The 72,089-nt window shown below is 36.5% G+C and overlaps 2 protein-coding genes and 1 long non-coding RNA gene across 3 annotated transcripts; 1 reads left to right on the top strand and 2 right to left on the bottom strand.

The window, feature by feature from the left end:
• Nucleotides 1-10,883: 10,883 nt before the first annotated feature.
• On the bottom strand, nucleotides 10,884-11,327 carry LOC145009596 (uncharacterized). Its single transcript, XM_078968262.1, has 2 exons — nucleotides 11,288-11,327; nucleotides 10,884-11,218 (listed from the first exon to the last, which is right to left on the bottom strand). Exons 1-2 carry the CDS (start codon nucleotides 11,325-11,327, stop codon nucleotides 10,884-10,886), a joined length of 375 nt encoding a protein of 124 aa, XP_078824388.1.
• Nucleotides 11,328-11,957: 630 nt separating this feature from the next.
• Nucleotides 11,958-13,344, bottom strand: LOC145008257 (uncharacterized). The gene is made up of 3 exons (XR_013663329.1): nucleotides 13,166-13,344; nucleotides 12,745-12,813; nucleotides 11,958-12,133 (listed from the first exon to the last, which is right to left on the bottom strand). It is a non-coding gene; the product is annotated as an uncharacterized LOC145008257 (long non-coding RNA).
• A 31,874-nt stretch (nucleotides 13,345-45,218) lies between these two features.
• PDE337 (VQ motif-containing protein) lies at nucleotides 45,219-46,196 on the top strand. The gene has a single exon (XM_078970756.1). It carries the CDS (start codon nucleotides 45,334-45,336, stop codon nucleotides 45,880-45,882), a length of 549 nt encoding a protein of 182 aa, XP_078826882.1. The 5' UTR covers nucleotides 45,219-45,333; the 3' UTR covers nucleotides 45,883-46,196.
• Nucleotides 46,197-72,089: the final 25,893 nt, after the last annotated feature.

A 72,089-nucleotide genomic window follows, 5' to 3' on the forward strand; every position in this document is an offset into this window, starting at 1 on the left:
AGAGCCACAGAAAAAAGAGCATGTTGATAGGATGAATGCGAATTGGGCTAGTGTTGTTGGAAAGTTGAATTTGTACTATTGGGCCATGGGGCTTGATTGAACGGCGGAGAGGGAAGCATCCCACGCTGCTGCTTTTGACCTTATGGCGACGTCAACTAGGGGTAAAACCCTCCCTAGTTGTTTTGACTGCTACCAAAAGCCCCACCACAAGACCTGCCTTGTCTGGCGCCATCTCTGCCTCCATTCCGACCACCCCTGTTGTCGCCTCACTGACTCCGACCACCACCACTACTACCGGAGTTGTGAAATCGAAAATTAGAAGGTCGATTTTGATGCTTTGTTGCGAGGATAGTGGGTAATGAGGCATGATCCTGATGCGAAGGTTGAACTTGGTGTGAGTGATCTTTTTCCACGGACCGTTCTTCAAGAGTGAGTATGGATCTCAATTCAAGAAAAATGGGAAGAGGTTTCTGATGGAATATGGTGGGGATAACATGGGCATATTTGGAAGATAACCCATTGATAGTATAAATTACCAAATTGCGTTCAGGCACCAGGGCTCCATTATTGGTAAGTAAATTGGATATGGACTTGATCTTGGTACAATATTCTATAATGGTGGAATCACCGATAGTTATGTTATGTAATTCATCATCTAATTCCATGGCCTTGGTTTCTTTGATTTCATGGAACAATTCTTGAATATAATTCAAAACTTTGATATCGGTGGTGTCGGGTTTGAGGATAGCCTAAAGAGCAGATTGAGAAAGGGTAGCATACAACCATTGTTTAACAATGTTGTCAACGGTCTCCCACTCCAAGCCAATGGTTGTTTTTTATGATGATGACCAATCGAGATGATCATACACTTTGTACTCAATGTAGTGGGTTTTCATTAGCTCCTTCCAAGAATCATAATTCAAGCGATCCAAATCAACAATAAGGGGGACATAGGATTTAGTATTAGTGATTCGGTAGATGCAATTAGTGGGGTTGAGTTTGACGCCACCTGAATTGTCGTTTGTCATGAAGAATAAAAGGAGAGGAGTTGTGAAGAGAGGGAGATCGAGAAGAGCAGTCCTGACTTTGCAGGAGGGAAAACCAGAATCGCTAGGGTTGAGGAGAGAGGCTAGATACCATGTTACAAAGATAATTTCCCCATGAAGAGGCATAAAGCCTTTATGTGAATATATAGATGAAAGATAGAATTGGTATAAATGTACAATAGTGGGCTATCTAAAGAACACAATAAATGGGCTAACTAAAATGTAACATACAGATACATATTACGTCTAACAGGTTTGGTAGAGAGTCGAATGTTAGTGAGTCGGTGGACTAAAGTTAAGGGATTAATCAGCTAGACGGGGATTAGCTGGGAACCCTAAATTGTAGTTCTTTGACTTTAAAAAAATTAAATATGATTAATATCATAACAAAGTTCTTAAATACCACTATATCATAACAAATTAGGTTACTATGATTAAGGCAACACTAATCATTACTTAAATAGTTTCTGTTGAGATAAACTTACTCAAAGTGTTAAAATTCTATTATTGCTACTGCTTCGCGCATTATATAAGAAGAGATTAATCGATAGGCGCCTTCTAGTCGGTCGGGTAATACATACAGACTAATCGGAATGGACTTGGGAGCCGGAGGACGAGATGAGATAGCACTACCCCGAGCTTTTTCCGGATCCAGCAACAGACTTCGAGGATGAAGTCTAAAATAAGTGGGGGAAGATTTGTAACACCCGGTTCCTGGTACGTATTTAATTCCAAGTATTATTATATTTTACTCTGGGACTCGGCGAGTTGAAGGCCCAACTCGTCAAGTAGACTCGACAATACGCATGGATTTTAAGTGACCTACTCGACGATTTAGGAGACCGACTTGACGAGTAGGAGATGTCTGGACAAAACCCTAATATTTAGGGTTTGCACCCTATTTAAACACCTTAAGTGGTTCGCTTTGCAGCCTCCAACACCCTCAAACCATCCCCATGAAACCCTAACCGTTTTTGAGTGATTTTGAGCTCTTTGTGCCATTTTGTGCAAGTTAGAAGGTTGAAGAGAAGAAGAAGGAGCCTGGGATTTCAGAAGGAACAAGGAGATCCAGAGGTTTTGCTTCATTTCCTGTTTATTGGAGGTAAAAAGTCCAGACCTTGCTTCTTCTAACAGTACATGACTATACTGGATGCTTATCACCTGCAATTATTAAACATTGAGAGGGGTAAGCAGTGATGCTTAGTGAGTTCAATAATAGATACAACATAACGTTATGCCATATATACATCAATATGGCAGAAGCAAAGAGGAACAAGGAACAACAAAGACATATGTGAGTCATGTGAAAAACTTTCCATATCAATCAATGATTTGATTCAATGATATACAATCAATGAGATACAACAATTTCAACTTGATATACATCATGTGACATCCCCATTTTCACGAACAGAAAAGACCGATTTGTTTATGCTTTATTTGAAAATCAGAGTATATTTTAAAATAAATATATTGCGGAATTTGTTCCCATAAAAACATGATAAACATATTATTAAAGCATTTCCGAAGAAATGTATTTTATTCATATTAAAACTTTGGGATGTCATCGTCAATACTGAAACATAAGCATAAACAGACCTTACATTTATTTACACTAGTGATCTACATCTCCTTTAAACTCTCAATGTAAAGTAGCTTCGTATCGATACCTGTGATACAAATAAACTGGGTGGGTCAGGTTGGAAAACATGGTGAGTACATAGGGTTTTCAACCCACAATAATATAATTATTATGTTCCTTTAAGCAAATAACCCAATTACCCATCCCCATTATCGTCTTTATTCCTAAGTACTTTCTCTAAAGATTTATCCTAAGGGTCATCTCCTACATCGTATTTATCTCTCATCTCCTTACATCGCGTTTCCTTATATGTTTGTTCCTAAGGATTATCGCCTACATCACATAGACAGTACTGATTGAGGGATTACTCCCTCAATACATGTCCAATAAGGGTTAGGGTATCATCGCATAAATACGTAGTTACAACATCGCCTGAACTCATAATTCATAGTAAGGGGTTAGAGTATCATCGCATGAGTACGTAGTTACAACATCGCCTGAACTCATAATTCATCACCTACAGGTTATGAGCCTGCTAGTGATTCCACATGACTGTCTAGAATAGTCTGTGGTCGCCATCTATACTTTGGTAAATGACTACATCGCCATATCGTCGGTCAAGGTTATGATATATCCTCTCATCTTACATCACCTATTTATCATCACCTATCTATCATCACCTAATTATCATCACATTTTTATCATCATGTATCTCTCATCACCTAATTATCATCACCTTTCTATCATCATCTATCTCTCATCATCTAATTATCATCACATTTCTATCATCATCTATCTCTCATCACCCGTTGCTACCCAATATATATTTATAAGTATAAAATTACGTATACAGTTTAAATCACGTAAGCATGTATAAATCGTTGATCCAACATAGATATCAAGAACACAAATAATATGCACACATAACACGTAATTTATATTAAATACTTCATATCTATGCGTAAGATGAAAGTAACTATGCGCTCACTTGTAGCGTGCTTTGATAGAATCTAACTAGAAACGGTCAGCTGCTCTTGATCGTTGGGCTCGGGACACGGAACGGCTTCAACAAACGAGAGAGAGGAAAGAGGTTTTGGTGTAAGAATGGATGAGGTCGAAATGGCTATTTATAGGCTGATTTTTGGCCTCTCATGTCTTGAGAATTCATTGCTCACGTCGTCAGCCATGCCTGAATTACCTCGTAGCTTCGCCATCTGCGTTCTAGGCTTGAATAGTGTCCATTTGACTCCTCACGTCGTGAGAAATAATGCTCACATCGTGAGTTCAGTCAAATTAGGGTTTCTGACATGTATCATGCTCTCAAACAGCTACATCTTCGGAAGACCATAACTTTTGCATATGAGCTCCGTTTTTGACGTTTTTTATATCCACGCGAAGGTGGAGACGTACTATACAATTTTCATTTAAAACTCTAAGACTAAAAAGTAGTCTATCATAAACTCACTTTTTATGATTCCCGGTGTCGTGCCGGTTTTGTTGCGAAACTTCGACAGGTCATAACTTCTTTGTTATAACTCGGATTTCAACGTTCTTTATATGTACGAAAACCTTGTGACATATACTTCAACTTAGTTAAGATTATTGATTCTAAATAATCATCTATAAAAAAAGTCATTTTTGACGCTTATCATCTCTAAATTGACTAGCCCGAATCTGCGGGCGTTACAATTATCTCCCCCTTAGGATGATTACGTCCCGGAATCATTAACAAAACAGGGCTTGTATAATGACTCCATGCGTTGTATCTTCATCTTAGGTAATAAACATAACTTCTATGTCCCTTCGAATGAGTATCTAACTCTTGGACTTCTTGATTGTTGGCAGTGCTCAATCTTGCACCCGCTCTCTATCTTGCGTTGGACTTTCAATTGTAACCTTCGAGTTACAAAATCAATCCTTATTTAAGACTCATTCTTCTTCTTAAATGACTTAAGATAAGTTCTTTCCTTCATTTATCATAACAGACCGATGGGTCATGTTCTAATGACCTCTCATCGTATGATGCAATGCTTAGACTCAGGTCTCTTAGAGTCAAATTCCAGAATGGAATATACCTTCCTTCATGTTCTAATGTGATATAATCACATTTTAGCATGTAGCATTTCTATCTATAGACTTGTTACTTAAAAAATGGCCGCGATACTTCTATTGATCGTTTCGATTATCTTTCACTTCAATCTTATGGCTTAAGTCAGATGCTACATCGATCTTGGTTCTCCGAACCACGTAACATACTCCTTTTAGTCGGACTCGATTTGATATGACCACTAGGGTCGGAATAATAATCATTTTCTTAGTCATTACCGAAACAATGGTAACGAGATATTTGAATAAAACATAATCAATTACTAGCTCCTTAATAACCTTGTGACTTTCCCTGATCCAAGTGCGAGTCCTGTACTTCTGGTAATATAGGCCTCTACTACCATTCACACATACTCATACTCGTCCCAAGTATTGTCTCGCAGTTTTCCAATTCCTAAAATCACAAAACAATTTAACACATACGAATGTGTTCAAATAATCATAAAAATTTCCCTAGACTATACTAGGACTTCTTCCATGCGCATCTTAATTCATCAATTCTGCTTTAACTCGGTTGGTATTGGATATTCCAGACCATGGGATAACTTTATGTATTATACCAAAAATTCTTTCTTTCTGCCAATCGAAAGTGTACTTCTCCCGTACTAGACGTATTATTTATAAGACGCATTCTAAAGGCAAGATATATCTCTTACAGTATCTTCTGATAGGTGTCATTCACTATCGTAAGCCATCTCATTTCCTCTATTTTCTCAGTCTATCATGGTTCACATCATTTCCTGAACTTCTTCCATTGTGATAGGTTCGAGTGCAGGCGCAACACATAAGTATAGTTTTCACTATATGAAGATGATATGAGAAGTGTAATGACTACTTGTAATTTTTTGATTAATAGAGTAATTTAGTTTAAGTTATGGAAAACTATGATTAATGCTTCGAGGATATGTTTTTATTAAATGGTTAATGTCATAAAAACCATCAAGTTTTCAGGGTTTTGTCGGTTTTGCTCAAAGTTGAAATTTATGTCCGTTTTTATCCAAACATTTTCGAAAAATGTTCGGTTTTACCTTTTTACCGATGATAACAGGTTTTCCAGGTTACCATTATATTAAATTCGCAAAAAACCCTTAAGTTTACCATTTTTTTTGCGTTTTTACCCTTAAGTTTATAATTTTTTTTACACTCTTACCCTAAGTATATTTTTTTCATAATATATATATTCATGCAGAAAAATCGAATTTATATACGAACAAATATTTAATTAAATATTGTATTTATATTTTTTTAATGTTATATATATATATATATATATATATATATATATATATATATATATATATATATCTTTATTTGTGTGTGTGTGTGTGTTTTTGCATGGTTATACCATTTAAAAAGATAAATAATATTTTTAGAATTATGAATACATGTTTTATAGATATAGTTTTTAGAAGTATAAATACATATCTTTACATTTTTATATATTAATATGTATCTATACTTCTAAAAATATATTTATACTTTAAAAAAACATATATCAAAATACATATTTACACTTCTAAAAATATATGTATATACTTATATAAGCATGTTTATGAATGAACAAGTTTTTTTTATTGATATGTATATTTTTAAGTACATAAAAATACCTATTTGTAGTTCTAAAAACATATTAATTTATTTTTTTACATCTTAAATGGTTTATCCAAGAAAAAAACTCATACACACATGCACACACACACACACACACACACACACACACACATATATATATATATATATATATATAAAGAAATAACATTAAAAAAATGTAAATACAATATTTAATTAAATTTTTTTCGTATATAAATATGATTTTTCTGCTTGAATACGTATAATATGAAAAAAATACATAGGGTAAAAGTGAAAAAAATTATAAAATTAAGGGTAAAAACGTAAAAAACTGTAAACCTAAGGGTTTTTTTGTGAAGTTAATATAATGGTAACCTGTTATTACCGGTAAAAGGGTAAAACCGAACATTTTTTGGAAAATGTTAGGGTAAAAACGGACATAAAATTCAACTTTGGACAAAACCGACAAAACCCTGAAAACTTGAGGGTTTTTATGACATTCACCATTTATTAAAAGTGCTAACTAATTCCTCATTCCATGATTACAAAATTGATTTGGTTGTCAATGTGGGACTAGCCTGATTAATAGAGGTTTTGCATCTTAGATTGGAGGTCTCGAGTATTAATCTGTATGTTGGCGAACTCTACTAACTCGGTGATACTAACTTCTAACCAGTAACCACTCTTTAAAAAATTATAGTAATTTGGTTGAAGTTATTGCAAACTATGGTTAACACTTCAAGAATTTATTTTAAAAAATACCTAATAAATTATTATTTCAGTTAAATCCTATTGAAATATATCATTTTAAAATTCGTGAATATTTAATCCTTAGTTTTTAATATATTTTTTAAATCAACCCGTGTTATACACAAGTTTTTAACAAAAATGCTTCATTAAGTTCTTCCTATATCTGGTCAACATGCAAAGTCCTAAGATTAACAAAAAAAAAACATAAGGTTAATTGTTTAAACATCTAATATTGAAGAAACAACAACATTTGCGAACTAGCTTTTAGATATACAAGAATGAAAGGTCGATGGTTTAAATGATAGAAAGACAATTATTGATATTCTAGATGATGTTCTCAATAGTGATTTTTTTTATTCTATTTGTTCATTAGTTGAATATATCTATTTATTTCAAAATTTTACTTTAAAAAATTCTTAATATTTACATTTTGATATATTCTTTTTATTCAACTCGTGTAATACACAGGTCTCACACCTAGTATATATATAAATTAACAATCATTGTGTAACTTTGTAACTTAATATGAGCAAATCAATTGAAAAATCTGGATAAGGTCATTATGATAAATTAATATATTAATTAATTATTCATATTTTAATATAATCTTATAATTATGGAAATTGCATTCTATAATAAGGGTAACTAATCTAATCTGGTTTGACTTAATGGGCACGTCCTTCACATTTTGTTTGAACCAGAACTACCGTCGTGGAACCACCAAAAAAAACATCATTGAATTCAAGTTACACCTCCCACTTTTGCGATTCTGGAACAATTATATATTGATTTTTTTTTTGCGATTCTATAAAACCGATTAGGTATATAGTGTGCAATTGTTATAAAAACAAGTGGGTGCACGATCTGTGTTTTTGTAAACCCAATTGGGTATTACACTTTTGATTATTTTACATAATGATTTTTTTTTTTTTTTTTTTTTTTTTTTTTTTTTTTTTGTGAATATGTAAACCCGATTGGATATAAAGTGCTATTTCACAAACCCTAGTGTATGTACAGTCTTCGATTTTGTAATCCCGATTGGATATTTCACTTTCGATTCTTTTTTATGTTAGATTTTTTTTTTATGATTCTAAACCCGAATATGTATACATTGTATGATTATTTAATACACTTATGATTATCTTTTTATGTCTGTTTTTATGATCAAATTACATTTTGTTGGTAGTATTCAAGACTTTTCTCGATAATGATTCTCCTAATGACATATTATTCTTTCAAGAATGGGTTGGTTGGGATCGATTCTTTCGTGACCTATACTTTGTTACTCCCTTATTCTCAAAATTTTCTCATAAATCAGATTATAATTCTGAAAAGTTTTTTTTTATATATAAATATAATTATGTTCTATCAATATCTAAAATCATATTTTAATTCTGAAAAATGATCTTTTTTCTGTTTCAAGTTCGTGAACATTGAATCGATTAAAAAAGATCGTATATTTTTATGCATGAGCTTTGATTCTTTGTCTAACGTCCCAAAACTTTCTAAGTAAAATTTTCATTTTTAAACCAACAGAAACATCATTCATTCATTTCAAAAACTCCTCAAAACATGATAATATATAAATTAGTTATCAGAGTACAATCAAGTCAATTCTCTTCCTTTTCGAATAAGAAGTACCTAAAACCATAAACAGACAAAGCTTAGTGAGTTTCCCCAAAATACTTCATACCATACATACATAATAGTCAAAACATAACAGAGTCTATTTCACCCCCTTCGATCTCTTTCAACCGGTACCAGGTCTATTTCACTCCTTCAGTCTCTTTCAACTAGTACTTGGTCTATTTCACCCCCTTCGGTCACTTTCAACTGGTATCAGTTATATTTCACCCTGACAACTAAACATATAATCACATCAACAAGAGTCATAAAGACAACAAGCACATACATGCATAACAATAAGTGTTACAAAGATAACTATCATCCTACAAACATAATCTAGTGGGCTGGAATTGGTGCCTTTGAACCACGAGTACAATGAAGGAACTCACATATCAAACGATGATAACTGCAATTGCTACTATTGCTGCGAGCACATATGCTACCAACCACCTATACATCCATACAAAGTACACCCTTAGCTTCTCCTCAAAGATTAGGAGTTTGACCAAAAGTCAATGCAAGTAAAAAGTCAAATTCAATGGTCAAAGTTGACTCACCACGTCGTGGCCATCCTTAGCCACGTCGTGGGCCCTAAAGGACAAAACAGAAGATCTGACCCCAGTCGCCATGACGTGGCGACCTGTTGCCACGTCATGGGAACTAGGTTCTAAACAACTTAATTGATTAAGTTGTTTTTTTCAACCTCAGGAGCTTCAAAGCTCAGATCTAACTCAAAACATGACCTAGAAGGATATAGTTTCTAACTTTACTCATTAGGACCATCCAAAAAGGTCCAAAACGCAAACCCTAGGTTCCACAAGGCATGAACTTAACCATTAAGAACTTATTCCTTTAAGTTCGAAGTCCATCTTTTCCATAAGTGTTTCTAACACTAAAACCAACATGAAAATTGGTGCTTTATAGACATTCATGTCTAATGCATGTCTTGAACCCGTATTAGGTCAAAATGAGAGTTTATGACCTAAAGCTCATGCATGACTTCAAAATACAACCAAACTTCATATCCAAGCCACAAACTACACCAAATTTCCTTAAGATTCATAAAGTTGTTAACTTTATGAGATCCCACCATTCTAACCAACTACAACAAGAATATTATGGGATAAAGCTCAAGATCTATCATCCTAACATGATAAAAGTCGAGTTTAGGACACTTACAAAGGTTCAGAAGAGTTCCAAGGTAAAGAATGGAAACTTATTTGCTGAATCCTAGATCAATAATTCCTCCTTCTTCCTTTAGAAGCTTCCAAAAGCACCAAAAAGAGCTTCAATAAGGGAGGGAAGAGATTAGGTTTTCTTCAAGGCTTGAGGTGGTTGTAGATGAGCTAACCCTAGCCTCATCATTCCTTTAACTAGGGAACAACCCAGAATATTAAGGTATTTGGCATCAGGCGGTTGCCACGTCGTGGCCACATGCTACCACGCCATGGTAGCTAAATGAAACCTTAATAGACCAAGATATCATCAATAAATACAATGATAGACCGATCCAAAATCGACCTAAATATGTGGTTAATGAGGTCCATGAATGCGAGTGGGGCATTGGTAAGCCTAAAAGGCATCACTACGAACTCGTAATGGCCATAACGAGGTCTGAAAGCAGTCTTATAGACAACCTCATATCTGACTCTCATCTGATGGTTGCCTGAACGCAGATCGATCTTGGAGAACCAAGACACACCCTACAACTGGTCGAATAAATCATTAATCCTTAGAAGCGGATAATAGTTATTCACCGTTAGCTTGTTCAACTCCCAGTAATCAATGCACATCCTATGGGAACCGTCATTCTTCTTCATATATAAAATCGGCGCTCCCCATGGTGAAGTACCCGATCTGATATAACCCTTGTCTAACAGCTCATGCAACTATATAGACAATTTCTGCATCTCCAGTGGTACCAACCGATAAGGTGCCTTGGCTATCGGAGCCACCCCTATTACTAGATCAATACGAAACTCCACCTGCCTCTTTAGAGGCACTCTAGGCAAGTCTTCCGGGAATATGTCTGAATACTCTTGAACTACCAGTACATAGTAAATCGTCCTCTCTCTACCCATCCTAGTGTCCAATCCATAGACCATAAAACCTGAACAACCCAGTTGAAGACATCTCCTAGCTCTCACAGCTGAACAAAGATCCAGTCCGCACTGAGCACCCTCGCCATGAATAACTAGTTCTCCTCAACTTGGAGTTTGAACCCGCACGGACTGGTGACCACAATCAATCATTTCCCCATTAGGGATCAACCAATCCATCCCCACAATAACCTTGCTCTTGTGTAAAGGGATAGGAACCAAATCAATCTGGTACCTCTCTCGAAATAGATTAAGAGAGCAACCACGATGAGCCCCCGATACTCTCACTGAACGATCATCAGAAATCTCTACCTCCAACGGATAATCCAGCTCCCCAGGAGCATCACCAGATCTCTTACTGAGTGCATGAGATACAAACGGTTGGGTAGCACCCGAATAAAAAAGAACCAGAGCAAGCAATCCATTCACTAAGAACGTCCCTAAACATTACAACATGAAACACAAGCGTAAACAATAATGAAAGCGCATAGACAAATGGAAAAACATACCTGTAACCACGTTAGGAGTCGCACGCGCCTCCTCGGCCATCAATTGAAATTACCTACTCTTCACTATGGGGGTTTCTTGCTTTCCTTCCTGGCCATCAATGATCCTTAACATCGCCAGAGCGGGTTCCGTGACCGCTGATCTAGTCAAACTCAGGAAATTGGCCTTCTTATGGCCCCTCTGATTGCAATGAAAGCAAATCAAACATGAAACGTGGGTAGTGGTAGTGGCAGTGCAATCCCTGCTGAAGTGCTCCGTCTTTACGCACTTATAGCAACCCGAACCACCCGTTCTACAAATTCCATCATGAGTCTTGTTGCACTTGCCACAACAGCCCTGACCCTGCTGGTCCCTTGATCTAGAGTCAAAACCCTTGGGTTTTTTTTGCTAAAACCCCAGTCGTCTGCACCTGCTATGCTTTCCTCTTCACGATGTGCTCCAAAACAATTTACCGTCCTTGGGCCCTAGATATCATCTCATCCAATGGTGGACATGATAAAAATCTAACAAAATCCCTGATATCTTATCTCAGCATGTCATGGGACCGAGTTGTGACATCCCCAAAATCACGGCCAGAAAAGACCGGTTTGTTTATGCTTTGTTTAAAAATCAGAGTTACATTTTAAATGAAAGTGTTGCGGAATTTGTCCCAAAACAAAAATATGATAAAGATTTATCAAAAGCATTTCCATAGAAATGTATTTCATTAAAAGACTCGGGATGTCATGTTCGTACAGATCAAAAGCATAAACAGTACAATATAAGCCTTACTACATTATTTCATATCTACAGGCCTATATCCGTAATCCCTCGTCCAAAACATCACACCAATGCTCATGCGCCACTACCTGTAATACATAAAACTGAGTGGGTCAGGCTTGGGAGCCTGGTGAGCACATAGGGTTTTCAACCCACAATAAATAAGTTTATTAATTTCATCAATCAACAATAACCCGATTACCCATTCCCGTTATCTTCACTTTACGTCCCTAAACACCTATCATAAGGGACCTAGCCTAAGGATCAATATCGGGACGGACACTACTGCTAAGGGGATTCCTCAGCAATAAATGTCCTAAAGGCAACCATGTGGGGGATGGAGTACACCGGTGAACACATCGTTCACAAACACCTACAGGTTGCGAGCCTGCTAATGTTCCACTGGACTGTCTAGAAGAGTCCGTGGTCGTCATCCATACTCCGCTAGATGACAGAATCAACAACATCAACATTGAGGCCTCTCATCATTTTATCACACATCACCTATTGCATCTACCCATGTTTTACCCCAACATTTTCGTAGATATAAAATACATATACAATTTAAATCATTGAAAACATGTATAACAACGTTCATCTAGCATAGATAGCAAGTATTCAGATAATATGCACACATAGCACGTAATTTATATAAAATACTTCATATCTATGTGTAAGTTGAAAGTAACTATGCACTCACTTGTTAAGGTGATGATTCCAAAATCGGGCAGCGCTTGCTTCTAACGATTCTATTTTCATTCGACGAAACCTAGCATTATTATCGCTAAATTTTAGTCTAATATTTACCGTGACCAACTATTAGTCTTAGTATTATTATTATTATATAAGCGTTAAACAATATTTTCCAACCACTATGTACAGACAGGGGCCAGACATAAAACACCGGAGGGCAGGACCATTTTGGCATATAGCACTTCTGAAATCCAACAACCCTATGCGGCCCTTTAAACCAGATTCCCCGTACCGCGAGTAGTAAAAAAAAAATATTATAACGACACTTATATAAGTTATAATAATAGCTCAAATATTTATTATAAGTTCATAATAACAATACTAATTTTAAATATAAGCTATATTAAAATAAGGTAAGCATAACTTACTTACAAGGGGGTTTTAGCTAGGAGTCGGGCTCTGCAGGGGCAGAACTTCGTCGCTGAATCTTTCTAAGAAAGATTCGTGCAGCGCTTCAGCGCTCACCTTACTATACTAAGCTACAGAAAGAGAAGTCGAATCACGAGGGACCGAAATGCTCGGGGGATAAGGAGAGAAAGACTCTTGAATCAAGAGAATGGTGCAAGAAATATGAGAGCCCAAGGCTCTTATTTATACTAATTGAATTTTCAAAAACTACCCTCCATAATTACTTAATGACCTTTTAGTTATATAAACAACTAAACACCCCTCTATAATACTATTATAAATGGATTTAATGATATTTGTACTAAACTAATGTCGAAAGAACTCAACATTAGTCTTATAATGACCGCATCGTCGATACCTTTCTAATGATATATACATATGTATATATATGTGTACGTATACATGATTTATACTTTATTTTAATACGTAAATATGCTATTATAATTTGTAACTCGTTCATACGAACTCCGTTTTTGACGTTCTTTATATCCACGCGTAGGTGAAGACGTACTCTACAACTTTCGTTTAGACTCTGTCGGCTAATTTTGACTTTATTTTTAAAGTTATATTTTTAACAAGCCGGGACATGATTGGTCTGTTTAAAATCTCATAACTTCTTCATACGAAGTCAGATTTGGGCGTTCTTTTTATCGATGTTCTTAGTTTAACATATTCTACGACTTTCGTTTAGATCACTAAGGCTAAATCTCGCTCTATCGTAAATTCACTATTCACGCTTCCCGGTATCGTGCCGGTTCTGTCGTGAAACTTCGACGAGTCATAACTTCTTTGTTATAACTCGGATTTCGGCGTTCCTTATATGCACGGAAACCTTGAGACATATTCTACAACTTTATGTAGAGATATTGGGATTATCTCACACTTTAATTTTGACGCTCATTTTTATTCTTTATTAATTATACATTTATAATTAAATAATAAACACATATAATTCACATAATACTCAAATATTTCATCTTTATTACTTCAAAAAGAGTTACAAGAGTTGACCTAGACTATTACATTGACAAAAATGCTTAGCCCTGAAACCTGGGCGTTACACGAGTCTTCCTCAAATCCTCATCTGTAGTATCCTGGGGTACCAATAAAGCTCTCTCTCAGAACTTAGCGGTGATCTCCGCCATGGTCTCAGTTTTCTACCGTATATCCAGGAACTCCCTCGCCAACTGTTGCACCTCACCAGCTGGTGCAAACTCTGCTCGGAACCGGGTCACAAAATACGACCAAGTCATGGCCTCAATGGCTGGGGTTCCAGAGCATAACCAACCTCCTCCCACCAACCTCGGGCTCACTCCCTCAAACACCTTGAAAAAAACCTCACATTCAACCCCTCGGGGAAGAAGTTAGTCATCTGAGCACACTTCATGTCTGCTATCTATTGTCTGATGGTAATGGGATCCTTCGCCCCAGAGAAATCCTACGCCCCACATCCCCTGAAATATTTGAAGGAGATAGTGTGGGCTCCGTACTGATTAACAACTAGATCGGCCCTAAAGATCTGAAGACGATCCTCTATTAACTCGATGATACCCTCCTTGATTGACCCAAACATAACCGTGGTCGCATCAAAGATGCCTTTCGTAACCTTAGATGCACTAAACTTGCACAATCCCTCGTAAATTGGTTCGGTGCCTGAGCCCGAACCAAATCTAGATCCTAAACCTCCTACTCCGCCGCGTATCATCAACATGCTGAAACATAATACCTAAACAATCAGTATATGCAGGAAGAGGTTCACACTCCTAAAGTTTCTCGAATTCATCAAGGCCTTCCTTTTCTTGGATATATATCTTGTGCTTTTAGTAGTATGGGCCCAATACTACCTTCCACACCTATATGTACCTTCTTTAAGCACTGTCTCATATCTTCCAAGTCACTTCCCTACTAGTAGTTAGTTCACTTGTACTATAGAGCACCTTACATGCTAAGACATTTCCTAGGCTTTCCTAGGGTTCCTTCCCACACTACTCTCTGCTATCAGATATAGAATAGACTCCCCTCCAATGCCTTCTAACTATCTCACGAATACAATTACATGTTACCAGCACCAAATACTTTTCGACTGCTACATACCACTCTGTAACGGTTGAACTCATACAAGAGCTGCATAATAGATTTGAACCTAACCTTCGAGAATTATTTAACCCCCACAACATGTAATTTAAAGTATTCGCTTAATAATTAGCCGACACTAGTGGAGTCCTTATAAGAACAAAGCAAGCATCATTCGAGCATTGAGTTCTAAACTAGAGCACTACCTAACCAGGCCACTATATCTAATCATCTCAAATCCATACTAGCATGTAGTTCTAAGGGTTTATACAACCAACATACAAAGGCATCTCTCTTAGTATCCTATTATGAAATTATGAGTAGATCCTTAGCCATAGTCTAGCATGTTATACATATATTCATATAGTGAAACAATAACATGTATGGGTATTTTGGGAATACTTACTTGAGCTCGGCTGATTGCATGCATCAGACCCATTTTCTTTATAAAAGCTTATTTAGAAAACTCTTTTTCTTTCTAAAAAGATTATCAATTCCTCAGTTTGAGTTCAGACATACCCGTAAGTGTGCCCGAATCCATCAAACCAAGACAATGATACCAACTTGTAACGTCCCAAAATTTTCTAAGTAAAAGTTTCTTTTTTAAACCAACAGAAGCATCATTTACTCATTTCAAAAACTCCTCAAAACATGATAATGTATAAATTAGATATCAGAGTATAAACCAAGTTATAAAATGTGGAATACTGAGGGATGCGGTGTGATCTTGCCATGCCCTTCCCTTTCGAACTAGAAGTATCTGAAATCATAAACGTATAATTGTAAGCACAAAGCTTAGTGATTTTCCCTAAAATACGCCATATCATACATACATAACAGTCAAAACATAACTGAGTTTATTTTACCCCCTTCGGTCTCTTTCAACTGGTACTGGGTCTATTTCACCCTCTTTGGTCTTATTTAATCGGTATCAGGTCTATTTCACCTTACAGCTAAGCATACAATCACATCAGCAAGAATCAAAAATACAACAAGAACATACAAGCATAACAGTAAGTGTCACAAAGACAACTATCATCCTACAAACGTAATCCAGTGGGTTAGCATTGGTTCCTTCGACCCACGAGTACAGTGAAGGAACTCACCTATCAAACGATGATCAACTGCAACTGCTATTACAATTGCGAACACAAATGCTACCAAGCACCTATGCAGCCATATAAAGTACACCCCTAGCTTCTCCTCCAAGACTAGAGGTTTGACCAAAAGTCAATGCAAGTCAACAGTCAAAGTCAATGGTCAACATTGACTCACCACGTCGTAGACATCCTTGGCCACGTCGTGGTCCCTAATGGATAAAACATAAGTTCTGACCCCAGTGGGCACGACATGGCGACCTGATGACACGTCGTGGGAACTGGGTTCTAAACAACTTAATTGATTAAGCTGTTTTCTTCAACCTCGTGAGCTTTAAAGCCCAGATCTAACTCAAAACATGATCTAGAAGGATAAAGTTTTTAACTTTACCCATTAGGACCATCCAAAAAGGTCAAAAACACAAACCCTAGATCCCACAAGGCATGAACTCAACCATTAAGCACTTATTCCTTTAAGTTCGAAGTCCGTCTTTTCTAGAAGTTTTTCTAACACTAAAACCAACATGAAAATTGGTGCTTTATAAACATTCATTTCGAATGCATGTCTTGAATCCATATTAGGTCAAAATGAGAGTTTATGACCTAAATCTCATGAATGAATTCAAAATACAACCAAACTTCAGATCCAAGCCACAAACTACACCAAATTTCCCAAAGAGTCATAAAATTGCAAACTTTATGAGATCTCACCATTCTAACTAACTAGAACAAGAAGATTATGATACAAACCTCAAGATCTAGCATCCTAACATGATACAAGTCGAGTTTAGGACACTTACAAAGGTCTAGAAGAGTGCCAAGGTAAAGAATGGAAACTTCTTTGCTGGATCCTAGCTCAATAATTCCTCATGCTTCCTTAAAAAGCTTCCGAGAGCACCAAAAAGAGCTTCAACAAGGAAGGGAAGAGATTAGGGTTTCTTCAAGGCTTGAGGAGGCTAATAGAGGTTGAGGATGAATTAACCCTAGCCTGCTCATTCCTTTAAATATGGAACAACTTGAAAGATTAGGGTTTTTGCCATCAAGCGGCTGCTACGCCGTAGCCACATGCTGTTACGCCATGGCGACTAAATGAAATCCACATTTTAATCTTGATTTTCCACGATGTAGTGGTCCTTCACCATAATGGTAGCCCTAAACATAAAAGAAAAATAATTAGAAAGTACCTCAAAACTCAAATGTTACACTTTGTTTTCTATTTATGTTGTAGGACAGGTGTTTGTGGAAATGTTTGAAAGAAAACTTGAAGTCCAAGTTCTTGAAGAACACAAAGAGAATTCAACAAGCTAATGTCAAATGACCACCCACTAGAGTATCCGCTTCTTCCTCTATTATTCTTCAATAATGCATTCTCTCAAGAACATATTTGTTTTTTTTTATGCATTTCTTTCATGAATATGTCAGCTTTTAATGTAATTCTTTCAAGGATCTATTAAAATTTTATGTAATTCTTTCAAGATTGTGTTGTTTTTTGATGTAATTCTTTCATGGATGTATCCATTTTAAAGGATGATTATAAATAAGATCTTTTTGTTTTTTTGAATTCTTTTATGAATTTGTTAGCTTTTTTTTTTTATGTATTTTCAGTGGATTTTTCTTTAAGAATTTATTGCTTAAAAATCACATTAATTTAATAATTCAAACATATTATGTCAAGAATGTTTATTTTTTCAAAATGATACCAATTGTAGCGACCCAATTATGATGACTTATGCGGAATTGTAATAATCAAGTGAATCAAGAACAAAATTGAAGAACACATAATGTTAATAATCTAGTTTAAACTCTCATTAGATCTAGTAAGCTATTACAAAGTAGGTATGTAATAATTCTCTCACTAGACTAATCTCTCCAAATGGGTTTTTACATAAAATGGGAGCCACTCACTTCTTATTTATAGGAAAGGCTAAACCCATTACACATCACAAGAGGGTAAGCCACATCTATGGAGAACTTTGCACCCTAACATCTTCCGCATCAAAATTAGAATTGGATGTCCCGACTTCAATTTACAAACGAGCTCCATGCGATCAAGAGCAACTCCCCCTAGAAGTAACACCAGTCTTCAAATCCGCTTTGAAAAAGAATATCCAATAATCTTCGAATACCCATTTCAACATTCTCCCCCTTTTTATAATCAACAAATGATTATAAAACCCACAAAGGTATGAGAAACGCTCGAGGAATAAACATGACGAAACTCCCTCTCAATGTGTGACAAAAATGAAACCACACAAATCTTGCACGAAAAAAATCATAAAAAGTCGAAGAATTTTTTTTCAAAAGTTGTGAAAATTTCGATTTTTGGGTGAGAGTTGCAAGAAATTTGAAAACTGGGAAAAAACTGTCATTTTCACAAATTCTGCAGGACCTGTTGCGAAAAATCAACTTCAAATGCGAAACTTTACCCTCAAATACTAAACTGGGTATAAAGTGTCATTTCGCATCAACTGTAGGGACTGAATCTGAAAAATCTTCCCATTTCTCAGAATTATACTCTTAATTCGAAACTGGGTATAAACTGCCAAAACTCTTACACTAAAGGGACTCGAACTACAACATCTTCACCCTTCACAAAAAATTAATCCCCACATCGAAATTGGGTATTTTCTGTCAAATTGTTGAAACTGTAAGGACCAAATTCGAAAAGTGAATGATCTTCCCCAATTGTTCGATGCAAAATTGGAATGAAACACATACACCAGTCGAACTCGATTTCGACTCCAACTCAACACCATACAAGTCGAAATACGTTTCAATCCATGAGTTTGACTCCAAGCTAACAACTTTCGACTATTGAGATTACCATCGGAATCCTATTTTTGACTCCAAATAATCACAGTCGACTTAACCCGATTTCAATTTTGACTCGAGTCGTCAACTGAAATATTCACTTTCGATTCACAGTAACACCAATCGAACATCCGTTTGATTTTAATCACATTCATTTAAGAATTCAAACGTATTCTATCAAGAATGTTTATTTTTTCAAAATGATACGAATTGTAGCGACCCAATTATAATGACTTATGCAGAATTGTAATAATCAAGTGAATCTAAAACAAAATTGAAGAACACATAATGTAAGGGAGTGTTTGAATTAGATTTTTAGCTTATTGCTTATAGCTTATTTGTGGTGGGAATAAACAATAAGCAATAAGCATGGGGAGGGATGCTTATTAAAATTAGCTTATTTAGCCTAATAAGCTGGATTTTATCCAAACATTTAAATTAGCTTATTGTAGGAATAAGCAATAAGCATCTTTTTTTTTCCTATCCAAACACCCCCTAAATAATCTCCTTTAAGCTCTCATTAGGTCTACTAAGATATTACACAGTGGGTATGTAATAATTCTCTCATTAGACTAATCTCTCCAAATGTGTTCTTATATAAAATAGGAACCACTCACTTTACTTCTTATTTATGAAAAATGCTAAACTCATTACACATCACATGAGTTTAAACCACATCCAATAAGAACTTTGCACCCTAACATCAAGTTTCCAACAAACATTTTCGTTTGTTAAAATAGTAACCAACTCATATTTTCTGTATATTTATATGTTACCTTAAGTTCAACATGTTATTTTTTTTATATTTTTATACTTTTGGCTTAAATTTTAAAAGTTTATCTGAATATTAAAAATTTATTATGAATTTATATCAAATTTAGTTTAATTTACAAATTTATTATCTATAACTTTTTAAAGAGTTTTTTAGAAAATTTTACAACCAATTTTTAGAAATTTTCTTAATTTGTTTATCAAATATTTTTATTTTTCTTACAACATTTTATAGTTTTTTTATAGAAAGACATACTGCTTGTTATACTTATTTATGAAAAATATAAACTTATTTTATATATATTTAACACAACGTTTTACACTTTTGTCATGTTCTTTTAAACTTTAATACAATTTTCATATAAGTGTCTTTAAACAAAGTATTTTATGAATTTTTGAACTTTTTTTTACAACCTTAAATTTTTTTTTTTTTTTTTTTACATTTTTAGATAACGTTTTATAGCATGCATACATCTTTTCTAAATATTTTTAAAACATTTAATATACTTCTAAAATGTCAAGAAACACGGAGAACGGAAATTCTGCTCAAAATAAAGAGTATCCACTCTGTTAAGTTAAAAATGAATAAAAAACCCAAAATTAATAAAATAAAATTTAAATTTAGTTATTAAAATTATAAGATATGTATGATAAAGGATAATATGTTATTCAAAGTCAATTTTAAAAAAACATTCAACTCGATAAATTGGGATTAATTGGACTTTGTGATAGAACAAATGCGATTTGAAAACAAATGGAGACAATGAATAATGTGCTGTTTATCCTCATTGATGGCATCTATACTTGTAAAATGTTCAACTATTGTGATAACTCAAGTTAAAATAAATATATGGTATAAATGTATTATTATAGTTATAATTAAGGAATTTATTAGGAGTAAATAGAGAAATTATGGAATTTTTAATTCCAAAACTTGTCACCTTGATTAGCATCATAAATTCGTGCATCTAAACAGATTATAACATCCAAACTCATAGGCATTATATAGAGCTCGAAATTTCTGGTGGAAACCCCACTGGAATTGCGAAAAAAGACGAAGAAACAAGAGAAAAATCGAAGATAGAAGGTTGTGAAGATTTTAAGGTTTATCGAGAAATTAAGGTATGTTAACTCGATTTAAGGTGGATACAATTGCTTAGACAGATTTATATGCATATTAAACGTGTTTTGGTTTAACCTCTTGTCACAATTCAAATTAACCGGTAGCAATTTGACAATGATTTTTAAGAAACGTTTTTTTTATAAATAATAGCTTGAATTCACATTGTTTTGGAACATAAAATTGATAGTTGTTTATGGATAATTGTTAGTAAAAGGAGGAGATAGATGTTGATAATTTTTATAAATTAATTGAGGTTATTTTAAGTAAAATCTAAATTTCAGTTTGTTCAACAATGGCAACAAATAAAAAAACAAGTTCGGTGAAGCAGAAAGAGATTTTGGATCTAGTATATTTTATTTGTGATAAGTGGCAACTTCATCAATTATTTGTTATGTATAGAAAAAAATTGTTGTTTTAATATGCTATAAAAGAACTTTTGCTTCCAACGTTTTTTTCATTTGTTTTTAGGAAAGTATAATTTTAGCCCTTGAACTTTTATTTATTTTAAGACATTCAAGGAAAATAAAATATTTTACTTTTAAACCTTGTATATTTGTAATTGCCGTGTAAACATGTTTTCTTGGAATTTTTATATGACGCTTTAAAATGTATTTAATTTAGAGTATTATTTTATCATGCGTTTATTATGTGGTTTTTATTTATTTATAGACAGTATGTTTTATGATAAGTATGATTACGTGCAAATGTTATTTTGGACTTGTTATCTACTGTGTGTTTTTGGGTGACATGTTTAGTGGGAACGAGTGAGGTGTTTAATTGCCGTGGACATGACGGATGTGTGTGATCGGCAGAGATGAGAATTGAGAACTATACTCATTTCTTTGGATATTTAAAATACTTGAGTACAATGGATGATGAGTTGTCTCAAGGAGAAGGGAAAAAAACCTTTAGTTCTTTCTCTGGATAACTAATCTTTCCCCTAAATCATGTCATCGGGTGATATGTTTTGTTATATGATTTATTGAAACTATATGATAATACCTTTTGTTTTTTTAAGTGATGAACATGTATGTGCAACACGAACTCACTAGTCCCTAGCCTTACCCTTTCATAAACTTTAAATGTGCCCAACCCAGGAAACTATTTATCAAGTGGCAGGAAGAAGGCTACGGAGAAGGATTGACCAACAAGATGGCAAAGGAGTTCCGCAAAGACGTAACACCCGAAGCTCTTCGGTTGAAGACTTTATTTTCTTTTATTTTATTGTTTGTTTCCGCTATAGTTTAGTCTATAAGTAAGTTCATAGTTGATCTTGGGATATGTTGGAACGGTTATTTTTCATTTAATCGATATATGAAAATTGGGGTGTTAAAACTACTAAAGAATTTCCTATATCTCGAGGGGGGGGGGGGGTGTTAGGCAAGGTGACCTGCTATCTCCCTTTCTCTTCATCTTAGTCATGGAGGGCTTAAATATCGCAATCAAGAGTGCTTGTGAAAGATCCTTGTTCTATGAGATGACCCTTCCATATCACATCTATTTTACGCGGATGATGCGATTTTTGTGGGGGAGGGAGACTGTGACAGTATAAAAAATCTTTCTCGAATTCTCAAATGCTTCCACATATCTTTAGGCTTAAAAGTGAATTTCTTTAAATCTCACATCTTTGGAGTAGGAGTTTCTGTTGCAGAATTATGTGAAACTGCTCGGTTGCTTGGATGTTTGGAGGGTGCCTTTCCATTCACATATCTAGGGGTCCCGGTTGGAGCCAATATGTTGCTAAAAAAATTGGAAGCCGATCCTTGATAGTTTTTACTCCAAGTTATCGATTTGGAAAGCCAAGACATTATTGTTTGGTGGACGTCTCACACTCATCAAATCCGTCATTGGCGGCCTCCCGACCTACTATATGTCCCTATTTTAAAGCACCACAGGGCATTAGTGACAACTTGGAAAAGATCAGGTGCAGGTTTTTTTTAATTAATTTATTTATTTTTATTTATTTATTTATTTTTTTTTTTTGGGGGGGGGGGGGGGGGGGGGGAGAACTTAAATTAGGTGAATTGGTCGAAAGTCATTGCCCCAAAATCTGCTGGTGGTCTTGGAGTTGGAACTCTCCTAGCTCAGAATACATCTCTCCTAGTTAAATGGTGGTGACGGTTTATGAACGAGAAAAAAGTTTGTGGAAATATGTCATTATGAGCATTCACAATTTGTACAACAAACCGACACTCTACATATCTAGAAAAACTGCAAATTGTGTATGGTGCAACATTTCCAAGGCGATGAATTACATCAATAATTTTAATATTGAAAAAAATGAGATCCTCACTCTCATTCTTGGATTGGGAGTCAAAAATCTATTCTAGAAAGATGCTTGGTGTGGTATTACTCCATTTCAAATTAAATTCCCATACTTGTATTTGATCGAATCGATCAAATGTTGGTTATTAGAGGACCGATTATCCATTAATGGTTTCTCGTGGACATTGAAGTTCGAACCTACAGGTCCAACAAAAATTAAATGAACTTTTACAATTGTATAATGATATTGGTGAATCGGCAAATGTGAGCATTTCCAAGTTTGGTTTTAGATTTAATCTAAACTCCAATGGGGAATACACTGTCAAATCCATGCGAAGTTTAATTGACTCAAGACTTATTTTATATAGCGGGCAACCAATTTGTTGGTTAAAGAATGATACCTCTAAAAGTACAATGCTTTATTTGGAGAGCCTCACTGTGTAGATTACTTATGGCTGATTGTAACGCCCTGTTCTAAAATATTCATTTATGGAATTTCAGAGGCCAAGGCCAGGGGCGTTTTATTCCTTTATTAAATTTAGAGGTATTATTCGAGAAGTTTTCGGGCCGGAGTGTGTTGTTAGAAACGTAGGGTTTCTCGTCACCTTTCCGTGGACATAAAGTTCGCCGGAAACGGATCAAGAATAAAGAAGTTACAATACTTTGAAGATATTGACAATAATGGCCCTTAATGGAAAAATTGGCAAGGCAACCCCTTTTGCATGCATGTAGTGCACGCGTGTTTAGCTGGGTACGCCCAGCGTAGGGCTGGTGTACGCCCAGCGTAGAAGATCAAGTGGTCGCGGGTGTTCAAGGCATACGCCCAGCGTATGCTCAGAGTCTCAAAACCCTAATTTTTAGGTTAAGCACTTTATAAAGGACATTATGGTTCCAACCCTAGCCCCCATATCAGCCTCCCCAACCTCAGAGGAAACCCTAGAACGTCCCTACCTTCATTTTATGAGATCTTGACCTTGGAGAACCCATTTTGGTGGATTAAAGCTTGGAAGCAAAGAGAAGAAGGTTGGCAAGGAGGAACCTTTGAAGGTAGAGCTTGTAGATCTGGGATAAGTGCTTCATTTTGGACCTCTGCAAGGTAAAAAGTCTTGAGCTTGATGATTAACCTCTTAGATCTCCTTAGTACAAGTTTATGGACCTTTTGGTCCCAAGATTGGGACTTTATGACTTAAGCTCGTTTCTAAGACCAGGGTTGCCTCCCTTAGAGTCATATGAGTCCCATAAGCAGTAAAGTTCCAATCTTTATGGTCCCAATGAGCTCATGCATGAGATCTAGCCTTGGTTTTAGAGGTGTATGGTCACCTTTTTAAGTTTGAGTGTATTTGGTGGATTGCAAGTCACCAAGTTAGTGACTTTATGGACTAAGACATCAGTAAGGACCTGGATCTAAGTTAGGAGCCTCTGGAGTGGAGCATTAAGAACTTAATGGAAAAGTGCCTTAACAGGATGATTACACCGAGCGTAAATGAAGGTACGCCCCACGTACTCGCTAGCAGGCCAGTACGCTTAGCGTACAATGGAGTATGCCCAGCGTACTTAGCAGAGTTGGGTTTTGAGCATTTGGGCCTCGGTATGGGCTGTGATTTGGACTATAGGTCCTTGGGCCTTAGTGGGCCAGCAGAAATCAGATTATGGGCCAAGGGCAGTTTGGGCTCAGGAAGGGCCATATGTGAAGTAGGCCCAATTTAGTATAATTGGGCCAGTAGTGGGCCTTTAATGGGCCATTGATGGACTTAGAAGAATTAAAGGTTTGGGGCCTTGGTTATGACCCATACCATAGTAGGGGTAAAATAGTCATTTTACCCATCAAAAGATTTCCCTTTTGATTTAGTGTTTGACTTGTTATGATAGCCGGAGAGCTGCCGGGATAGCAGTCGAGGATCTTTCACTCGAGTTTTCAGTAGTCAGCATTTCGAGGTGAGTTTCCTTCCAGTAGGAACAAGTCTAAGGCCACAATGCCGGCCCGTTTAGCTAGCAGTAGTTTCTGGACTTCAGTCCGATGCAGTAGTTAGTATGTTTGATGCCTTCGTGGCTCAGACAGGATTTATGGGTTATGTGTTCCGGGCTACGGCTCGATGCAGTATGCAGTATATGTGTGTTCATGCTAGTTGATATGTTTATGTTATGCTTTGTTCAGCCAGTTTCCGGACTTAGGTCCGATGCAGGGGTAAGGCCCCAGTTAGTCCGGACTTCGGTCCGATGCAGGGGACAAGATCCCAGTCAGTTTCTGGACTTCGGTCCGATGCAGGGGGAAAGGCCCCAGTTAGTCCGGACTTCGGTCCGATGCATGGGACAAGGTCCCAGTTAGTTTCCGGACTTCGGTCCGATGCAGGGGGCAAGGCCCCAGTTAGTCCGGACCTCGGTCCGATGCAGTGGGCAAGGCCCAGTATGTGCTTTATATGTTATTGTATGGTATGTGGTAGATTGGAGGAGCTCACTAAGCTTCGTGCTTACAGTTTCAGTTTTTGGTTTCAGGTACTCAGTTTTCAAAAGAGGAGCTCGGAGAGGTTGCAGTGCACACACCATAGTCAGTTAGCCTGGGAATGTTTTACTCTGATAATGAGATCATTTTTTGAATTAATACTCGAAAATTATGTTATGACTTATGATACGGTTTTAGTAATGTTTTAAAAGAAATTTTTAGTCGTGATTTTTGGGTCGTTACACTGATGCCTTAATGTATAAGGGCATTAGTATCTCCATTCCCTTCTGACCATTATGCAATAAGGTGAATGAAACAACCGATCATCTATTCATTACATGTGAATATACCCAAGAAGTAATTGATTGGGTATTTAAATGGTGTGGTATAAAAAAAGCTTTGGAACCGTTAGAGATTTCATTGAATATGTGGCTTATTGGGGAAACTGTCCTAGAAAGAAATCGATCTTAAATATGGTGTTTCACTGTCTTATTTAGAACATTTCGATGACAATGAATGATAAAGTCTTCAAAGAGATTGGTGTGCCCCCCATGAAAATTATTGACAACATCATTTCTTTATCATATATTTGGTGTAAACATCATGGTAACCTTGGCTGTAGACACCGGGAGTATCTCGCATTTTTCTCATTTCTACTATAATTTCGGTTCATTTCTCTTTTTCCTTTGTAGTGTTCTTGCTCGCTTAGCTACTTGCTAGTGGTGTCTCTTTATGATTATTTTCTGTTTCTAAAAAAAATTAGAAAAAAAAAGAAATTACATTTTGGGTATTATTATTATTTTTAGAATAAAAGAAAAGATAAAATAAATTAGGTTATTTATTAAGATAATAAAAGAAAAGACAAAACTGCAAAATTGGTCCCTGTGGTATTCAAAAATCTTTGGATAGGGTCCAAAAAGTTTCAAACTTGCATTGAAGGTCCAAAATCAAAACGTTTCCGTGATTTAGGTCCAAAACAACTTGAAAAGACGATTATGCCCTTTTATTTTCTTTTTTGTATTTTTTATAATTATTTTAATATTGTTTTAACTAAAAAATAAAGAAAAATAAAAAAAATCTCTCTCTCTCTCTCTCTCTCTGGAAATCCATACCAGAAATCGTAGAAACCCATACCAAAAATGCAATCAAAAAATTCAAATCCATAATTCTCTCTTTCGAGCTATTTAATATATCACAACTTTGTACAATTGGGATGGATCGATCTGTACATTCTAATCTAGCCTACCTCTCCTTACAAGTAATGTTTATAATTATAGGTCTCTTTCTCTCACAGTTGCAGTTGTAGGTTAGAATCCAAAAGAAAAAAATGATATGCCCAGCTCCTACTATGAATCTGATTTTACAGGTTTGAGTGTAAAGAAAACGAGAAAAGTGGTCTTCTTCTTCCTCTCTGAGTGATTTATGTATTGCAGTTGCAAGTGGGTACTGTAAAGAAAACGAGAACAATGATATACCTACCCCACCACAAATCTTCATCTTCGCCTGTCTCTGCCTCCACTTCCACCTTCGCCTTCGTCGATTTCTTCTTCTCCACCTTCGCCGACCTCTTCTCTTCTCCGCCACAGATCGATAGAGTTGTGTTGGTTGAGTTGATTCATCGCCTTGGTTTTTACTGATGAAGTTGAATCCCCAAATAAAATCCAGAAGTTGAAGTAAAATCATAAAATGTCTGTCAATTTAATCACTGAAGATGGAGCTAGGGAAGCTGCGATGTCGTCGATTTAATGGTGGCGGTGGAGGAAATCAGAGAATTAGGGTTAGGGTTTGTGATGGGGACATAGACGAAAGCTATGAGAGAAGGATCAGATAGTGATAATAAAATTTGTCATGGTGTATGACTCTGACCATGTGATTCATCAGGTGTTCTTCAAAGATAATGAAATCTAAGAAAAACAACTCAGTAGTTCATGAATAAGATGGATTTCAGGAGTTATGTCACTGTGTGAGAGAGGGAGAGAGAGAGAGAGAGAGAGAGAGAGAACGGTGGGTGGGTAGGACGAGGGATATATTTTTTTCTTTTTTCTTTATTTTTTAATTAAAATGGGACTAGAATAATTATAAAAAATACAAAAAAGAAAATAAAAGGGCATAATCGTCTTTTCAAGTTTTTTTGGACCTAAATCACAGAAGCGTTTTGATTTTGGACCTTCGATACAAGTTGAAAACCTTTTGGACCCTATAAAAAGATTTTTGAATACCACATGACCAATTTTGCAGTTTTGTCAAAAGAAAAAAAAACAGGGATTCATTATCTCACAACTTTGACAAAAGCAAAATTGAAAACAAAAGAGAAACTGCGGGCGTGTTCTTGTTGGCGGACACAAGAAATGACAAAACAACTCTACTGAGTCGTGTGTGTGTTTGCGATGCGTAATTTGAAAGGAGAGGGAGATATGGGTTGCAATCAGCAGGAAGAAAGAAGGAAATCTCAAGGGCTAGAAGGTGGAATAGCTGCGAGAAAGAGATAGAAACCGAGAGGGACATAAGGAGGCGAAGCAGCAGCTGCACTGCTGTTGTTAGCATCGATATATGGTACTGACCACGACGGCTCAGCTGCCGGTGGTGGAGGTGATGGCCGGAAATGGTCACAAAAGTCGGAAATTGAAATATACAACTTCAATCCTTCCCATTCTTTACTCACATCAGATTTTGGAAAGTGTTTTTGAACCCTTGAAAGTTTTCTTGAATACATGTCATAGTTGGTTTAGGAATTACTAATTACTTCTTGCAATAGGTTTTGAAACACCAATGGAAGTTCTAATTTCACCTTTTCTTTTATATGTATTCACTAAACCTAAGTGAAAAAAAAATGGTATTTGGTACTTGGGAACTATTAATGCATGATTAGAAATTGAATTTGATTCATGGAATGACATATGAAATTGTTAAATACATACAAGATTTAGTTGGAATCCATTAGATATATCTTACGTCAAAGTTGGGTTTATGAAATGATCAAAAACATGTAAATTGGCTATTAAAGATTTGACAACTTTGACTTTCTGTCGTTACTTTGAATATCATTGATATATGTAGCTTTGACGTTCTGTCATTGTTGCTTTGAATATCATTGATATATGTTGAAATTGTTGGTAATCAAAATCAAAATTACCTTGAATATCATTGATTTGTGTTGAATCTGAGTTTGTAATGAGTTACAAACACTCAACAATCAAGCATTTGGATTTAAGAGGTTTAGTTAATGTAATCTACCTAAAATGGACAAATTTGACTCTTCGGTTAAAGTCTAACCTTTAACATCAAATGAAATTACATGTTTATGGTTGAAAGGGATAATGAAAGCTTTCTATTTAGGAGAAAATATATTCTTACATGATAATGATAAGTTTAAATCACAAGCAAGATGATTAAGAAATAAATGGAATGAAATCAGGAATTTAATCATCTAACAAAATAAATGGAGTAAGTAAAGTGCTTATTGGTTTATGCTCAAGTAAAGAGCCTTAGAAATTGGCCAAAGTTGAACATTTTGAAGTTATTAGATAGTAACATTGAGTTTGAAATACATGAATTTGATTAAACACCATATAAGACATCATGTAGATATAAGAGACTAAAATACGACAATTTTAGTAAATATGTCATAAAAATCATGAAACATGTTTTTCTTATTGTTGCATCCAGGGCGGCTCAAGTCTGGAGGCTTTAAGCAAACTAAAAATTTGGGACCATTTGCATATTATACCTACTGTTATAAACCCTCCAAAACTTCGGGGCCCTTCAAAAGGTAGATTTATTACTTCTTTTGTGAAGAAAATAAAAAACAAATTTCTAGTTTTCTACATCATAATACATTTAACTTCATCAAAATGACAAAATTTATCAAAGATAATAGATTATCAAATTATCACAAATTCAAGAAGAACATACTTTTTAGAATTCAGTCTTTTAGGATTCAGGGAGTTCTTGTCACTTGACAACCTTTCAGAAGAAGAATCAACAATGGAGCTAACCACTTTTTTGGTTTTTGAACAATCAAGAAATAGAGTCGATTAGAATTTAGAGCAAGAAAGTAGAATCGAGAATCATAGAATCACTGGTAATGGTTTCTGGCTTTCTGCGTTTTTAAGGAGCATAAAGATTGAAGAATTAATGACATTAGTTAATCAGATTCAGAGGACAGAGAAAGAAGAAGAAGTGAAGAACAATCGCTGAGTCGCATTTAGTGGACAATGGTTTCTCGTTTCTGCCGAATGGTTTCTGCAACTGATGCGTGTGAATGGAGAATCCTAATCGACAATTCATAATTCCCTAAATTGAAGTTTGGGTTAAGTGGGGCCCTTTAGAAGTGGGGGCCCTAAGCAAGGGCTTAATTTCATATATAGTAAGGTCGACCTTGGTTGCATCAAGTGGAATAGCTTTATTATTTCTTACAGGAAGGTGCGCTTCTCATTTAAGATTTAGAGGTTCAATTAATGTTGACGAAGACTTAATGTGTCCTATTGCTATCGATAATAATTTATGTTAGTTGCTTAAGGAGACAAAACTAATTATTTGGGATGAGGCTCTGATGGTGCATAAACATTGTGTTGAAGCTTTAGATCAGATCATTGTTGACATTTTAGGAATGAAAATAATGGCATGAATGTTCCACCATTTAGTGGAAAAGTTGTTTTTTAAGGGGATTTTAGGTGAACACTACATGTCATACGAAAAAGAAGCAAACAAGATATCGTAAATGCATCTCTTAATTATTCAAAACTTTGGTAGAATTGTAAGGTATTAAATTTGATTGTCTATTATGGCTACGAGTAGGTTGCTGTAACATCCGGATTTTTACCAGGTATAAAATGAGTTTAATTGTGTTCATTTATAAGAGGGACTCGGCGAGTCAGGGCTCAGACTCGCCGAGTAGGGACGCGGGTTGGAGCGAAGCTGCGCGCTTGGACTCGGCGAGTCCATGGCATGGACTCGGCGAGTCTGCGCTGTGTTGAGAAACCCTAAGTCTCCGGACTTGTGGCCTATTTAAAGGGCCTTATGGCCGACTTTGCACTCACCCAACCCCAGAGAGAGACCCTAAAGAGATCTAGAGCGTTTGTGAGGAAGGAGAGGCTAATCTTGACCTTTTGTGGGTGTTGTTGCAAGGAGGAAGTGTTCAAGGCAAGAGGAGGCTGAAGGAGGTGCGATTTTCGTGATCCTTGAGCTCATAGAGACTGTATTGAGGTATTATTCTCGGACCTTCTTCCCTTTTTGGTGCTATTCTTAGTGTTAGGGTTTTCTAACCCTTTTAGAGGTTGATTGAGTGGAGTAGTTGGTCCCTTTTCGAGTTGTGTCTTGGATCTGGACCCAAAGAGGTCCAGAGACCTTAACCCATGGAGCTTTATGAGTCATTTTGGGAGTCTTGAGCTTGGAATGTCACTTTTGGGGTTAAATCACCATTTTGGACCATGTAAGGTGTTGTATGTGCGTCAAGATTCAAACTTTACGTGATTATCATGCTTGGGGAGGCCAGATCTATGAATTTGTGGGACAGATCTGACCTCAGAAGTCGTTTTGAGTTCGTGCATGGCATGGACTCGCCGAGTCCGAAGAACAGACTCGGCGAGTCGGATGAAGGTTGCCCGTCAACTGCTTAGTGAGTGGACTTGTCGAGTTGGGGAAATGACTCGGTGAGTCTGGGAGAGTCAGGGGACTGAGTTCAAAATGGAACTCGCCGAGTTGCTCTTGGGACTCGGCGAGTCGAGTCGTGGTGGCCCCACAACTCGTGCCAGGTGGAGCTCGCCGAGTTGGGGGAGAAATACTCGACGTGTCGAGGAAGGATTTCAGGGAAGTTGGTGCATGCGCACGAACTCGCCGAGTCGCCATAGTGCACTCGCCGAGTCCGGTCAAAGTTGACCATTGACCAGCGTTGACCAAGATTAATTGTTATAGTGTGATCAACTCTAGGTTGAGAGAGTGTTAATTAGGGATGTGTTGTGCTATAGGTGAACTTCAGCTCGGCGGATCGAGTGTTTAGTGATTTCAGGGTTTCGAGTTACAGAGACACACGAGGTGAGTCTTCTCACTATACTTTACCTTGAGTAGGTAACCAGAGTTATGTGACAGAGTATTCGTATGTTGTATGTTATGTGCAGTACTGCATGATTTCTATGTGATTTTATGTGGTGCATGTTTATCAGAGCTAGAACCTGAGGGTTCACAGGGCGTGGGTGCACGGACCCACAAGAGTTACAGCCTCGAGTGGCTAATATGTGTTATATGTGGTATTTTGGGGAACTCACTAAGCTTCGTGCTTACAGTGTTGATGTTATTTGTTTCAGGTACTAGTGACGACCGCGGGAAGGCGCCGGCTTGATCCGTACACACACGTTGGAGTTTTTATATGTTGATCTTGGGAATTTTGTACTGATATGTTAACAGTTAAATGGTTGTTTTTATGAGAACAAGAAAAAGGGGTGTTTTATGAATATTAACGATACTATGTTTTTATACAAAAAAAAAAAAAAAAAAAAATTTCTACTTTGAATTTTCGGCGTTACAAATTGGTATCAGAGCCTTGGTTTGAGGGATTCGGGTACACCTTCGGGGGTATTTGAACTCAAACTGGGGAAATGAAGAGATATTTTCAAAAAAAAAACTGCTAAGAGTAAAAGGTTTTCCAGGAGGAAACGTGTGTACGATCAGTCAGCGCCCGAACGGTGAATTCCCAAAATACCCTTATATATGAAATAACTATTATGATGATGTGTGTGAATGTTAGAATAGGCTAGGTATTGCTGATAGGGCTAGAGTGGCCTGTTTTGTGATGCCTTAGCTTAGGGATGGTGAGCTGCTATGAGACACTGAGAGTAATTAGGTAGCAGCTAGGGTTTGTGTGAGACCTGTTCAGAGAGAGATTTAAGCGTAATAGAGTACTTGGGGACTGGGATCCGAAGAGGACGATTTGGGGTGTGTACGGAGACGGTGTGGACAGTAGTATTGGGCCCGTACTACTAAAAGCACCGGAGCGGTACACAGTTCAAATAAGAATCTAGGGATGCCAAGAATCAAGGAGGGGTGGATTGTTGAGTGCTAGAGTATTTGAATAAATTCTAATTGTCGCATGTTGTATTTCAGAGGTTGATCATGGTGAGGACACGACACATGCCAGGGGATGCCGGGTCCAGTGATGAGGACATTCGGCAGATCATTCATGAGGAGGTGGCTGCGGTCATCAGAGCCGAGATACCAGAGATGTTCGGGTCTATTAAGACCGCCTTGATTGAGACATTTGATGAGCGCTATGCTGCTCTTTCCGAGGCTGCGGTCGCAGCAGCTACCGCAGCGATTGCTGCGGCGAGACCCCAGGGAGGTGATGCGATGTTGTTCAGGGAGTTCAGCAACACCAAGCCACCAGAGTTTGATGATACGCAGGACCCGGTGGCAGCCATGAGATGGTTATCTGATATGGAGGGATGCTTCTTCACTTGCTCGTCCCCCGAGCATTTGAAGGTTCGGTTCGCATTGAACCAGCTTCGCTTGGGAGCGAAGGACTGGTGGAAGTTTGTGTCTGCGCATTTCACACCGACCGAGTTGTCGGAAGTGACCTGGGAGAGGTTCACTTCCATGTTCCGGGATGAGTATGTTCCTCAGGTGGAGAGGGAGCGTCTGGCGCAGGAGTTTCTGACCCTCAAGCAGGGTACCGAGTCGGTTACAGCGATCACGAGGATGTTCCAGGAGAGGGCGATGTTTTGCCCTGAGCACGTGTCCACCGAGCAGGCACGTATGAGCCGTTATCTGAGTATTTTGAGGCGGGATATTCGGGAGTTCGCTGCGAACTCCTCGTACCGGACATTTGCCGAGCTTCAGGCAAATGCTCGGAAGAGGGAGATTGAGCTTGAGACTCAGGCCAGGGAGGAGGCGGAGTCTATGGGGAGGGATCGGCGACCGGCACAGTTCCAGCCGGCAGCCAAGCGGGCCAAGCCCGCTGATCCCAGGACCGAGAGTCGGAGGAGCCGCACTTGCGGGAAGTGCGGCAAGGGTCACGATGGCGCCTGTCGGGCAGGGTCTTGCTACAAATGTGGCAAGGAGGGGCACATGGCTAAGGACTGCCCCAAGGGATTTGCAGTGTGCTTCCACTGCAATCAGACCGGACACCGGAAGGCGGAGTGTCCGCTGCTGCGCGGGGCATCCCAGGGGACTGCTCCCGCCGCCATCAGAGCTGCTGCTGCGGAGAGTCGACCCGTGAAGGTCGAGGCACCGAGGGCTCGGGGGAGAGCCTTCCAGCTGACTGCGGAAGAGGTCCGCGCTGCACCCGACGTCGTGGCTGGTATGTTCCTTTTCATTATTTATTTATGGTGTTGAGATATTATGCTTATATCGTGCTATGCTTAGGTACCTTCCTTGTGAATTCTGTACCTGCTTTGGTGTTATTTGACTCGGGTGCGAGTCGATCTTTTGTATCCCTGACTTTTAGTCAGCATATCAGTGTTAGTCGTGGAGTATTGAGTCGGCCTCTGCGAGTTTCCATAGCCGCCGACAGGGTGATTTGTGCTACAGAGGTTTTTCGGGGATGTGTATTGGAGATATTCGGGGTCGAGTTTTCGATCGACCTGATTCCGATTGCGATGGGTGATGTTTGTGTTATAGTGGGCATGGATTGGTTGAGCCGATACGGTGCGGTTATCGATTGCGAGCGACAGTTGGTGACTATACGCGATCCTAGTGGGGGAGTTCTTTCAGTGTACGGCGAGGGTACACGTTCTGGATCAGCCTTTTGTTCGGCTGCTAGAGCGAGACAGTGTTTGCAGCGGGGCTGTAAGGGTTACGTAGCGTATGTGATGGATACGCGAGTGATTTCGGAGAGACCGAGCTCTGTGGATGAAGTTCCGGTGGTGCGGGAGTTTCCAGATGTATTTCCCGACGAGTTACCAGGAGTGCCTCCCGCGAGGCAAGTGGAGTTTGGCATCGATTTGGTTCCGGGGGCCGCACCTATTGCTAAGGTGCCGTATCGCCTTGCGCCCCCAGAGATGCAGGAGTTATCCTCGCAACTTCAGGAGTTGCTGGGGAAGGGGTTTATTCGGCCGAGTAGCTCGCCGTGGGGAGCACCCATCTTGTTTGTGAAAAAGAAGGATGGCTCGCATCGCATGTGTATTGATTATCGGGAGCTGAATAAGCTGACGGTCAAGAACCGTTACCCGCTGCCGAGGATCGACGATTTATTCGATCAGCTACAGGGAGCATCTTGGTTCTCCAAGATTGATTTGAGGTCGGGCTATCATCAAGTGAGAGTGCGGGAAGAGGACGTCCAAAAGACAGCATTCAGGACACGTTACGGGCACTATGAGTTTGTGGTGATGCCTTTCGGGCTCACTAATGCCCCGGCTGTGTTCATGGACCTCATGAACAGGGTATGTCGGCCGATGTTGGATCGGTCGGTGATTGTTTTCATTGATGATATTCTGGTATATTCGAGATCTAGTGAGCAGCACGAGGAGCATCTGAGGGAGGTGCTTGGGGTTTTGAGAGCGGAGAAGCCTTACGCAAAGTTCTCCAAGTGCGAATTCTGGTTACGGGAGGTCCAGTTTCTGGGACACCTCGTCAACCAGAAGGGGATATTGGTCGATCCGGCCAAGGTGGATGCGGTGATGAGGTGGGAGGTACCGAAATCACCTTCTGAGATACGGAGTTTTCTCGGGTTGGCAGGGTATTATCGGAGATTTATTAAGGATTTCTCCAAGATTGCGGTTCCCCTCACCAGGTTGACCCGGAAGGGCGTGGCATTTGCATGGGGTCCCGAGCAGCAGACCTCCTTTGAGACGCTTCGCCAAAGGTTGTGTGAAGCCCCAGTATTAGCCCTTCCGGAAGGTATGGAAGGCTTTGTGGTATTCTGTGATGCATCGATCCTAGGGTTGGGGGCGGTATTGATGCAGAAGGGTCATGTGATAGCTTACGCATCGAGGCAGTTGAAGCCTCACGAGACGAGGTACCCCACTCATGATTTGGAGCTGGGGGCAGTGGTGTTCGCACTCAAGATTTGGCGACACTACCTGTATGGGGTTCGTTGCACGATTTACACGGATCATAAGAGTTTGAAGTATTTGATGGATCAGCCCAACCTGAATATGCGGCAGAGGAGATGGTTAGATGTGGTCAAGGACTATGATTGCGAGATCTTGTACCACCCGGGCAAGGCTAATGTGGTAGCCGACGCGTTGAGCCGCAGGGCGGAGAGCACTCCCCTGCGAGATGTATGTTTGAGATTGACCGTGATGACTCCAGTGCTGGACGCCATTCGTGGGGCTCAGGCCGAGGCCGTGCGCCCGGAGATGCAGAAGAGAGAGCGGGTTGTTGGGATGGTTTCTGAGTTTGTATCGGATAGTCGAGGTCTCATGACTTATCAGGGCAGGATCTGGGTACCGTTTGTGGGCGGTACACGTGCTACATTGATGGAGGAGGCTCATAGATCGAAATTTTCGATCCACCCCGGGGCCACGAAGATGTATTTGGACCTAAGAAAGGAATATTGGTGGCCCTGTATGAAGAGGGATGTAGCATGGTTTGTCGAGAGGTGTTTGACCTGTCGAAGGGTAAAAGCCGAACACCAGAGACCGCATGGCAAGTTGCAGCCATTGGAGGTTCCCGAGTGGAAGTGGGAACAGATCACTATGGACTTTATCACCAAATTGCCGAGGACTGCCAGAGGAGTGGATGCAATTTGGGTGATCGTGGATAGGTTGACAAAGAGCGCTCACTTTCTTGCCATCAGTGAGAGCTCTTCGGCGGAGAAATTAGCGGAGGTTTACGTGAGGGAGGTTGTATCTCGGCATGGGGTGCCGGTCTCGATTGTTTCAGACCGCGATGTGCGGTTCACTTCCCGTTTTTGGAAGAAATTTCATGAGGAATTGGGTACTAAGCTGCATTTTAGTACCGCATACCACCCCCAGACCGACGGTCAGAGTGAGCGGACGATACAGACACTCGAGGACATGCTTCGAGCTTGTGTACTGGATTTCGGGGGTAGTTGGGACACGTATTTGCCTTTGGCGGAATTTTCCTACAATAACAGCCATCATTCGAGCATTGGTATGCCACCTTTTGAGCTGTTGTATGGTAGGAGGTGTCGGACTCCCATATGTTGGGGAGAGGTTGGGCAAAGGGTAATGGGCAGTACAGAGATTGTGGATCAGACGACAGAGCAGATACAGTTGGTCAGGCAGAGGTTGTTGACCGCTCAGAGCCGACAGAAGAGTTACGCGGATAGGCGCCGGTCAGAGTTGGAATTTCAGGTCGGCGACTTCGTTCTCCTGAAGGTCTCTCCTTGGAAAGGAGTGATCCGGTTCAGGAAGAGGGGCAAATTGGGGCCCCGGTTTATAGGCCCGTTTCGTGTGATTGCCAGGGTAGGCCGGGTAGCCTATCGGCTGGAGTTACCAGCAGAGTTGGGGCAGATTCACAACACTTTTCATGTATCTCAGTTGAGGAAATGTATAGCCGATGAGTCGGCAGTGGTTCCACTTGAGGATATTCAGGTTGATGCGAGCCTGAATTATGCGGAGAGACCAGTGGCTATTAAGGATCGGAAGATCAAGGTTTTGAGGAACAAGGAGGTACCTCTGGTATTGGTCCAGTGGCAACATCGGAAGGGATCAGAGATGACCTGGGAACCGGAGGATATGATGCGGGAGCAGCACCCGGAGCTGTTTTAGAGCGGGACTTCGAGGGCGAAGTCCAGTTCTAGTGGGGGAGAGTTGTAACATCCGGATTTTTACCAGGTATAAAATGAGTTTAATTGTGTTCATTTATAAGAGGGACTCGGCGAGTCAGGGCTCAGACTCGCCGAGTAGGGACGCGGGTTGGAGCGAAGCTGCGCGCTTGGACTCGGCGAGTCCATGGCATGGACTCGGCGAGTCTGCGCTGTGTTGAGAAACCCTAAGTCTCCGGACTTGTGGCCTATTTAAAGGGCCTTATGGCCGACTTTGCACTCACCCAACCCCAGAGAGAGACCCTAAAGAGATCTAGAGCGTTTGTGAGGAAGGAGAGGCTAATCTTGACCTTTTGTGGGTGTTGTTGCAAGGAGGAAGTGTTCAAGGCAAGAGGAGGCTGAAGGAGGTGCGATTTTCGTGATCCTTGAGCTCATAGAGACTGTATTGAGGTATTATTCTCGGACCTTCTTCCCTTTTTGGTGCTATTCTTAGTGTTAGGGTTTTCTAACCCTTTTAGAGGTTGATTGAGTGGAGTAGTTGGTCCCTTTTCGAGTTGTGTCTTGGATCTGGACCCAAAGAGGTCCAGAGACCTTAACCCATGGAGCTTTATGAGTCATTTTGGGAGTCTTGAGCTTGGAATGTCACTTTTGGGGTTAAATCACCATTTTGGACCATGTAAGGTGTTGTATGTGCGTCAAGATTCAAACTTTACGTGATTATCATGCTTGGGGAGGCCAGATCTATGAATTTGTGGGACAGATCTGACCTCAGAAGTCGTTTTGAGTTCGTGCATGGCATGGACTCGCCGAGTCCGAAGAACAGACTCGGCGAGTCGGATGAAGGTTGCCCGTCAACTGCTTAGTGAGTGGACTTGTCGAGTTGGGGAAATGACTCGGTGAGTCTGGGAGAGTCAGGGGACTGAGTTCAAAATGGAACTCGCCGAGTTGCTCTTGGGACTCGGCGAGTCGAGTCGTGGTGGCCCCACAACTCGTGCCAGGTGGAGCTCGCCGAGTTGGGGGAGAAATACTCGACGTGTCGAGGAAGGATTTCAGGGAAGTTGGTGCATGCGCACGAACTCGCCGAGTCGCCATAGTGCACTCGCCGAGTCCGGTCAAAGTTGACCATTGACCAGCGTTGACCAAGATTAATTGTTATAGTGTGATCAACTCTAGGTTGAGAGAGTGTTAATTAGGGATGTGTTGTGCTATAGGTGAACTTCAGCTCGGCGGATCGAGTGTTTAGTGATTTCAGGGTTTCGAGTTACAGAGACACACGAGGTGAGTCTTCTCACTATACTTTACCTTGAGTAGGTAACCAGAGTTATGTGACAGAGTATTCGTATGTTGTATGTTATGTGCAGTACTGCATGATTTCTATGTGATTTTATGTGGTGCATGTTTATCAGAGCTAGAACCTGAGGGTTCACAGGGCGTGGGTGCACGGACCCACAAGAGTTACAGCCTCGAGTGGCTAATATGTGTTATATGTGGTATTTTGGGGAACTCACTAAGCTTCGTGCTTACAGTGTTGATGTTATTTGTTTCAGGTACTAGTGACGACCGCGGGAAGGCGCCGGCTTGATCCGTACACACACGTTGGAGTTTTTATATGTTGATCTTGGGAATTTTGTACTGATATGTTAACAGTTAAATGGTTGTTTTTATGAGAACAAGAAAAAGGGGTGTTTTATGAATATTAACGATACTATGTTTTTATACAAAAAAAAAAAAAAAAAAAATTTCTACTTTGAATTTTCGGCGTTACAGTTGCAATCTAAAACAATTGGCTGAAATACAAGAATTTGCACAACGGATATTGAACATTGGTGATGGTGTTGTAGGTAAGGATAATGATGGCAAGCAGAGGATTGAATATCAAATTACATGTTGATTAAAGATGTTTGTGATCCTATTAAGGAAATTATTGATTTGGTATACCATTCTTTCTTATTAGAATTACAAAGTACTGAAACTAGTAACTATTTTCATTAATGTGCTATTTTAGTACCTACAAATGAAGAAGAAGACAAGATAAATGAGTATATGCTTAATTAGATACCTAATGATTAAAACATATTTAAGTTCTGACAAATTGTGCAATTTTGAGCAATACAGTTCTTTGACCGGAGTATTGTACTCACTTGATGTTTTAAACCCCATCAAACTATCAGGAATACCAAATCATGGATTAAACTTGAAAGTTTGTGCTTCAGTAATGTTGTTGCACAATCTTGATCAATCTCTAGGGATATGGAATAGGACACACATACATGTAATCAACCTATCAACATGTGCGATTAAAGCAGAAATCATTTGTAGAAATAATGTTGGAGCTCAACCGTTCATACTTAGGATTCGTTTAAATCCATCTAAAAAATGGATGTCATTCAAATTTATCCATAAACAACTCCCCTTGGTGTTGTCTTTTGCAATGACAATCAATAAAAGCCAATGTCAATCGCTTTCTAAAGTTGGGTTATTCTTGTGAAGACATGTGTTCACCCACGGACAACTGTATGTTGTGTCAAAGAGGGTATAAATATAGTAATAATGAATGAAAAGGAACCTATTAAACACAACAATTAACGTTGTCTACAAGACTGGATTGATGTTGTTTGACTATATGTTAAAATATATGGTATATATATATATATGTGTGTGTGTGTGTATGTGTGTGTGTGTTTGCTATATTTAATTAATTCTTGATTTTAATTTCAATAGTATGTTTGTATGCCGTATAATTATTTTTAAGATCATTATCCTCATTCTTGTATTCAGACAGGCCTATCACCTAGTAAAAATAATATGATGATAATAAAAGTTCAGAATGAAAAAACCTCAACTATTGTTCGCTTATTAGATAATTATTATCGAATAAGTTTAATTTTTACTCTGAATTAAATGTGAATGAAATTCCAAACTATTAATTGCTAAATTACTATATAAAAATTAGGAGTTTCATTTGAATATTGCATTTCATTTTCAATTATTCTTATTGAACTTTTAGTTAACAATAAGGCTGGTGGGTATGAGTTTCCTCCGAACATCATTTTGTTTGTTATTATATGTCATGTGAAATGCAGAGAGATGGTTGAACGTCAAAGTGGATAGGATACATTTCTTTCTCGGGAAAATGTCACTGTAGCACCATAAAGTTAATGGTTTTTCCCGATTTGGTCACTAAAGTTATTTTTTGCACATAAGACCATACAACTCATTTTGACCTATTAATTACACCACTTTGCTTGAATTTAGTAGGTTATCAGGTAACAAGGGTGTTGTGACATTTATAATTAATTTATCTTTATAGTTTGGGAGTTACGTCATATAATCCACATAGATAACAATACATTTTTAATTTTTTAAAATTTAGAAGGTTTAATTAACCTTTGATATCATTGGACATCTCTTTCATCTTCGTGCCCCCTCCTCCTCTGCTTCTTCTTCTTCACACTTGGCTTTCATCCTTGCACCTGCCCAAATTAAGTTCCGATTTATTGGTTCTTTTTTCGATTTGTTGCTTCTAGGTTTTGATTTGATTGGATTAAACCTAAGCGGGGTCCATGATTTGAGAAGGGTTTTTTTCCAAATTTGCTAATTTCGATTTTGATTTGCTGGTATTTTGAAAGAGAAAGATTGGTTCTTGATAAGTCTTGAGTTCGCTATCTTCTTCAAAATGAAAATACAAATACCCACTAGATCCATAAAATTACTAGTTGTGTTGAACTATTTGTATAATTTCTAATGAACAACAAGAAGCATTGGAAGAAAAGACGAGTAAGAGTAGGGATAAAGAACTCAGTTTACGGCTCCAATGGTGACGTTGATCTAAGGTGACTGAAAAACAGAAATCAGTGGAAGTGGGGATGAATTACAGAGTAAGGGGCTTCTGGCATGTGTAGGTTGCTGGCAGATGTACTATTCCGCACCACTTTTAAGTCTCATCTTTCTGTCCTCTGTCATTTCTCTCCTTTCTGGCAGCAACACCAAAGGATGCCTCTACAAACCACGATTTAAATAACATCTATTTGCCCAAATCCATGAACTAAAGAAACATCGATTACACAAAAACTGAATTGAAGCACATTCAACCAACCATATCTTGACAATAAACACGAGATTAAATAATGATTTGAGACAAAAAAACAGAATTACAACAACTAGGTCATTACATTACACACCGATGATGGCTTCCATTCCAATTCCAACAAAATTTCACCAAATTAGTTGGGAAATCGCCGCTACCTACTTCTCTACCTACATCACATGAAAGAAGTTACATCTTCGTCGTTCTTCCCCAATGAGATCTGTTGCAAAAAGCATTGTACTCCTCGACTAAGTACCTTCCGAGCTCTTGAAGCTCCTTGTTTGACTTCACATCAGTTACCTTCATCCTCCCTCCCAGAGCTTTATTTGCTACAAAACTCGAAACTAAAATTACGACTAAGAATGGAAAGATTCGTTATCGTGATGTAGAAATTGAAACTTGATTTTTGTATTGAGTGAAAATGGATGTATGTTGGAGGGTGTTTAATCACGGTGGTAATGACTTGATTTTGACTCTTTAGATTAGGGGTTGGTGGGTGGGATCCAATACCATTTATTATAACAAAATATCATTTAAAAGAATGAAAAATAAAAAAGGAAAGTGAAATTAAATTCCATGTAGACTTGGTCACTAGGTAATCGGTTCAAATCAACAAATATTGTGTAATTAACAGGTAAAAAAGGAGTATAGTGGTCTAATGATGAATGTGCAAAAAAAAAAATTTAGTAACCAAATTAGAAAAAAAAACGTTAACTTATGATGCTACAATGACATTTCCCCTTTCTTTCTCTCTCCTTGATGTTGTCCAATGGTGCATCCATAATTAGCCACGTTGCGTGGCCCTTAGGACAGTTTTTCCGTATGGAGCACCACGTGGAGGGAGGCCACCTCAGCCTCCTTCACGATGTTTATGACTCATACCTACCAACCTAACTATTGTAGCTTAGTGTGGTAATATATAGGTTTCAATTTAAAACAATAAAAAAACCTAGAAATACTTTTTTTTAGTAGTATGTTTAGTTTAGAATAAATTTTAACAAAAAAATTTGATTTTTATTTGACAAATTATGTAAAAGAGTTGAAATATGAAAATATATAAAACAAAAACTTAATACACAAATGCATTAAACGAAATCATTTTTAGAATAATGACATGTAGTTTTCTATACATATTTTGAACATAATTTGGCCGGTTTTGAATATTCTTATTTTTTAAAAAGAAATTAAAGTTGTTTTTGTTTGTATTACACTCTTTCACGAGTTTAAAGATAAATATAAAGCATCGAGTTGCTTTAATGCTTAATCGTTAAGTCGTTATATAATTTGTTTGAATTTGTAAATCGTTTGGAAGAATAAAGGTTATTTCCATAAAAGACCTTATATTTTGATTTTTTTTTTCTTAGACTTATAATGTTTTTTTTTTCCGAAAAAGACTCAACTTTTACCTATTACTTGTTATTTCAGACCTTAGCAGGTCACCAACAGGTAAATAAGGTATTTTTGTTTCATAAAAGACCCTATATTTTATAGTTTTTTTTTTTTTTTTTTTTTTTTTTTTTTTTTTTTTTCTTCATTTTAGACCTAAAATGTTTTTTTTTCCAAAATAAACTCAACTTTAAAATTGGTTGTAATTTTCGAGACCAAATATATAAAGTAATTCTTGACTACATCGAAACAGAAAATATACATATATACATTAAAAAATGTTATTTGATTTATTATCTTTTGAGCGAATATAACCTAGAAGAATTGCAAAATTTTATTTTTGTCTAAAAAATATAATTAAACCTTATCTTGGATATATATTATATCATTAAATTTGATATATTGTTTAATAAAAAATATTATTATTACCGCTAATAAAAAGTTCGATGTTAATTTGATATTTTGTGGTAAATGGACAATACATGGCTAGGAAGAATCTTTTAGCATAATAACAATTTTTTTTTTTATTTGTAGAATAAAACATACCATGTAATTTTACAAACTATATACAAAATAAATTTTTTTAGTTTGTCTATTATACTTATTTCGTGAGTTTGGATATATTTCCTTCTCTCACTTTTCAATATTATTTTTTTTGGTCTAATTTTTTAATCAAGTTTTTTAGAACGGTTAACAAACGCACTGATTATCATACTCCAAAACCAAAGTCATCGAATATTTTGTAGCATTAGCCTATTATTGAATAATATGTTATAACTATATCAAATACATACATAAAAATATTAATCCTAAACATTTGTGATAGTTTTGTTTAGATATATCAGATTCAAGTTTAAGACATTTTTAAAAAATGTTAACATCACATATAAACACATAAAACCATATTATGGTAATGAAACCATTTGAGCATAAGTTGAAAATCCAAATAACAAAAATGGTACCGCACACTTAAATATCCAAATACGATTGTTGACATTATTATTAATGGTTGGAATGTGGTAAATGAGCAAAAATGACAAAACTATGAAATTTTTGTAGAAAAAAAGAAATTTGAATAGTTGGCCTACTACATCATTTTATTAATCTATCTTATGTATGCATGGTGTTTAGATCAATACATAGTGTTTGTTTATCGCGATTATTGATTCTTAAGTATAATCATAATAATCACCAAAATAAAATTTAGGATTTCATTTTAATTTAAAAAAGCTTGAATGTGTTTGGTACTCAATTGAATTTATGATCTTAAAATTATATAAAATCGTTTTTGTGTTGTTAGGAAATTTGACTTCACATGTCTATGTATTTAACTCATAGCTTTTGGTAATTGTTTTATGTAATTGAAATTGAAAAACTAATCAAACCAATAATATATAAAAAAAAGGTTTTGGAGCTAGAAACTCTAAATTTTCCCAAATGTAGATAAAATATTTTGTTATTATTTATATTATACTCGTGAAAAAAAAAGATTATACTACACAATTTCCCTGTATGTGTAATGCTTTTAAAAAATGTTTCATGCGTAAATCAATATAATACCAAAAGATGCAAGAGATGTTAAATCGTTGTCTATTATTTAAATTAAAAGAATATAATTATGTTTTTTATGACTTGACTAAATTAAGCTACATGAACTTGGTGTAGTAAAGAAATAGTTTTTACAACTACTTTTTTTTTATAAATATATGTGGACAAAGAATTTTTCAATCATAAATAAATGTAGGCATAATAATTACATTGCTTAAATCGATGTCTATTTTTAAACTAAAATGATATACTCACGTTTTTTATACAGCTAGTCTTGAAATAAAAAACGTTTTAGGTCTAAACTGAAAAAAAAGTACAAAATATAGGGTTTTTTATGAAATAAAGATACTTAGGATAAAATAACAAGTAAAAAGTAAAAATTGGGTCTTCTTCGAAAAAGAAATTTTTTTTTTAGGTCTAATAAGAAAAAAAAGATAAAATATAGAGTCTTTGAAGAAAATAAACAAAGAATAAAATAGAAAGCTAATGGAAAATGTCTCTTTCTTGGAAACGCAACCGGCATCGGCAATATTTTTCTGTCACGACCGCCATACATTTGCCGCAGTTGACTTTTCTCAGACGTGACATTTGACAGTGGTTAATACGTCTGTTTACAAAAGTCAAAGGTCAGATTAGGGTTTTCTTTGTTTTTTATTCTGATAAATAAAATGTTCAACAATGGTGTTGCGGCCATGACAGTCAGAATAGTTGACCTTCCCTTTCGAACCAACTATTTATATCATTGCCTTATTACAACAACCCATTCCAATTTCCGATACCCTCTTCAACCTTACATCAACTGATTGAAAACATCTCTTTCTTTCTTGTTGCGTGCGTGATAAAAGTTTGTAACTTCATTGGCAACATGAGCCCTAGAAGGTTTCTTGAAGGTGATCACAAACAACAGGTGAAAAGTGGAGTGGCGATCAATGGTCCACGACCGACGCCATTAAAGCTCAAACAAGAATCACACACCATTCAAAAACAACAGCAGCAGATCAGAAAGCCGGTCATAATCTACACTTATTCTCCTGAAGTTATCCATACCAAACCTCATGATTTCATGGCTCTTGTTCAGAAGCTCACGGGTCATTCTGGCTCTAAAGATCAAGAAAGAAGATCGAAAACCGTAAAGAAAGATGGATATGATCGAAAGGATAATGAAATTTCCAATGATTTTGGTGTCACACATGAGAAAAGTACGATTATGAAAGCCAAGAGTCCGATGTTTAATGCTCCTTTGAATCCTTACATGGCTGATATCCCCCTTTTTACACCAAATTCAAGTGATTACTTCTGCTCGCCTCGACCTTTATTTCGGTTCACTGATATGGTATCGTCGTCTCCAAATATTAGTACTTCATTATCGCCTAGTTCCCTAGTCGAGCTCATGAAAATACTTCCTGAATATTGACTGAAGCATTCAACCTCTTACTGATTTTTATTTATTAACATCCGAACATAATATTATATACATATATATGTCCATAATTAAACGCTGTTCTTTGTTGTTCATTGTTTTAGACTTCATGAGTTCTTGTTCTTTTAAAGACATCATGATTTCGAAAATAGTTGTTTGTGATTAGGGTTTGATCCACAGGTAGATCTGTCAGATGACAATATGTTTAATTTGTTCTTTGGTTTGTGAGGGATTCTTGATGTAATCATATATAATTAGATCAAAGTCGAATAAAATTGATATGGCGTAAATTGGCCGTCTTCAAAGTATTTGTTTGTTTATCCTATGAACTTATAGTACCTTTCTTATCAATTAAGTTAACAAAGTATTTAATGCTTTGATAAACCAAGTGTTAAATTCAAACGTTAACTTGTTAACAAAGTTACACAAAGTTGTTGCAAAAAGTTGAACTTGTTTGGTGTCTATAAAAAAGCAACACTTTTCTGTAAATTTTTTGATTGTTTTGTGATTTCTAGACTATATTTGTAAATTAAAAAAAAACATTTCTAAGAATTATATAATTGTAAAAAAAATCATTAAATTATGCTGAGTTAAGACAAACATTTTAGATTTATATGAATTGATTCACGATTTCTTATATTTTACCATCAATAAGATATTCTTTAATTAAATATTCTATGAGCATGTTCGGCACAGAGCGTTTGAAAACTTTTAGCTTCTAGCGTTTAACAAAACGTTCCGTTTTGAACAAAAAACCTCGTTTGACACTACAAACTTTTAACGTTTAGTTTAAACAAAACACTCCAAATCCATAAGCTATATCATATAACGTTTAACAAAACGCTACCAGATACCAGTTATCCGCTACCAACTTGTTTTGCCGTAAACACCTTATGTTTAAAATTACTATATTTATGAAAATCAAGAATTTACAATTCTGAGGAAGACAATATTATTAAAAGAATAAAAAAGTAGAAAAAAAAAGCTAGATTAAAAAAAAGCCAAAAGGCTACCAATAAAACCTAATAGGGAAGTTACATAAGAGATTTTCGACATCTTGTTGCAGCTTAAGAAGAAGTATTATTTGAACAACACTTGAGATTTGGGATACCATTAGGGTTTTGACACTGTAACACAACAAAGTTTGACAAATTTACAGATTAGTCACTAAAGTATTTTTTGTGCGTAATTTGTCCTTAACATTAGAAAATACCAACTAACTAAGGGTTTGGAGGAAATTGTATCCGGTTTATGGGTCACATGTTGACGTGTCTTGACATATCTGGACTTATGCTAGACCATGTCACTGTATATATAGTGGCATACCTTCCTTAAATGGAACCCTCAATCGAACCAAGTTTAATACGTTCTTACCCCAAATTAGATCATTCTCTCCTTCCGGATACCCATCTTCTTGATCGGTAAAACCAAAGCAATGTCTGCCTTATCTGGTCGATCTATCAACAGTCTTCGTCTTCGATACCATGGCGATGATGAACAATGTCCCCCATGTAACTGTAAAGATGGAATCAACATCGAAAGGACTGTGTGGATTGATGATAATGTAGCTCGGAGGTTTTGGAACTGCAAAAATTCCTTGGTGAGTATTCCTTCTCTTTACTTACACATTATTTGGTATGTTTAGTTGGAAAATGTACATATTTTTTTCATAGTAACCCTAATTGTGTTCTTCCTTTTTAATCAATCAAATGAAGATCCAAAATGAAAATTTTTTCCTATGGAAAGATGATGAAATGGAGGACGGCTATTACAATGAATAGTTTCGTAAGATAAGGTTTGAGCTACATAAAAAGGAAGACTACAATGAGGTTTTGAAGGCTTAGAAGAAAGTGTTTAACTGCAGCAAACTAGCGAAGTTGAGAAGGAAGTTTTCAAGAGAGTTTATGGAGCTGAACAAGGAAAATGCTATGCTGGAGACTTACCTTAAATTTTTTATCCTTGTTTTTTGTTCATTACAATCATTGGGATGTGGTTAAAGTGTGCTTGAATTGCGACTGATTATATGGTAGTATTAATGGTTGATGATATATAATTCCGAACAATCTTTTGGATAGTGTATGGGTAGATTATCATCATATTAGAAAGTTTTTGGTTTTTAGATGTATGGGTACATGATTAGGGCAGGTTAATGTATGGTTGATATAGTTTTTGGAAATCTGGGAACATTTGTATTTGATGGTACTATTGATAACAACATTTGTATGTAAATTGTATGAAAGAATGATCCCATAAATGAATGACAGTGGTAATGGTTGAAACACTTATATGTTGGATTAGGTGTCTAAGTTCATAACTATATTTGGTATATACTTGACCCGATAGTAGTATGGTCCTTTTGGATTGCCTTCACCATAGCAACTTGACTGTAGAGAAAGAGGTTAATTATGATTTATTAATATATTATAGGAATAATATATTAAAAGAGAAATCATATTATTTAATTAATATTGGTCAAGAATTAATTTAGAATTAATTTTATGGTCAAAAGAGATTAATTAAATTAAGGGGACTGGTACTGTAATTATAAGATAGTTACAAAGTTGGGCTTAGGGTCCATAAGGAAGGAATGGACGAAATTTAGGTGGGATTCCACATAGAATTCGTCCAAGGGGCCTTCTAGAAGGATCCTATGGGCTGCTTAAGGACTAAGCAACTGGATTAGGGCTTTGACTGAAACCCTAGTTCCTCAACTATATAAGGAACCCTTGGGCATGCAGAAATTGGCCATTAGAAACCCTAGAAGGATCTTGAGCCAATTTTGTGCCTCTCCCTCTGTCCCTAATATTCTTCCATTGCTTGTGGTGTTTGTGATCTATTAGAGGCATCACATTTGAGGTACTAAGTTCTCAAATGTTGAAGATCAAGCTAGCTACAATTGAAAGGTGAGATTCTAACTTTGTTTTAGATATAAATTTTGATTTATGCATGCTAGATTAGGGTTATAACTTTAGGGTTGCATGTGCACCATAGGATTGATGTAATGCTCAAAACCCATTAGTGGTATCAGAGCTTAGGTCGTTTTTCTATTGTATTTGATGTTATGCTTAATTGTTTAAAGCGGAAAAAGTCAAAAATATGAATCTGTAGCATGGACTCGACGAGTTCACTGTGAACTCGACGAGTCCAAGTCTGACTCGATGAGTTCGCAGGTCTGTTGGCAGATTTTTCGGGATTTTGACTAAAATTAGGTTAGGATAATTACCAAAAACTATTTTTACTGATAAAATTCAAATTTTATAATATGGTAATGATTATCCTCATCCAGTTAGAAGATAATTGTCAAATTATAAGATAATTACTAGTTTATATGATAAAATTAATTATTTGTATTATTTGATTTGAATTATCTTGTCTTGAAAGTGGATTAGGTCAAATTATGTGATAAATATTAATTATATGATTATTTAATTATTTCTCAAATTTGATCTAAAAGATATTTTGAAAAGTTTCAAAATTTACCTTCAAGTTTTGGAATTTAAATTTTAATTACAAAGTTTTATTTTTGAAATATTTAAATTCTAAACCATACAGTTTTAAAAGTTTAAAATTCACCCCTTATACTATTATAATATTAAAAGATTAATAATTTTATATATGTATAAGACGAGTCATTCTTACCGTTAGTATGCCTCATTCACGAAGCTGATCTATAAGGGGTGTTTAAGGAAGCGGTCTATAAAATGATTGAGGTTGGCTATTCACTCTTACCCACCGCACTCTTGATTAGTGGAGGGTCGTTAGCCGAACGGGTAGGATAGGACAAACTAATTCCTCATTAATAAGTATAATGATTTATAAAGTAACTAAATGTTTTCATAAATTCTCAATCTTAGTTACTTTAGGAAAAATGTGAAATTGATGCTATTCCATGAAATTGCACTTGCACCTTGCCAAGTCGTTAGCGGAGCATATGTTGCTAAACGGCGCACTAATTTGGGACTAGCAAGGGTGGAAAAGGATAGCTTGATGTTTATCATAGATCAATGGAGTGCGTGTGGTTAACTGACACAATGATTAGGTTATAAATGACATCGAGAGTACCAAGCACATTTGCATGGTTATTTGTTGGACTAGTGTCTAAGTCCATAACTATTTTGGTATGTACTTGACCCGATTATGAGCATGGTCCTTTTGGGTTGCCTTCACCATAGCAATATGTAGGATTAATTAAGGAGAGAAAGGTTTAATTATGATTTATTAATATATTATAAGAATAATATGTTAAAGGAGAAATCATAATGTTTAATTAATATTAGTCAAGAATTAATTAAGAATTAATTTTGTGGCTAAAAGAGATTAATTAAACTTAAGGGACTTATTGTGTAATTATAAGATAATTACATAGATGGGCTTATGGACTCCATAGAAGGTGGAGTGGACGAATTCTATGGGGAAACCCATTAGAAATTGTCCAAGGCTTCTAAAGAAGGAGTCCATGGGCTGCTTAGGGCTTAAGCAGTCAAATTAGAGTTTCCTTGTTAGATAACCTTAATTGCCTAAGTATATAAGGAGCCCTTAGGCACCAAAAACGTGGTTGACTGATTCCTTAGGGTTTCTAGACGTTTTTGGGTGCCTCCTCTCTTCTCCTTCTTCATCTAGTTGCTTAGTGGTGTTTGTGACTCCATTAGAGGTGCAACACTTGAGGCACTAAGCTTTCTAAAGCTAAGGATTGATTGTTATTGCTATATAACAATCTAAGGTCGGATCCAAACTCTATTTTATGTTAATATGATTAATTGTGTGCTAGATCTAGGGTTTATAGCTTTGGATATTCAATTGCATGTTCATTAGACAAACTAGATCCAAAAGCTATTAGGGTTTGCATGTACACCATAAGAATGATGTATTGCTTAAAACCCATCAGTGGTATCAGAGCCTAGGGTTGTTTGTTTGATGTATTTGATGTTATAGTTGATTATTCATGCTTTAAAATCGAAAATTAGGGTTTCTGGGGGCTGGATTCGCCGAGTTCACGGCTGAACTCGCCGAGTCCATGGTGAACTCGACGAGTCCATGCTTGACTCGATGAGTCAGCTGGTCAGAAAGAGGTAATTTCGGGATTTTGTGCTCCTTTGGCTGTGGGATAGTTACCAAAACGTTTTTTTATTGATATAAATCAGATTTTTATGATATTGGATGATTATCCTTGCCAAAATAAAGATAACTTTATATTAGTTAAATAATTATTTCCTTATATGATAAAATTTAAATATTTGAATTATTTGGTGAATTATCTTGCATGAAATTGGACTAGGTTAAAATTAGATAATTGCCTTATTTGAATTTTGTGATCTAGAATGTTCTTGATAAAGTTTGGAAAAGTTTTAAATTAACCCTTTAGGTTTCATAGTTTAAATTTGAGCTTAATAGTTTTAGTTTTGAAATTTAAATAGTTGAACCATAATGTTTTGAAATGTTCAAAACTTGCCCTCAAGTTTTGGATTTTAAAATTTAATTAAAAGTCTTAATTTGAAATTTTAAATTCTAAAACCCTAGTAATTTGAAAAGTTCAAATCACACCCTTATGATTTTATTAATTAATTAAAGTGTATAACTAAAAGAGATTTAGTAAACCCATAAAGTTTTGGTTTACATTTAATTAAATTAAAAGTATAATTTACTAAATTAAACCACCTAGTATTTTAAAAGTGTAAAATACACCCTATACTATATATAACATTAAAAGTCTAATATTATATATATGTATGAGTAAACAGTCAGTCTTACCGTTAGTAGGTCTCATTCACGAAGCTAGTCTATAAGGGGTGTTTAAGGAAATTGCCTATAAAATGGCGATTGAATTGGTATCCACTCTTACCCACCGCACTCTTAATTAGTGGAGGGTCGTTAGCGAACGGGTAGGATAGGACAGAAACCTTCCATTATAAGTATAATGAAGTACAAAGTAACCAAATGCTTTTACAAATTCCCAAATCATAGTTACTTTAGGAAAAATGTGAAATTGTATGCTAATCCACGGAATTACACTTCGTACCCTTGTCTAACGTTAGTGGAACGTATGTGGTTAACCGACGCACTAATTTGGGGATGGCATTGGTAGCGAAGGGTGGCTCGATGTTTGTCATAAATCAATAGAGTGTGTGTGGCTAACCAGCACATTGATTAAGTGATAGTAGCATTGAGTGCACCACGTGATTCGTATGGTTATTCACACCTTATTTGTGATCCTCGGCATCCTAGTCACAAATAGAAGGGCATAATCGAGATTTAAACATTCCATTGAAAAGTTCAATGGTTATTCACACCTTATTTGTGATCCTCTGCAACTAGATTACGAAATCCCTCTTCTAGGTTATAGAATATTGTGTTGGATCCTAGCCTTAATAACTCATTTGGGTGTTTTATTAAGGACTCAATCAACTTAACTTGAATTTTCTCCCGTTTTGTAGATGTCTAAATCTTACAATGGTCTTCCCAAATCCTTTGGAACAAGCTTTCCAAATGAAGATGACGTTCCGAGATACAATCAAGGAAATGAGAGCCATGCTTCACTTCCTCCACCTCCTCCAATTGTTCTCCCTGACCCACAAGTTCAAAGGCTTGAAAAGTTCAAGCTCACTCAAGCCCTTTTGGCTGGTAAACACGAAGATGGGAAACCTATGTGTGCACACGTCTTAGAGATGAAGTCACACATTGATAGGTTAAGCAAGTTGGGTGTCGAGATTTCAAGTGAGTTGGCTGTTGACTGGGTTCTTCAGTCACTTCCTGAATCATATGGTGAGTTCGTTAGAGAGTACTATATGATGGACCACGACGTGACCCTCATTGATCTCTTCTATTTCCTTATAGCTACTGAATCAACAATGATTTGGCGTGCTGGTCAAGAAATTTTTTCTAGTGAATCAAACTCCCAAACTTAAATGGACATTGGAAATCCAGAAAAGGTAAACTCTAAGATGGTCCCTTGTGTCATTCCAAAGGAGTCCATTTGCTTTTATTGCCAAGAAAAGGGGCATTGGAGACGAAGCTGCCATGTTTACCTGAGAGATCTAAGAGATGGGAGAGTCAAGATGTATGGCTCTACTTCAGGTAAAATCCATTATCTAACTCTTTTAAGTTCCTCTTCTAGATTCTTAATACATGATGTGATAAGATTACATTTTGATGTTTTGCAGGATCAAAGAAAAGAGAGGAAGCTTAAGGGAAGAAGTGAGTTGAATCTAATCGTGAAGAAATGGATTTCGATCGCATTGCTTAAAGATTGGATTCTTGAGCTACTACTTGGAGTTGAAATAGATTGCTAAGAAATATGTAATAACATAGTTTTTCAATTTAATTGCATTGTAAGGACAAATTTTTTCCGCAATAAAATAAATTTTGATTTTGTCTTATTTATTTATCCTTGCAGTGGCATGTATGAAAAATTGATGTTTGAAGATTTCTATTATTAGCAATAATGGATTTGATTCTTAATTATGTTATTTGTGGAAATGTCGAGAATTACCAAATAGGGAGAGTTTCTCATCGCCCAAGTTTCAAATGGATAGAAACTTGGAATCATGCAACGTGTATTGTATGATGAATGAAAAACTTTCACATTTGGGAAATTTAGACTAATTCTTTGACAAAGTGTCAAGTGAAGGACTAGGAGATCAAGTACACTAGGTTGTGCGTTGATCAAGTCCACCACAAGAGTGATAAAGATATTCGTCATGATTTACTAAGGTTTAGTAAATATGATTATACTTATAAGATTAAGTGTAATTCTGAATTGATTGAAAAGGTTTCAATTAATGGCAGAACGAATAAGAAAAATCAAGAAGGCAGAAAGATAAAAGTTTCTCTATTCTAAGAAGAAGGGAGAGTACCTTTTATTGTGTTTTATGATAAGTCTTAATGATTAAGAACCATATCTTAATTGATTCTCTAAGTGAGTCTTAGTAAAATTGCATGTCTAAGAAGAGGAATCGAGAATTGTAGAAATGGTTAAATCAAGAAGTCAATCATACTTCGTTCCAATATCAAGTCTTAGAGTCAAGATTGTGACTTGAGTGAAACGTCTTAAGTAGGTTTATAACACTCATCAAATGTGGAATTTGGAAAGGTTTTCTAATTCTTGCACATTTGAAATTGGAAAGTTGTGATGTCTTGGATAAGACAAAGACCAACTAGGACCAATTATGTTAAGTGTTTTGTCTAGATAAGAACTACACTAACTCTTGAATATTTGTTTTTTCTAGGAAAGTTTCCTAACAAGAGAATCATATATGTCAAGAGGTCAGTGGGAGTTTTAATGATCTTGAAAAAGGTTTCAAGAACAAATCAAGAATAAACCTTATCATTACTAGCACACGACTTGAGGTTTACAACCTATCGTGTTGACATTATTTTGTTTCTGTGCCATTCCAATTGAGTTAATTATGCATGTGAGTTCTATGAGTTCTCATTTGAATGCATAAAGACAAAGCACCTTGGTCGATGGAAAGTACATTGATAGGTAAGGATAGGTTGCTAAACTATTTGGAAGACATGGTGGGCACTCGTGTTACCATAAGGCAAGAAATCAAGATTAAGAAAGTTCAATACATATAAGTTTGGAATTGTCACAAACTTGGTTTTGGCAAATTCACATGGATAGGAACACATACACCATAAAATCTAAGTGTCATAAGATTCCCTCCTTCATGAAAATGACTGTGAGGAAATGCTTTCACTAAGAGAGATTTTAAAAAGACAGAAATTGTGAAAATTGTATTATCAAATTCGATTATGGTTACGACATCCCTTTCCATAATTCGAATAGTGAGATTTGGCAATTAGTCTAACATTTGGGACTTATTGATATAAGTTCTGAATTGTTTAGACACACATATGAGCTATCTAAGGTAAAGGTGTATAAGTTTAAGAAGCTTAGATAAAGGCTTATCGAAGCATCTGGTATTAGAAATATGAACTTCAGAAATTCAATAGGCATTGTTTTCTAGAAGTTCAGCTGTTTTCTGAATACATGTCAAAGCTAGTGGGAGCATAAGTGTTATGCTTATATAATAATAATCATCATGATAGTAGAAGCATAAGTGTTTGTATGATTATTATGGCAAGTACTGCAAGTTAGAAATATTAATTATAGAAAAACAAAGATTCAATCTGCAAAGTTACATGGGTTGAAAAGTTGTTTTGTTATAATTAAGGGAGAGAATATTATACTTCGTTCAGAATCTAAAGCTTAGATTGAGAAATTTTAATAAATATAGTCAAAGGATACATAGTGTGTTCTCAAATTTTGATTATGATTACGACATCCCTCTTCATAGTTCGAATTGTGAGAACATGACACATAAAATATTATGGCAGGAGATTGATAAAGTATCATAGCTTTATGTAAGACATTATGCATCGTGTCCCATACGCTTCGAGTATAGGATCGATTGCAAATGCTATAATATTTGACCATTCTAAAATTTTCCAAAGCGCATTAAGAGGGAAAAAAGACTAGAATCAGTTTTGACTAAAATAATTAAAAGACTATCAAAGGACTATCCAAAGTTCGCTGAGGATTGGTCGCTTGTGAGTAGTTGGAAGTATGGTATTGGATGGACCATATCGACATTATTATGAATAGATAAGATTCGATTAAGAATGAGTTGTCATATGGCAAATATGGAAATGTTTCTATATTGGGAGTTGTATATTGAGAGTCTATGTCTAGATTAGAAAATTTTATGCAAAAAGGATGTTCAAAGGAATGTACTTTGAATGTGAGACTTCACGTCTATGGAATTGTCTTGTAAAAATTTCCGATAGAGTACTTTGTAATTTCATTGGCCAAGTCTTGGTGACTTTTGTGCTATGACTTTGCGAAAGGATCGTTGCATAAAATATTAGAATCTAGCATATTCTAGTAGTTTGTGTTCTAACACTAATGATAAGGATTAGGAATTGTGAAATGAGCATCATTGGAAAAGTTTTCAATTGATCTATTTCACAAAGTATGGACCATAGGAAACATAGTGTGCATGCTTTGTGCATGGGACAACTATTGTTGCAATTTGAGTAATAAGTTGATTTTCTGAAACAGTAAACGATGAATAATGAGTAATCAATATGGTGTTTAAACAAAAGTGTTTTATTTACTCCCACAAGTTTGGGGCCATATAGGATTAAGTATTATTGTTGTGTTTCAGTTTGCATGTTTTGACTTCCAAAATAACTGGGTTATTCGAACCTCCACAATCGGTCATACTTTGGAAGTATGTATGAAGGAAGACTGTCATGAAGAGTCTGTAGATTGTCTAAAGAGTTTAGACATAGCACAAGTTTGCTGCAGAGTTCATAAGTGCTTTGATAAGATTAGAGTATTGGATTAAACCCACGCTCACGAGAATCACTTCATGGATTTTATCACGAGTGATTGTGAGTCGATAATATTGTATATTCTTGAAACCGAGATGTGTGAGTTGTTTTTTGTTGGTCGGTTACACATTGATGATAAGTAAACACATCAGTAACTTGGTGTTATAAAACTTATTGTTGTGTGTGATTTGACGAGTGAATGCAAGCGAGCATTTGAGTCGAAGTTTATCCATTCCTTTTACCCAAAGTGGGATAAAAGCGATATATGTGGGCCCCTTGATGATTTAGTGATGACACCTAAGCGCTTGGCCAAGTCGGGACTAAGTTGATGTGTTCAATTGTAGTCTGTTGTCAGTCGTCATAAATCGGAAGTCGGGAAACAGTATAGAGAGAATGATTGAAATTCATGTCTTGTGTCTATACGATATCTTGAGAATGGAGGAATATATTGATGGGTTTTGATCATAAGAACATCTTATGTGCTCATACAAACCCTAATGCTTGGATCTAGGTTTCTCTATTGTACATGCAATTTATCTAAGACTATAAAACCTAGATCTAGCATATGATAGTCAATATAACATATAATTAGGGTTTAGATCATACCTTGATTGTTATGTAGCAATAACAATCTCAAATCCTCCTTGTAATGACTTTAGAAAGCTTAGAGTCACAAATGTCACTCCTCTAATGGTTCACAAACACCAAGAGCAAGAGGATGAAGAAGAGAAGAGAAGGAGGCTCTCAAAAACGTGAGGAAACCCTAGAAGGAAGCTTGTTCACGTTTTTGAGGCATAAGGGCTCTTTAAATAGTGAGGCTATTAGGGTTATCTAACAAGGAAACCCTAATTTGGATGCTTAATCCCTAAGCAACCCATGGACTCCTTTCCTTAAAGGCCTTGGACGATTTCCAATGGGTTTCCCCATAGAATTCGTCCACCCTTATAATATAAGGCAATGCATAGCCCAATTGCAATTATCTTATAATTACAATTCCAGTCCCTTAAGTTTAATTAATCTCTTTTAGTCACAACTTAATTCTTATTAATTCTTGACTAATATTAATTAAACAATATGATTTCTCCTTTAATATATTATTCCCATAATATATTAATAAATCATATTTAATCCTTTCTCTCCATAATTCATCCTATCAAGTTGCTTTGGTGAACGCAACCCAAAAGGACCATGCACCATCAGGTCAAGTACATACCAAAATAGTTATGGACTTAGACACTAATCCAACAGTCTCCCACTTGGATAAGTCTAATAACTATTTTGTGTATGACTTCAGATCCTGATCTGCAAACGTAGCTTTCCAAAGCCGCTGTCAACTCTGATCCTATCAGATACGCGTGTCCTTTAGATAAGGGATCATATATTCCTCCATTCTAGATATCGTATAAGACATGATTTCTAATCATTCTCTCTGTACCATTTCTCGACTTCCGATTTATGACGACTGACTAATTGAACAAATCAAATTAGCCCTAACCCGGCCGAGCATTTACATTTGTCATCACTAAATCATCGAGGGGCCCAAAGATATCGCTTTTATCCTACTTTGGATAAAAGGAACGGATAAACTTTGATTCGGTGCTCGCTTGCACTCACTCATCGAATCACACACAACAATATGTTTTATGACATCAAGTTACTGGTGCGTTTACATATTATCAATGTGCAACCGATTTGCACAATACAACTCACACATCTCGGTTTCAAGAATATAAGATATTATCGTCTCACCAATCACTTGTGATACAATTCATGGAGTGATCCAAGTGAGCCTGGGTTTAATCCAATGCTCAAATCATATTCATAAGCACTCATGAACGTTGCAGCAAACATTTGCTTATGTCTAATGCTTTTTAGACAATCCACACACCAATTCACGACAGTCTTTATTCATACGTACTTCCAACATATGAACGACTGTGGCCCATTCGAATAATTTGACTGTTCTAAACCAATTAAATTATTCAGGAAGTCAAAACATGCAAAGTGAAACACAAGAATAATACTAATCCCATATGGCCTCAAACCTTTGAGCATAAATAAAACACCTGTTATTTATCACCATATCGATTACTCATTATTTGTTGTTTTGGGTAATCAACTTTTTACTTGAATTATTACAACACTTGTCCCATGCTCTTAGCATGCAAACAATGTTTACCTATGATTCTTACTTTGTGAAATAGATCAAATGAACACATTTCCAATGATACTCATTTCACAACTCCAAATCCTTTTTCATAAGTGAAAGAATATCAAATTCTTGCCACTTATAGAATATGCTAGATTCTAACATTTTATGCAATGATCCTTTCGTAATGTCATAGCACAAAAGTCACAATGACTATTGCCAATGATATTACAAAGTCCTCTATCGGAGATTGTTACAATGCAATTCCTTAGATATGATGTCTCTCACTCAAAGTATATTCCTTTGAACATCCTTTTGCATAAAAGTTTCTAATCTAGACATAGATTTTCAATATTCAATTCCCAATATGACAACTCATTCTTAATAGAATCTTATCTATTCATAATAATGTCGATATGGTCCATCCAATACTATACTTCCAACTACTCACAAGCGACCAATCCTAGGCGAACTTTGGATTGTCCTTTGATAGTTGTTTAATTATCTTAGTCAAAACCGATTCTTGTCCTTCTTCCCTCTAAATGCGCTAGACATTTGGAAAATTTTAGAATGGTCAAATATTATAGCATTTGCAATCGATCCCATACCCGAAGCGTATTGGACACGATGCATAACGTCTTACATAAAGATTTGATACTTTATCAATCTTCTGCCATAATATTTTATGTGCTACGTTCTCAAAATTCGAACTATGAAGAGGAATGCCGTAATCATAATCGAAATTTGTGAATACACTATGTTTTCTTGACTAAATTATTAACATTCCACAACCTAAGCCTTTAGATTTGAAATGAAGCATAATATTCTCTCCCTTAATTATAGCAAAACAACTTTTCAACTATTGCGACTTTGCAAATTATAACTCTTGTTTTCTATAATTAATATTGCTAACTTGAAATACTTTCCATAATAATCATACTCTATCATAACATTTATGCTCCCACTATCATGATGATTATTATAAACATAACACTTATGCTCCCACTAGCTTTGACATGTATTCAGAAACCAGCTTAACTTCCAGAAAAACAATACTTGTTGAATTCCTTAAGTTCATGTTTCTAATACCTAATGATTTGATAATCCTTTATCTAAGCTTATACACCTTTCCTTCAGATAGCTCATATGTGTGTCTAAACAATTCAGACTAATTGCCAAATCTCACAATTCGAATCATGGAAAGGGATACTGTAACCATAATCGAATTCGAGAATTCAATTTCACAATCACTATCTTCTTAAAATCTTTCTTAGTAAAAGCATTTCCTCATAGTCACTTTCATGAAGGAGGGAATCTTATGACACTTAGATTTTAATGGTGTATGTGTTCCTATCCACGTGAATTTGTCAAAACCAAAGTTTACGACAAATTCAAACTCATATGGACCGAACTTTCTTAATCTTGATTTCTTGCCTTATGGTAGCACAACTGTCCACCATGTCTTCCAAGTAGTTAAGCAGCTCACATTTTCCTATCAATGTACCTTTCATTGATCAAGGTCCTTGCCTTTTATGCATTCAAATGAGCACTCATAGGGCTCACATGCATAATTAACTTAATTGGAACGGCACAGAAACAATGTAGTGTTAACACGATAGGTTGTAAACCTCAACTCGTGTGCTAGTGATGATCAATAAGCTTTATTTTGATTTGTTCTTGAAACCTTTCAAGACCATTAAAACTCCCACTGACTCCTCGACATACAAGATTCTCTTGTCAATAAACATTTCTTGACAAATATTCAAGAGTTAGTATAGTTTTTATCAAAACACTTCATAAATAGGTCCTAGTTGGTCTTTGTCTTTTCCAAGACATCACAACTTTCCTCATTTGATGAATGTTATAAACCTTCTTAATACTTATCACTCAATGTCACAATCTTAACTCTAAGACTTGTTTTGGAACGAAGTATCATTGACTTCTTGATTTTAACCATTTCCTCAATTCTTGATTCCTCTTCTTAGAAATACAATTGTATTAAGACACACTTAGAGGATCAATTGAGATATGGTTCTTAATCCTTAAGACTTATCATAAAGCGTAAAAGGTACTCTCCCTTCTTCTTAGAATGGAGAAACTCTTATCTTTCTGCCTACTTTATTCTTCTTATTCGTTCTGCTATTGATTTAAACCTTTTCAATCAGAATTACACTTAATCTTATAAGTATAATCATATTTACTAAACCTTTAGTAAATCATGACGAATATCTTTGTTACTCTTATGGTGGACTTTGATCAACACACAACTTTGTGTACTCGATCTCCTAGTCCTTCACTTGACACTTTGTCAATGAATTAGTCTAATTTTCAAATATGAAATTTCTCATTCATCGTGCAACCAAGTTGCATGATTCCAAGTTTCTATCCAATTGAAACTTGGGCAATGAGAAACTCTCCTTATTTGGTAAATTTTCGACATTTCCATAATTAAGAATCAAATCCATTATTGCTAATAATAGAAACATTCAAACATCAATTTTTTTCATACACGCCATTGCAAGGATAAATAAATAATATAAAATCAAAATTTATTTTATTGCGGAAAAATCTTGTCCTTACAATGCAATTCATTGGAAAACTATGCTAATGCATATTTATTAGCAATCTAATTCTAACTCTAAGTAGTAGCTCAAGAATCTAATCTTCAAGTAATGCGATCGAAATCCATTTCTTCATGGTTAGATTCTGCTCACTTCTTCCCTTAAGCTTCCTTTCCTTTCTTCGATCCTACAAAACATCAATTGTAATCTTATCACATTATGTATTAAGAATCTAGAATATGAGCTTAAAAGAGTTAGTCAATGGATTTTACCTAAAGCAGAGTCATACATTTTGACTCTCCCATCTCTTAGATTTCTTAGGTAAATAGGGCAGCTTCGTCTCCAATGCCCCTTCTCTTGGCAATAAAAGCAAATTGACTCTTTTGGAACAGGACATGGAACTACTTCAGACATTGCCATTCTCTTATGATCAAACTTTTCGATCATAGCATGTCTTTCGTTTCCATTGTCTATATCCATAGAGGTCTTGAAGGCAGATTCACCAATCAACTTTGCTTTTTCTATTGCGCCAAACCATTGCTGATTCAGCAGCAATAAGCATATAAGTGAGATCTATAAGGGTCACGTCGCAATTCATCATATAGTACTCTCTTACGAACTCACTATATGAGTTAGGAAGTGACTGAAGAACCCAATCAAAAACCATCTCCTCACAGACAACGGATCCCAACATTCTTAACCTATCAATGTGTGACTTCATCCCTAGGACGTGTGCACGCACCGACTTTCCCTCTTCATGTTTACTTGCCAAAAGGGCTTGAGTGAGCTTGAACTTTTCAAGCCTTCGAACTTGTGGGTTAGGGAGAATAATTGGAGGAGGTGGAGGAAGTGAAGCATGATTTCTTGTTCCTCGATCAAATCGTGGAATATCATCTTCATGTGGAAAGCTTGTTCCACGGGATTTGGGAAGACCATAGTTGTCGTACTTTGACATCTACAAAACGGGAGAAAACAAATTCAAGTTAGTTGATTGATTGAGTCCTTAATAAATCACCCAAATGAGATATTAAGGCTAGGACCCAACACAATACGCTACAACCTAGAAAAGGGATGTCGTAATCTAGTTGCAGAATATTTGAAGGTAAGTGAATGACGATTCACTAATTTCCACCACGAAAAAACGAAAAAAAAAAATTTAAGTTTTAAATTTATGAAAACTCCTAGATCCTTTGAGATTCATTGAACATTTCAATGGCATGTTTAAATCTCGATATGCCCCTCTTGTTTGTGACTGGGATGCCGAGGATCACAAAGCGGGTGTGAATAACCATGCAAACTTACATAGTGCCCTCACATGTTACAGTCACCTATTCGATGTGCCGATAAACCACACATGCTCCACCGAACTATGACAAACATTGAGTCACCCTTTGCTACCTTTGCTTAGAACCATTTAGTGTGCTGGTAAGCCACACACGCTCCACTAACGTCTTCGCAAGGGCACAAAGTGTAATTTCATGGAATTGCATCAATTCACTTTTGCCTAAGTAACTAAGATTGGGAATTTGTAAAACATTTAGTTACTTTTTGTACTTCATTATACTTATAATGGAAGGTTTTTTCCTATCCTATCCGTTCGGCTAACGACCCTCCACTAGTCAAGAGTGCGGTGGGTAAGAGTGGATACCCATTCAATCGCCATTTTATAGGCAATTTCCTTAAACACCCCTTATAGACCAGCTTCGTGAATGAGGCCTACTAACGGTAAGACTGGCTTTTACTCATATATATATATATATATATATATATATATATATATATATATATATATATATATATATATATATAATGTTAGACTTTTAATGTTATATATAGTATAGGGTGTATTTTACACTTTTAAAATACTAGGTGGTCAAATTTAACGATTATACTTTTAATTCAATTAAATTGTAAACCTAAACTTTTATGGATTTATTAAACCTCTTTTAATTATACACCTTAATTAATTAATAAAACCATAAGGGTGTGATTTGAACTTTTCAAAACAATACTAGGGTTTTAGAATTTAACATTCCTAAATTAAACCTTTTAATCAACTTTTAAATTCCAAAACTTGAGGGCAAGTTTTGAAACATTTCAAAACATTTAGGTTTAGAATTTAAATATACATTAAACTTTTAATCAAAATTTAAATTCCAAAACTTGAGGGCAAGTTTTGAAACCTTTTCAAAACATTAGGGTTTCAACTATTTAAATTTCAAAACTAAACTTTTGAGTATAAATTTAAACTATAAAACCTAAAGGGAAAAATTGAAACTTTTCATAACACAAGGATCAAATGACAAATAATATAAATTAAACAATTAATTTCATCATTATCAATATTTGACCTAATTTCAATTTCTTGCAAAATAAGTTACCCAATTAATACAAATAATTCAATCTTTATCATATAAGGAAGTTATTATCTAATCAATTGGTAATTATCTTGTGTTTTGGCAAGGATATTCTTTAAGAAACAATAAAATTCGTATTTTATAGGTTTAAAACGAATATGGTAATTATTCTTAAGCAAAACAGCAACAAAATCCGAAATTTCCTCTGTCTGACGCTCCGACTCGCCGAGTCACACATTGGAACTCGTCGAGTAGGGCTGACTCGCCGAGTCCAAGTAGTGACTTGCCGAGTCAGGTCGAACACTAAGCCAGATTTCGATTTTCAGCTACATAATGCATCAATACAATAGAAACCAATCTAGGCTCTGATACCACTGATGGGTTTTTATCACAAGAACATCCTATGTGCTCATACAAACCCTAATGCTTGGATCTAGGTTTCTCTATTGTACATGCAATTTATCCAAGACTATAAACCCTAGATCTAGCATATGATAGTCAATATAACATATAATTAGGGTTTAGATCATACCTTGATTGTTATGTAGCAATAACAATCTCAAATCCTCCTTGTAATGACTTTAGAAAGCTTAGAGTCACAAAGGTCACTCCTCTAATGGTTCACAAACACCAAGAGCAAGAGGATGAAGAAGAGAAGAGAAGGAGGCTCTCAAAAACGTGAGGAAACCCTAGAAGGAAGCTTTTCCACGTTTTTGATGCATAAGGGCTCTTTAAATAGTGAGGCTATTAGGGTTATCTAACAAGGAAACCCTAATTTGGATGCTTAAGCCCTAAGCAACCCATGGACTCCTTTCCTTAAAGGCCTTGGACGATTTCCAATGGGTTTCCCCATAGAATTCGTCCACCCTTATAATATAAGGCAATCCATAGCCCAATTGCAATTATCTTATAATTACAATTCCAATCCCTTAAGTTTAATTAATCTCTTTTAGTCACAAACTTAATTCTTATTAATTCTTGACTAATATTAATTAAACAATATGATTTCTCCTTTAATATATTATTCCCATAATATATTAATAAATCATATTTAATCCTTTCTCTCCATAATTCATCCTATCAAGTTGCTTTGGTGAAGGCAACCCAAAAGGACCATGTACCATCGGGTCAAGTACATCCCAAAATAGTTATGGACTTAGACACTAATCCAACATATATCATCCCTTATCTAAAGGACACATGTATCTGATAAGATCATAGTTGACAGCGGCTTGTGAAAGCTAAGATTGCTGATCAGGTTCTGAAGTCATACAGAAAATAGTTATTAGACTTATCCAAGTGGGAGACTGTTGGATTAGTGTCTAAGTCCATAACTATTTTGGTATGTACTTGACCCGATTATGAGCATGGTCCTTTTGGGTTGCCTTCACCATAGCAATATGTAGGATGAATTAAGGAGAGAAATGTTTAATTATGATTTATTAATATATTATAAGAATAATATGTTAAAGGAGAAATCATAATGTTTAATTAATATTAGTCAAGAATTAATTAAGAATTAATTTTGTGGCTAAAAGAGATTAATTAAACTTAAGGGACTTATTGTGTAATTATAAGATAATTACATAGATGGGCTTATGGACTACATAGAAGGTGGAGTGGACGAATTCTATGGGGAAACCCATTAGAAATCGTCCAAGGCTTCTAAAGAAGGATTCCATGGGCTGCTTAGGGCTTAAGCAGTCAAATTAGGGTTTCCTTGTTAGATAACCCTAATTACATAAGTATATAAGGAGCCCTTAGGCACCAAAAACGTGGTTGACTAATTCCTTAGGGTTTCTAGACGTTTTTGGGTGCCTCCTCTCTTCTCCTTCTTCATCTAGTTGCTTAGTGGTGTTTGTAACTCCATTAGAGGTGCAACACTTGAGGCACTAAGCTTTCTAAAGCTAAGGATTGATTGTTATTGCTATATAACAATATAAGGTCGAATCTAAACTCTATTTTATGTTAATATGATTAATTGTATGCTAGATCTAGGGTTTATGGCTTTGGATATTCAATTGCATGTTCATTAGACAAACTAGATCCAAAAGCTATTAGGGTTTGCATGTACACCATAGGAATGATGTATTGCTCAAAACCCATCATTATTCACACCTTGTTTGTGATCCTCGGTATCCCAGTCACAAACTTGAAGGACATAATCGAGATTTAAACATACCTTTTAAAAGTTCAATGAATCTTAAAAGAATCTATGAATTTCAATTCATTTAAAACTTAATATTTTTTTTCGTTTTTCATGGTGGAAATTGGTAAATCTTCATTTACCTACCTTCGAATTATTTGCAATTAGATTACGGTATCCCTTTTTTGAATTGTAAATAATTGTGTTGGGTCCTAGCCCTAATTTTTCATTTAGGTGTTAAATTGGGGATTCTTATCTAATCTAAACTTTGTCTCTTTTTTTTTCAGATGTCTACCTTAAACAACAACGCTTCTTGCTCCAACCCTTCTGGCTCTTTCTCCCTCATGAACTTATGTGGGAGGGTGATCTTTGATGGATCCATTTTTAACTATTGGATTCACAACATTCACATGGTCACCCGCTACGAGGACAAGGAGTATGTTCTCGACAAGGAGCTAAAGGAGATTGACCATAACACTGCTACTCCTGAGCAAATGGCTTAATATGATGCTCATGAGACTAATCGATAAAGGCGTCGTGTATCATGCTTGCGACCATGACTACCGAACTCCAAAAGTCCTACGAGGACTACTATCCTTATGAGATGCACCAAGATTTCATGGAAAGGTACCATCAAAGTGCGAGGCAGGAAAGGTACGAGATCATCGCTTCCATGATCACTACGAAGATCAAGGATGGAGAGTCCATCACAACCTACTTAAAAATATGAAAAGGTTTGTGGACCGCTTGCTGAAGTTGAATGTCAACTTCGAATAAGAGTTGGCCATATATATATATATATATATATATATATATATATATATATATATATATATATATATATATATATATATATATATATATATATATATCATTCTACACTCTTTGCGTCCTTGTTATAATCAGTTTTGTATGACCTATCATATGAATAAGGAGGACGTCACTCTAAGAAATCCCTAATGCCTTCTACGAACTGCTGAGAGTAGTTTGAAAGGAAAATATGTTGCATCAACTCCTACTGTTGTTGCCCCTGTCTTGGCAATTGGACAAGGGAAAGGGAAGAAGAGGAAGGCTCCTTCTAAGAGCCACAATGGAAAATCCCATGACGGATCCTCTTCTAGTGGGACCAAAGGTGGTTCTGCTACTCCCTCTTCCAATCCAAAGGATGCAGAGTGCTTCCACTGTCACGAAAAAGGGCATTGGAAACGAAGCTCCCTGAAGTATCTATAATACATCAAGGGTGGGAAGATAAAGCCCACCTTCGTAGGTATTTATACCATTCAATCTAACAACTCATCACATGATATTTCTTGGGTCCTTGATATAGGATGTGATTTTCACATTTGTTCTGATTTGCAGGGTCTAAGAAGAAGTAGGGATGTGGAGCATGGGAAGATGAACTTGACCATGGGGAATAGGAAAGCATCGCCTGTCACCAAGATTGGAGTTTATTCTTTATTGCTTATTAGTGGGTTAGGTTTAGAGTTAAATAATTATTGCTACTCGTCATAAATGACACGAAACATTATTTCCTTTCATGGTTTGTATAAACAAGGTTTTAGATTTTCATTTAATAATGAAATTGGTTCTATTAATGCTTTCTTAAATGGTACTTTCTATTTTGAAGCATTGCCTTGTAATGGTATATATGAAGCTGTTATGGTTGTAGACAACTTAGGAAATAATGTGTTGCATATCGATTCATCTAATGGTTTAGACAAATCATGCTTGTGGAATTGTCATCTTGGACATATCAACAAGAAACGCATAGCCCAACTCCAAAAGGATGGAGTGTTGGAGTCATTTGAACTTAGGTCCGATGACACGTGTGAATCTTGTTTGCTTGGAAAGATGACCAAGTCACCCTTCACTGGTACTTGTGAAAGGGGTGAGGGTTTATTGGATCTCTTACATACAGATGTATGTGGGCTCTTTAGATCCACCACAAGGGATGCAAATTGCTTTTATGTGACTTTTACCGATGATTATAGCAGATATGGGTATATCTACTTAATCAAGAACAAGTCAGGAACCTTTGAAAAGTTCAAGGAGTTTTAGCAAGAAGTGGAGACTCAGTTGGACAGGAAGATAAAGATGCTCCGATCTGATCAAGGTGGTGAGTATCTTAGTATCGAGTCCACTACTATCTTAAGGAATGTGGAATTGTTTCACAATTGATGCCACCTAGGACACCACAGTTGAATGGTGTGGCTGAGAGGCGCAATCGAACCTTGTTGGACATGGTTCGTTCCATGATGAGTTGAGCTTCGTTACCTATCTCATTATGGGGGTATGCCTTAGAGACTGTCGCCCATATCCTTAATCTAGTCCCAACTAAGAAGGTTTCCAAAACACCTCACGAGATGTGGACAAGGAAGGTTCCCTCGTTGGAACATAACAAGGTTTGGGGTTGCAAGGCTTTCGTAAGACGAGAGACTTACGAATAACTCAAACCTCGTAGTGAGCGATGTATTTTCATCGGCTACCCGTAGAAGTCCTTTGGATTTCTCTTCTATAGACCGAGTGGCAATGTTGTCTTCGTTGCGAGGAGAGGGGTTTTTCGAGAAAGAGAACTCATTTTCCAAGAGGACAATGAGAGGAAAATTGATCGTGAAGAGCTTCAAGAATCAAGCGATGAAGGAACCTCTAACACTGGCACTCAACCCGAGGAGGAAACTGTTGGATTTAGTGTCTAAGCCCATAACTATAATTGATATGTACTTGACCCGAGATTAGCATGGTCCATTTGGGTTGCATGACACCGGAACAATTTGTAGGATGGACTTTTGAGAAAAGGATATTTATGATTTATTAATATATTATAAGTTCTAATATATTAATATGAAATCATACTATTTAATTAGTATTGATCAAGAATTAGTTTGGAATTAATTTTATGATCAAAAGAGACTAACTAAATAAATGGGGATTGATTGTGTAAACCATTCATTCTTATAAAGTGGGCTTATGATCCATAATCCTTTATGTTGGGCTAAACCCATGTGGTGACCCATGGATACTCCATGGAGGTTAAAAACCATGGAGCATGAGGAATGTGGAAAGTCATGTACATTAGGGTTTACATGGTGTAACCCTAGTTGTGTAATGCTATATAAAGGACCCCATAGCTACCAAAATCGACACTTAAGTGAAAGGAAAGAGGCTAGCCGATTTTGAGTGCAAGAAACTTCTCTCTAGTTCTTCCAATTGTTGGTGGTGTTGTGTGAAGCATTTGAGGCATCACACTTGGGGTGCTAGGCTCTTAAAGGCTTAAGGAATCAAGCTACAAGAAAAGGTATGTCATTCTACTAGATTTTTGTATTACATATACTTCATAGTATGCTAGTTAGGATGAAACCTTGGAAAAATGAAAGTTTGCATGTATAATAGAGAAAACATAGATCCAAGGTTTTCAGGGTTGCATGCACACCTTAGGAGTGTTAGAATGCTCAAAACCCTTCAGTGGTATTAGAGCCTAGGCTTGTTTTCGATTATACTTAATGTTTTACTGTTTTTCAAAGTGAGAAAATCTGCCAATTTGATTTCTGCATGCCCACCACGACGTGGAAGCTATTATATACCACGACGTGGTGATGCATCTGTGAGCAGAATTTCAAGTTTTGGCTCGCAATTGGATTAGGATCATTACCCTAAACTGTTTTTGGAACTATGAAACCTGTTTTTTTTTTATAGGGTAATGATCATGTTTGTCCAATTAGAAGATAATTGTCAAAGTTTCAAGTTTTACATTAGTTTATATGATTTCTTGAAATTTTTTTATGTGAATTATCTTTGCCTATAAGTTTTGCTAGATCATAGATATCATTTGACATTTCATGTTAGTTTAATTGTTGACCAAAATTCCTTTTAATGAACTCCATAATTTGTCCTCAAGTTATGGAATTCCAAAAATCTTTTCCTTAAAAGTCATTAAAACTCATAAGTTATAGAAATGAAAGGTTTTGAATAGTTTCAAAACTTTCCCTCAAGTTTTGGAATTTGTAAATTCAATTTAGAATACTTTAATTCCAAACCCTAGAATTTTAATATATTAAAATTCAACCCTTATACTTTATGGTATTATAAGTTAATAATATATATATATATATATATATATATATATATATATATATATATATATATATATATAAGATCAAGTCAGTCTTACCGTTAGTAGGCCTCATTCATGAAGCTAGTCTATAAGGGGGGTATAAGGTTACTGCTTATAAAATGACAGTTTAATGGGTGTCCACTCTCACCCATCGCTTCCTTGATTGGTGGAGGGTCATTAGCCGAACGGGTAGGATAGGACTATAATTCTCATCAAGTATAATGATAGTAATAAAGTAACTCAACTTTTTATAAATTCCCATTCTTAGTTACTTTAGGAAAATGTGAAATTGATGCTAATCCATGAAAATTGCACTTTGCACCTTGCCAAGTCGTTAATGGAGCGTGTGTGGTTAACCGACATATTAACTTGGACTAGTAAGGGTGGCAAAGGGTTGCTCGATGTTTATCATAAGATTAATGGAGCGTGTGTGGTTAATTGGCACATTGATTGGGTGATAAATTACATCGGGAGTACCAAGCACATTTTGCATGGTTATTCACACCTTGTTTATGATCCTCAGTATCCCAGTCACAAACTCGAAGGGCATAATCGAGATTCAAACATGCCATTGAATTGTTCAATGAATCTCAAAGGATCTAGGAATTTCAATCCAATTAAAACTGACTATCTATTTCGTTTTTCATTGTGGAAATTGGTAAATCGTCATTTACCTACCTTAAAGTATTTTGCAAGTTGGATTACGGCATCCCTCTTCCAATTTGTAAAATATTGTGTTGGGTCCTAGCCTTAATATTTCGTTTTGGGTGTCATATTAAGGACTCTATATCTAATGTAAACTTTGTCTTTCTTCTTTTTCAGATGTCTTCCAACACTGCGTCTGGCTCAAACCCTACTGGCTCCTTCTCTCTCATGAACCTTTTTGGGAGAGTCATCTTTGATGGTTCCAACTTTAATGATTGGATTAGGAACATCAGGATGGTCACTTGCTATGAGGACAAGGAAGATGTCCTTGACAAGGAGCTGAAGGAAATTAATGAATCTTCTGCTACTCCTAAGGAGATCGCTGAGTATAGGGCACATGAGAAGGATGCCACCAAGGTGTCTTGTATCATGCTGGCCACCATGACAGCTGAACTCCAAAAGTCCTATGAGAACTTCTACCCTTTTGAGATGCACCAGGACCTGATGGAAAGATACCATCAGAGTGCTCGTCAAGAGAGGTATGAAATAATCTCTTCCATGATAACAACAAGAATGAAGGATGGTGAACCCATCACGGGCCACTTGCAGAAAATGAAAAGGTTTGTGGACCATTTGCTAAAGTTAAATCTGAACTTTCCTGAGGATCTGGCCATAGATACCAGTCTACACTCCTTACCTCCATGTTATGATCAGTTCCGCATGACTTATCATATGAACAAGGAGGAGGTCACACTTAGCAAACTTCAAGGGCTTTTGAGAACCGCTGAAAATGGTCTCAAAGGTAAAAATGTTGTTTCTACTCCTACCGCAACTGCCCTTATTCTGGCAATAGGACAATGGAAAAGGAAGAAGAGGAAGGCTCCCTCAAAGAGCCACAAGGGAAAGTCTCTTGATGGATCATCTTCAAGTGGGACCAAGGCTGGTACTGCTGCTCCCTCTTCCATTCCTAAGGAAGCAGAGTGTTTCTATTGTCACGATAAAGGGCATTGGAAGCGAAGTTGCCCCAAATACTTGCAAGATGTCAAGGATGGGAAGGTTAAACCTACCCATGCAGGTATTTATATTATTCTATCTAAAAAATCATCACATTCTAACTCTTGGGGTGCTTGACATAGGTTATGGTTTTCACATTTGTTCTTATGTGTAGGGCCTAAAAAGAAGTAAGGATGTGGAGCACGGGAAGATGAACCTGATCATGGGGAATAGGAAGGTTTCACCTATCACCAAGATTGGAGTTTATTCTTTATTTATTAGTAGTGGGTTAGAAATAGATTTGAATAATTGTTGGTACTCGTCTGATATGGCGAGAAATATTATTTCCTTTCGTGGTTTGTACAAACAAGGCTATAGTTTTTCATTTGATAATGAAATTGGTGCTATTAATGCTTACTATAATGGTATTTTTTATTTTAAAGCATTACCTTGTAATGGTGTATATGAAACTGTGAATGTTGTAGACAACTTAGGAAATAATGTGTTGCATATCGATTCTTCCAATGAATTGGATAAAGCATGCTTGTGATATTGTCGTCTTGGACATGTCAGTAAGAAGCGCATAGGCCAACTCCAAAAGGCTGGAGTTTTGGAGTCCTTCGACTTAAGGTCGGATGACACTTGCGAATCTTTCTTACTTGGAAAGATGACCAAGTCACCTTTCAATGGTACTTGTGAGAGGGGTGAATGTTTGTTGGATCTCATACACACCGATGTGTGTGGGCCCTTCAGAACCGCCATAAGCGATGCTAACCACTTCTATCTAACTTTTATCGATGATTACGGTAGATATGGATATGTCTACTTAATCAAGCATAAGTCAGAAACCTTTGAGAAATTCAAAGAGTTTAAACAAGAAGTGAAGAATCAGCTGGGCAAGAAG

Source organism: Lactuca saligna, chromosome 8 (genome assembly GCF_052625555.1).
Source record: "Lactuca saligna cultivar CGN05327 chromosome 8, ASM5262555v1, whole genome shotgun sequence".
Taxonomy (NCBI): domain Eukaryota; kingdom Viridiplantae; phylum Streptophyta; class Magnoliopsida; order Asterales; family Asteraceae; genus Lactuca; species Lactuca saligna.

Excerpts from the sequence above, each read along its gene's own strand:
- LOC145009596 (XM_078968262.1), bottom strand. The coding sequence starts at position 11,327 with ATGGCCGAGGAGGCGCGTGCGACTCCTAACGTGGTTACAG. Across the intron at positions 11,219-11,287 it reads GACTCCTAACGTGGTTACAG|GGACGTTCTTAGTGAATGGA; the intron begins GTATGTTTTTCC and ends TGTAATGTTTAG.
- PDE337 (XM_078970756.1), top strand. The coding sequence starts at position 45,334 with ATGAGCCCTAGAAGGTTTCTTGAAGGTGATCACAAACAACAGGTGAAA.